This window comes from Dendrobates tinctorius, unplaced genomic scaffold, assembly GCF_039654945.1.
Source record: "Dendrobates tinctorius isolate UK_male_01 unplaced genomic scaffold, ASM3965494v1 ptg000064l, whole genome shotgun sequence".
NCBI classification, from domain to species: Eukaryota; Metazoa; Chordata; class Amphibia; order Anura; family Dendrobatidae; genus Dendrobates; species Dendrobates tinctorius.
Window position 1 is genome coordinate 11100614 of NW_027361732.1, and position 72089 is coordinate 11172702.

The 72089-nt window shown below is 44.1% G+C and overlaps 1 long non-coding RNA gene and 1 pseudogene across 1 annotated transcript; one reads left to right on the plus strand and one right to left on the minus strand.

Annotated features, from left to right (window-relative positions):
• Nucleotides 1-14769: 14769 nt before the first annotated feature.
• LOC141094637 (large ribosomal subunit protein eL8 pseudogene) lies at nucleotides 14770-15515 on the minus strand (annotated as a pseudogene).
• A 15594-nt stretch (nucleotides 15516-31109) lies between these two features.
• LOC141094605 (uncharacterized) lies at nucleotides 31110-55927 on the plus strand. Its single transcript, XR_012233120.1, has 3 exons — nucleotides 31110-31312; nucleotides 52002-52148; nucleotides 55676-55927. It is a non-coding gene; the product is annotated as an uncharacterized lncRNA (long non-coding RNA).
• Nucleotides 55928-72089: the final 16162 nt, after the last annotated feature.

Consider the following 72089-nt stretch of genomic DNA (forward strand, 5'->3'; position numbering starts at 1 on the left):
GCACTATGTGTCAACTAACCTAAACCCAGCAGACTGCGCCACGAGAGGTGTAGCAGCGCCTCGCCTCAGAGACACTATGTGGCTCACAGGATCAGTATCGTTATACGAGACAAAACCTGAAACTCTGGAAAGAAATTCATTTGAGTTGCTAGAACCAGAATCTGACATAGAGATTCGTCCTCGAGTCTCTACACTTAATACAGTTGTTTCAGACAAGCAACTCGGTATTGGACGTTTCAACAAGTTTTCTACCTGGCGGTCATTGTGTAGAGCTATAACCCATCTACGTCACATAGCTAGATCCTTTAAAGCTGAATCATCACAATCAGAACATTGCAAAGGTTGGCATTGCTACCGCAGACCTTGTACCTCAGATGAACTCTCACAAACTCAGGACTTTATTATACAATGTGTTCAACGAGAAGCTTACGCGCAAGAGTTTGAATGTTTAATGAACCAAAGACAGCCATCTTAGGAGACTCGACCCATTCTTGGATAAAAATGGATCGCTTAGAGTGGGAGGTCGCATTTCAAATGCAAGGATAGAGAGCAACCAAAGCTACCCATTAATACTCCCGAGTAATCATATTGCGTCCTTACTTGTGCAACACTACCACGAGCAAGTTAAACATCAAGGTCGTCTGTTCACCGAGGGAGCTTTACGCACTGCAGGCTTCTGGATATTGGGAGCAAAAAGACTCGTGAGTAGTGTAATCTTCAAATGTGTCACTTGCAGGAAGCTTCGTGGTACATTCCAGTCTCAGAAGATGGCTAATCTTCCAAGGGATCGACTGAGTACAGAACCTCCATTCACAAACGTCGGTCTAGATGTGTTTGGCCCTTGGTCTGTCATCGCACGGCGCACCAGAGGAGGTCATGCTACCAACAAACGCTGGGCGGTTATATTTACTTGTATGAGCATTAGAGCCGTGCACATAGAGGTGATTGAATCATTGGACACCTCTAGCTTCATAAACTGTCTTAGGCGTTTTATTTCCATTCGGGGACCAGTGAAACTTATCCGTTCTGATAGAGGAACCAATTTTGTCGGAGCTTGCAGAGAACTGAAGATCCCTTCAAACATTGACGATGAATGTGTAGGAAGATATCTCGCAGATCAAGGTTGCAGGTAGATGTTCAACCCGCCACACTCCTCTCATATGGGGGGCTCATGGGAACGTATGATTGGCATAGCCAGAAGAATCTTAGACTCAATGTTCTTACAATTAGGGACTTTGACTATCACACACGATACCCTCATAACATTCATGGCTGAAGTGGTAGCTATTATGAACGCCAGACCTTTGACCTTGATATCCAATGATCCAGAAGATCCTCTTTTGCTCACTCCTGCTACTCTGCTCACCCAAAAGGTTGGTACAGTTGCTGCACCTATTGATGAGTTTCCTTCAAAAGACCTATACAGGTGCCAGTGGAAGAAAGTACAAACTCTTTCTAATACCTTCTGGGAGAAATGGAAAAAACAGTACATTTCTGTTCTCCAGTCACGAGACAAATGGCAGGTTGACAAACCTAACATGCAGGTTGAGAGTGTTGTCTTAATCAAAGACCCTCAATCAAAGAGAAACCAATGGCCTCTAGGATTGGTCACCAAAGTGTTCCCGAGCGAAGATGGAAAAGTTAGGAAAGTAGAAGTGAGAGTTTGGAAGCAAGGTCACTCAAAACTTTTCTTGAGACCCGTTACTGAATTGATCCTGTTAGTTTCCCCTAAAGTGTGTTAAAGTGATATCTTCAAGACATCAGACGGGGAGTGTGAAGCCTTTAACAGCTTTCTTCATAATTGTTTATTTATTCTCCTTCTGTGATTTCTTATGCTTGTCATTTATAATGCAACAACGCCACCTACTGGCTGTCTGTACAAACAGCTTTGGAGTTCATTCTAGTCTACTTCTCTTGTTTGATCTATCCGGCCACCGTAGCCTCTACCTTTGACCCCTGGGAGACATCATATAACCTTATTCTCCAGGAGCCATTTTAGTTTTTCATTCCATGTGGTACTGAAGCATCTCTCTGCCTCCCGGCTTACAGAAGCACCGTCGGTAAGGAGATTCAGGTTTTGACTTAGGACTATCTATACGTCAGCGCTTCTGTGTTTCTCCTTTGTAGTCAGCATTAGTTAGATCTCGTTTCCGTTCAAATAGGAACTACTTATGTACATATCGGTGATTTCAGTTCATGTATTACTTTACTATGTATGTACTATGTACTAAATGCTTCTATTGTTGTTTCACAGTTTCACTCTGCTTCATTGCAATAAAAGTTGAATACGGAAACTTCTCTAATCAATGAGTTGCGTGAAGGGAGTTAGCTTTATGTCGATTTATGTACGCCTTACACATAAAGAGGACAGAATACACACATTGCAATCACCACAAGGGTAGGTTCCCAAAATCCTAACCCCCCTGTGCAATCTGACCGTGGGGCGTACATAATGGCTATGGCATAGCCGATCCTTGAGATTACGAGCCCTTCGTGCTACCAGACTGGGCGAGTTGGAGATGTGTGGAACCAATTTTGCCTCACTTAATAAAATACCCCAATTCTAGCCCAAGATTTTGCGTACATCGTGACACTGATTGTTATAAGTAGTCACTATCCCTATAGGTCTAGAAGACTCACGTGGCTTCCTCTGTAGCAATTCTGCACGTGTACTTGTTCTTGCTCTTTGATATGAGGCAGAGATAACTTTCTTGGGATAACCACGGCTCTTAAAGCGATCCGTCAATGTTCTTGCTTCAGACGAAAAGTCCGATGGGTCACTGCAATTCCTTTTGGCTCGAAAAAACTGACCTGTGGGGATACCGTTTTTTAAGTGTTGGGGGTGAAAACTGGTATAATGTAGGAGGCTGTTGGTGGCTGTAGGCTTACGGTAAAGATTGGTGGAAATATGCGGACCTTCCAAGGAGAGACTGAGATCCAGAAATTCCACCGTCGTACAAGAAATGTTAGACGTTAATTTGATATTATAGGGATTCTGGTTCAGCTCACTGATGAATGTTCTGCAACTTTCTTCTGTGCCTGTCCAGAAAAGTATGACATCATCAATGTACCGTAGCCATTTGAAGCAGTATGTTTTAAAGCCATCATGAGGATACACCACCAACTCCTCCCACCACCCCAAAAACAAGTTGGCATAAGAGGGGGCACAGCGTGCTCCCATAGCAGTCCCCATGCTCTGTCTGTAAAAGGTCCTGTCAAATACAAAATAGTTCTTATCAAGGATAAAGAAAAGCAAATCCAAAAGGAAGCGATTGTGTGCCTTATCGCCCATGGAATCGTTGTTTAAGTGAAAGGCAATAGCCTCCAGCCCCAAATCATGGCTAATGCTCGTATACAGGGACTCGACATCCAAAGTTACCAGCAAGGTCTGTGATGGTAAGCAAAAATTACTCAAGATTTGAATGAGATGTGTCGAGTCCCGAATGTAAGAGCTCAGATTGACGGCAAGGGGCTGTAAAAAGAAATCAAGGTAAATGCAAGGTTTTGTGTCGGGACATTCAGAATCTTCCTCTCGACACACACAAGGATCAAAACTTAAGTAAGGATGAATACAAAGCACTCCTTGATTTACAACATAACAAGGACTTCTTGATACGGGAAGCTGATAAGGGGGGTAATATTATTTTGTGGCCTCTCTCTATTTACAGGAGGTGATGCGTCAATTGCAAGCCACTCCATGCTATACCCGCCTTCCAGCTGATCCCAGTGAAGTATTTAAAAAGAGGTTGGACGCTCTAATTGGGCAAGCCTTGCGACAGGGGACCATCAATAAGAAGGAGGCTGATTTTCTGACTACTGATGATCCAATAGTACCCACCTTTTATCTCCTCCCTAAGGTACATAAATCCTTGGTAAATCCACCTGGTAGACCTATAGTTTCTGGTATTGGGGGTTTGTTTGAAAAACCTTGCATTTACCTTGATTTCTTTTTACAGCCCCTTGCCGTCAATCTGAGCTCTTACATTCGGGACTCGACACATCTCATTCAAATCTTGAGTAATTTTTGCTTACCATCACAGACCTTGCTGGTAACTTTGGATGTCGATGATGACCTGAGGTTAGTATCCTCAATAGTCAGAACCTCCCACTCCCGTCTCCAAGACTTTACACGTGCCGCGCCAATTCTTTGGAATGCACTTCCCAGGTCAATACGATTAGTCCCCAATCCCCACAATTTTAAGCGTGTCCTGAAAACGCATTTATTCAGACTGGCCTATCGCCTCAACACATTAACCTAACCTATCCCTGTGTGGCAGAGCCAAAAGTTTTACCATAACCAGGTTCCCAGCATCATGTTCCCACATGCTTTATGCATCCATTAGCCCTCTGTGTCTGTACTGTTACACACTTAACATTATGGCTGGTCCATACAATCAGGGCAACTGTTACCACCCACCTTTCGTGTCTACCTCTTTCCTCATAGACTGTAAGCTTGCGAGCAGGGCCCTCACTCCTCTTGGTATTTGTTATAATCTACTGTATGTGATTATTGTTATGCTGTAATGTCTATTGTCTGTACAAATCCCCTCTGAAATGTAAAGTGCTGCGGAATATGTCGGCGCTATAAAAATAAAATTTGTTATTATTATTATTATTATTATGTCGAGTCCCTGTATACGAGCATTAGCCATGATTTGGGGCTGGAGGCTATTGCCTTTCACTTAAACAACGATTCCATGGGCGATAAGGCACACAATCGCTTCCTTTTGGATTTGCTTTTCTTTATCCTTGATAAGAACTATTTTGTATTTGACAGGACCTTTTACAGACAGCATGGAGACTGCTATGGGAGCACGCTGTGCCCCCTCTTATGCCAACTTGTTTTTGGGGTGGTGGGAGGAGTTGGTGGTGTATCCTCATGATGGCTTTAAAACATACTGCTTCAAATGGCTACGGTACATTGATGATGTCATACTTTTCTGGACAGGCACAGAAGAAAGTTGCAGAACATTCATCAGTGAGCTGAACCAGAATCCCTATAATATCAAATTAACGTCTAACATTTCTTGTACGACGGTGGAATTTCTGGATCTCAGTCTCTCCTTGGAAGGTCCGCATATTTCCACCAATCTTTACCGTAAGCCTACAGCCACCAACAGCCTCCTACATTATACCAGTTTTCACCCCCAACACTTAAAAAACGGTATCCCCACAGGTCAGTTTTTTCGAGCCAAAAGGAATTGCAGTGACCCATCGGACTTTTCGTCTGAAGCAAGAACATTGACGGATCGCTTTAAGAGCCGTGGTTATCCCAAGAAAGTTATCTCTGCCTCATATCAAAGAGCAAGAACAAGTACACGTGCAGAATTGCTACAGAGGAAGCCACGTGAGTCTTCTAGACCTATAGGGATAGTGACTACTTATAACAATCAGTGTCACGATGTACGCAAAATCTTGGGCTAGAATTGGGGTATTTTATTAAGTGAGGCAAAATTGGTTCCACACATCTCCAACTCGCCCAGTCTGGTAGCACGAAGGGCTCGTAATCTCAAGGATCGGCTATGCCATAGCCATTATGTACGCCCCACGGTCAGATTGCACAGGGGGGTTAGGATTTTGGGAACTACCCTTGTAGTGATTGCAATGTGTGCCAGCATATGGTTGCCCGACATGGTATTTCTTTACCTATTTACCCTTTCCAGATTGTACCCAGAAAGGCTTACTTTAATTGCAAGTCACGTAATTTAGTTTATGCCCTTGTCTGTAATTGTCCAAAAATTTATGTGGGACAAACCACTCAAGAACTCAGAAGGAGATTACAACAACATCTTTCTAATATCTCCACTGCTAACAGGGATCGTGACAAGGGCAAACATATTACCCCAGTGGCTGCACACTTCTTAGAGGTACACAATGGACGTTCCATGGGATTAAGGGCAATGGTTCTGGAAGAAGTGCCTACAAACATTAGAGGGGGTGATGTGGGTCTGAGACTGCTCAGATGTGAATCCAAATGGATACACGATCTGGGCAGTCTCTCTCCAAGGGGCCTTAATGCAGAATTACTCTTTACAGGGTTTTATAAACAACTATAAATGACTGTGACTCTTTGTTATGCTCCCTCTGGGTTTTTTACTCTATGGCTTTTATGTACCTCGGCGATTTATGGCTCTTCCATGTTTCATTCTTTCCAACAGATCTCTTAGTCTCCTCCTCCTTTACGGTTCAACTGGACATTGACATCTTCATTGCCCAGTATCCAACCTATGTGCTACAGACTGAGAATTGGTCACTACAATCAAATTCGCTCTAGATCTTTGATGGACTCATCTGCTTTTTATAATGTTTGCCGGCCTTTGTGCTTCTTCATGGGGGACAGTCATTTATTATATCAGTATATATCGTTTTTTGAATTATTCCCTCGTCTCTTGATATCCAGCGTATGTGCATATTTACTGCTGTACTATTTGTTTGTAATAAGCTATAGGGGTAACATTTGAACAAAATTTAAGGAGCATTAATTAATATCCTCTTGTCATTTCAACCTTGCAGATGAATTGTATTTGATCTGCTTAAAAAACCATGTTTTTTTAATAAAATAATAAAGAAAGCATGGGCCTGTTAGTCTGTCAAATTTATATGAGATTTTGGTTTAATCCACTTGGTAAGTGACGAGACCATGAAGTTGTCTATTATCTTGCACACTTTAGGCTAGTTGCCTTATTTATTTCACTGCAGGGTTTATATGTGATTTCATCATAATGATATAGCTTGCTGCGCAACACTAGATATTCTACTTCCGGTGTGTTCCCGGAAGTTGCGCTATTTTGGGCATGCGCAATAGAGTTTTCTCGATGCCATTTTGGTACACCATTATGATTACCTCATCCCGGTCTACTGCGGCTGTGCAAAATCGGACATTTCATTTCCGGTTTGCGAGCACTGCACTGTGTCTGGGTCCACCCTCAAGCCTATGGTCTCACACCTGTTCCCTGGCTGTAAGTTGATGTTATGGGTACTTATATACCATCCACTCACAACATGTCACTGCTCCTGATGAAGCCAGTTGTTCTGGCGTAACGCGTCGGGTGTTTCTTCTGCCTCTGCCTCACCACTCCTCACTCCTACCTTCACTGGTTACTGGACCAGGGTTTTACCTGCCAGCATTATTTTGCTCTTAACAGGTTGTATAGAGGGGGCCATTTGCAATTGGGACCCTTGATCATTGGCCTGTTTATATTGCATTAGCAGCATTATACCTTTATCAACCCCTATGTCCTCATTTGGGATTGAGCATTTCTTATCTGCTAGGGGCTATTTGACTACTAGCATTTGTGCTCTTTTGAATTAGACTTACCAGGCAGTTTGCATCTATCACCATATTAGGTGGAAGGTGGAGTGTATGGTTTTTTCATTATTTGTGGATAGACTGTATATACCTACACTAGATGTTTTGTAAGCATATTTGCAATACATAGAATTATGAAGGGTTTGTGCAGAGGGTATATGAACGCAATTGTGCGGTTTTAATTGTTTTTATATTTGCACTGCATGTTGTTTGTTTTGGATGATTAATAAAAAGTTTATTATCTTGCATTTCATTACATTTTATTGGTGATCCCTCCTATTTACATGCCTCTTTTCTGGTTTATGATGGTGGTAACGGGGGCCGGCGCGGCGGCGGGGTGCTGAGACCGGGGAGCACTGCATTCAGGAGCGCCCGGGCGTCCCGCGTGACTTCCGGTCACGTCGGGGTCGCGGTGACGTCAGGGGGCGGGCGGAGGATGTGCTTCCGGGTCGGCTGCGCCACTGCGCAGGCGCGAGAAACCAAGATGGCGGCACCCATCGTAAACGCCGATAAGCGTCGGCTCTCCGGCCAGGTGCGGCGCCAGCTGGGGAAGGGAGCCCTATTAAGGGGGAAGGGGCGCGGCAGGAATACTGCTGTCTGGAGGAGGGGTATATAGGCAGGACCCTGGCAGCAGCGGCAGCAGAAACGGCGGCAGAAGCGACAAGCATCACTACCACCCCTGGATGACCTTCGGCAGGTCAAGCAGAAAAAGAAAGAGTCCCGTGACAGTAAGGAACGTGCGGGACGAAGTGACCAATCCATTCATAAAAGCTCCTCTAGGCAGACAGGAGCATCGACTGAGAAGAATCCCCCTCATTCTCCGGGGAAGAAGGCTACAAGTAAAACTAAACAGAGGGAATGCGCACTCTGTGCATGCCCATTACCAGACTCATGCCCCCAAAAATTGTGCACCCCCTGTATTCAGCAGTCAGTGGCGGAAGAGTCGCCCGCGGTTGAAGACGTATCCTCATCCCCCCTAGGGAGTGGGAGTAGAGTCAGGCAACAGCTGAGAGCACTGGAGGCGAAGATGCCGGGCGGTGGAGAGATGTTTTGGCTGGGTCTGGTAGAGAATTGCTGAGATGTCATGCGGAGCCAGGATCTCCAGTGGTTGTCCAAGAATGATGTCAGCAGTCTTGTCCAGGAGAGCGTGCGCTGTAAATACTGTTTTATACGGACTCCCATGACAGCACCACGAGAGAGGGGATCCGCCCTTTAGGAACAGGAAGCCTACAGATACAAAAGGGCGGCACCTCTCCCACGCATCAGTTGGTTTCCTGTTCCTGAGAGGATGGGATCCTACAGAAGACCGGATCCCAGGGCCGGCCGGCCGATACAGGTAGCGAGGGGGTCTCCTACCTCGGCCTGGTGCGGAACTCCTGGAAGACGCCATGGTGGCCCAGGATGGGTGGCACGGCGATGGCGTATGCAGCAGGGAGCGGCGTCCGGAGGAGGTCCGTCTCCAGGGTAAGGCCGCCGCTGGTGAGTATGCCCCCCGGGGGCTCCCGGCTCCAGCGGCGCAGGTGCAGTGGTAACGGGGGCCGGCGCGGCTGCAGGGTGCTGAGACCGGGGAGCACTGCATTCAGGAGCGCCCGGGCGTCCCGCGTGACTTCCGGTCACGTCGGGGTCGCGGTGACGTCAGGGGGCGGGCGGAGGATGCGCTTCCGGGTCGGCTGCGCCACTGCGCAGGCGCGAGAAACCAAGATGGCGGCGCCCATCGTAAACGCCGATAAGCGTCGGCTCTCCGGCCAGGTGCGGCGCCAGCTGGGGAAGGGAGCCCTATTAAGGGGGGAGGGGCGCGGCAGGAATACTGCTGTCCGGAGAAGGGGTATATAGGCAGGACCCTGGCAGGGTACCTTGCCTTGGCCACATTATTGCGAGCAGTAATGGAGAGCGATCAGCAGCAGCAGCGGCAGCAGCAACGGCGGCAGAAGCGACAAGCATCACTACCGCCCCTGGATGACCTTCGGCAGGTCAAGCAGAAAAAGAAAGAGTCCCGTGACAGTAAGGAACGTGCGGGACGAAGTGACCAATCCATTCATAAAAGTTCCTCTAGGCAGACAGGAGCATCGACTGAGAAGAATCCCCCTCATTCTCCGGGGAAGAAGGCTACAAGTAAAACTAAACACAGGGAATGCGCACTCTGTGCATGCCCATTACCAGACTCATGCCCCAAAAAATTGTGCCCCCCCTGTATTCAGCAGACAGTGGCGGAAGAGTCGCCCGCGGTAGCGGCGAGTTTAAGGGACATAGTCAGGGCAGAGATGAAGGAAACCCTAAAGTCTTTGTCCCAGCCGGAAAGTCTAAGGGGCGGGGTCCTGGTGGAGTCCGATTCCTCGGCAGAATGGAGGAGAAGTAGAGACTCCCAGGCTACATCTCCCTCGTCCTCCTCAGGAGAAGAGGACTCTGGGCGGTTTTGTTTGCCACTTGACCGAGTAGACAAGCTGGTCAAAGCAGTCAGAGGGACAATGGAAGTAGAGGAGCCTAAGCCCCAGTTATCCATGCAGGATATCATGTTCGGGGGGCTGGAGCAGAGGAAGCGTAGAGTCTTCCCATTAAATCAGAAAATCCAGGATCTGATCCACAGAGAGTGGAAAAAAACGGATAAAAGAGGGTAGCTACCACCAGCCCTCAAACGTAGATATCCCTTCGACGATCCGGCAGTGAATACTTGGGACAAGGCCCCCAAATTAGATGCAGCCATTGCGAAGGCATCGAAAAGATCCTCGCTACCCTTTGAGGACATGGGATCCCTTAAAGATCCCCTAGACAGGAAGGCAGATACCTTCCTTAAGAATACCTGGGAAATGGCTGACGGGTCCTTAAGACCAGCAGTGGCATCAACATGCATGGCCAGGTCCATGATGGTCTGGTTGGACCAGTTGGAGTCGCAATTAAAACAGGGTACGTCGAGGCAAACAATTCTTGGGGCCCTACCAACAATCCAAGAGGGAGCAGCATTCCTAGCAGATGCCTCGGCGGATGCAGTAAGAATGGCCACCAGGGCAGCAGGTCTCTCTAATGCGGCTCGTAGAGCCCTGTGGCTAAAGTGCTGACAGGGAGACATTCAGTCCAGGGCGAAGCTCTGTACTATTCCATGTGAGGGTGAATATTTGTTCGGCGCAGTCCTGGACGAACTGCTTGAGAAGGCTGGGGATGACAAGAAAAAATTCCCAAATCTCTGCTCTGCGTCCTACCGACGTCCATTTGGTAGAAGGAGATTCGGTCAGGGGAGAAGGCGCAATTAGAGACCGTCCCAGATGGGAAGATAGAAGGAGAAGAGGTACGGGCTACATGTTCAGACGCTCGTCGAGAGATCGAAAGAGACACAATCAATGACTAGTAATTCCCGTGGGGGGTAGACTGTCATCCTTCCTCCCGGCATGGTTACAGATTACAAATAGTGACTGGGTGCGCAAAGTAATATCCACCGGGCTTAGATTGGAGTTTCCCCAGATCCCGCGGGATACCTTTAAACCAACTCCTTTAAGATCTTCACCCCTCGACAAGCAGCTTTAGAAGCAGAGGTCATGAGCCTATGCCAGAAAAACGTCCTGATAGAGGTTCCAGAATCTGAGAGAGGAAGAGGGTTCTACTCTCCCTTATTCCTAATCCAAAAACCTGATAAAACATTTAGAACGATTATTAATTTACGTTTCCTTAATGAGTTTTTGGTTAATCGTACTTTTAAGATGGAGTCCATCAATACAACAATAAAAATATTGTTTAAAGGGTGTTTTATGGCAGTCATAGATTTGAAAGATGCGTACTATCATGTACCTATCCATGCAGATTTCCAGCAGTACCTGAGAGTGGCGGTTTCAGTAGACGGCACAGTCCGTCATTATCAGTATAGAGCCTTTCCCTTTGGTCTCTCAGCAGCGCCCCGGGTATTTACAAAAATAGTGGCCGAGGTTATGGCTCATTTACGGGAAGTGGACATCTTAATTGTTCCATATTTAGATGATTTTTTGATTGTGGGAAAATCGGTGGGCCATTGTATATCCCAGATAGAAAGAGCTAAGTCCAGGTTAGAAAACCTCGGATGGATATTAAACTACGAGAAATCCCGACTCCAGCCCTTAAAGATACAGAAGTTTCTAGGCTTACTGTTAAATTCAGAAACTCAGCAGTGTCTGTTGCCATTGGATAAATTGCAAAAGATACAGCAGCAGGTTCTTCGGGCGATTGATAATCCTTCTATGACCCTCAGACAGGCCATGTCCCTGTTAGGCTCTCTAACCTCATGCATCCCAGCAGTCAGGTGGGCACAATTCCATACTAGAGCCCTTCAGAAGGACGTCCTGGTTAATAGCAGGGCCTTGGAAGGCTCCTTACAGGGTCGAGTGTTGCTAAGCCCCTCAGCTGTTACATCGCTTAGATGGTGGCTCGATGACGAGAACCTAGCCTCAGGGGTGCCCTGGATAACGCAGATAACCCGTATTATAACCACAGACTCTAGTCCCTTCGGTTGGGGGGCCCATATGGGGGACATAGTGGTACAGGGACATTGGGATTCTGATGCTGAGATCTCATCCAACCAGAGAGAGCTATTGGCGATAGAGCGGGCAGTCAAAAAACTCATTATGTACCTACAGGGCCATCACGTGAGGATACTCTCGGACAACCAGGTAGCGGTAGCATATGTCAACCACCAAGGTGGAACCCGCTCCGACGCCCTGATGCGGATAACAGAACGTCTCCTTCAGATAACAGAGGAAAGTTTTCTATCTTTAACGGCCCTCCACATCAGAGGAAAGGACAACGTGAAGACAGACTTTCTAAGCCGCAAGGCTCTAAAGCAAGGAGAATGGGCTTTGAACAGGGATATTTACCACCAGATTGTCCGCAGATGGGGTCAGCCAGAGGTAGACCTCTTTGCCACCAGAGAAAACAGGAAAGAAAAATCGTTCTGCTCTCTGAATCCCAGGGAAAATCCACTGGCAGTGGATGCCCTCCTGATAAGATGGAACTTTTCTCTGGCATACGCCTTCCCACCATTAAATCTTCTACCTCTGGTAATAAGGAAGATCAGGGAAGATCGGGCAAGAGTCATATTAATTGCCCCCTTTTGGCCCAGGAGGACCTGGTTCGCATGGTTGAGGACCATGTCGGTATGCGATCTCTGGGTACTGCCAAACCTTCCGGATCTCCTCTACCAGGGGCCAGTCAGCCACCCACAAGTAGCGGGACTCCATTTGACGGCGTTTGAGAGGACACTACTAAAGGATAGAGGGTTCTCCAAGAATTTAATTGATACCCTCCTAAAAAGCAGGAAGCTAACTACCACTAACATCTATGCTAGGACCTGGAAGCGATTCCTGTCCACCTTTCAGTTTGATGTCAGAGACGGAATTCCCATGAAACATATTCTGGAATTTCTCCAGAAGGGTCTCGAATTGGGTCTCTCCACAAGTACATTAAAAGTACAGGTTTCAGCCTTAGGAGCCTTGTTTGCATGTGATATTGCCAATAACTATTGGGTAGCAAGGTTCATCAAAGCGGCGGCTAGATCGAGACCCATACACAAGGACAGATGTGTGCCTTGGGACTTAAACTTAGTTCTTACAGCCATGACAGAAAGTCCGTTTGAACCTTTGGATTCTGCCTCATTAAAGATTATATCTCTTAAGGCAGCATTTCTGGTAGCGATAACATCCGCACGTAGAGTGAGCGACATACAGGCACTTTCCAGATTGCCCCCTTACACAGAGTTCTTACAGGATAGAGTAATCCTAAGGCCAGATCCAGCATACCTTCCCAAGGTAGCATCACAATTTCACAGGACACAAGAGATAGTTCTGTCTTCCTTCCTCCCTAATCCGACCAACCTTAAGGAGCAAAAACTTCAGGCATTAGATATTAGGAGATGCTTTAGCAGCCAAGGATCCTTGGAAGAAGGAGAATGCATTATTCCTATCCTTCCAAGGTCCCAGGAAAGGTTGTAGGGTATCGAAACGCACATTAGCAAGGTGGATTAGGGAGGCTATCTCTCTTGCCTACACAGCAGGTGGAGGTCCGGCTCCGCAGAACCTGAGGGCGCATTCCACTCGTGCCATGGCATCATCTTGGGCAGAAAGATCTGGAGTGTCAATTGATCAGATATGTAAGGCGGACACCTGGTCATCTCCTTCCACCTTTTTTAACCACTATCGGTTAGACATGGGTGCCTCCTCAGATCTCACCTTTGGGCTAAGGGTGCTGCAGGCTGTAGTCCCTCCCTAAATTAATTTTACATCTCTGTAATTCTCTCGTGGTGCTGTCATGGGAGCCCGAATAAAGTATTAAGTTACGTACCGGTAACGGTATTTTTCGGAAGCCCATGACAGCACCCTTAGTTCCCTCCCTTGTTCACATATAGGGGTGCACTCCTATAGAAGATTGTCCACAATTTACTGTATGAGGGAGATGGTATAAAAATATTTCTGGTAAATAGGGTAGATAGGTTGTATATATTATATGTTGTGTACTAACCATGGTAGCCTCTCAAGCTCTGTAATCCAACTGATGCGTGGGAGAGGTGCCGCCCTTTTGTATCTGTAGGTTTCCTGTTCCTAAAGGGCGGATCCCCTCTCTCGTAGTGCTGTCATGGGCTTCCGAAAAATACCGTTACCGGTACGTAACTTAATACTTTCATGCAGGAGGGGGCCCCCCTTGCAACTGGATCCAGGTGGGCTGAGAAGTAGCCTAGAGGCCTCTGTTGTCCTCCGTGGATCTGTGTTAGGATGCCACTAGCATGACCTTCTTTTTCCATTTGGTAAAGATGGAATGGCTTCTCGTAATCAGGGAGGCCTGGAGCTGGTGTGGAGACTATGCAGTCTTTCAGCTTCCTTACTTGCATTACTGCAATCATACAGAGGCTGCATTAAGACTGAAAACATCAGGGATCCAAGTTCTGCAATATGAAGCTGGACCAAGGAAGGCCTGCAGCATCTTCGAAGTTGTTGGAGGAGCCATCTGCTCCACAGTGGTCTTCCTGTCATCTGTCAAGCATTTCGTCTGGCAGGCAATACAGTGTCCCAAGAACGTAACTTGCTCTTGACACCAGTGGACTTTGTTTTTTCGAGAACTTGCATTGTTGCTCTGCCAGGTAGAGTAGAAGAGACAAGGAATGGGCTGTGCAGGTATCAATGTCAGCTGCACAAAGGAGAAAGTCATCCATGTACTGTAGAAGAGTGACTTCTGCATGTTCTGCAATCCAGTTGACGAGGATGGAGGACAATACTTTGGTGAACTGTGAAGGGCTGTTCTGGGCCCCTTGGGGCATTACTGTCCATGTGTTCTGCACCCGCCTGGTGCATGAAGGCAAACAGGAACTGGTTGTCCAGGTGAAGGTGAAGGAAGCATTGGACAGATCAATCACCGTGTGCACTGTTGCTGTGGCTGGCACATTTGACAGTAGAGTGTGCAAATTTGGCACAATTGGGGTTTCAAACTCGGTGGCTTCGTTCACAGCCCTCAGGTCATGCACCATTCTGAACCTGGCTGGTTCTCCTTTCACAGTCTTCCTCTTGACCGAGAAATGTGGGGACTGCATGATGATTCCTATGGATGAGGCGGCCTGGTCTGGCCTTCACATTGCATAGGGGACTCCCATCTTCTGGCACAGAGCCTGCAGGAAAACAAGCAGTTTGCTGGGATCCTCTTCATCAGAGATGACGACCAGCTGAGCTTTCTTGCTCTCCACCAAGGCGGTCACTGTGTTAACACCTGCTCTGATCACAGGGGGACTCTTTGCTGGGACTTCTTCTCTACCAGCTTCTTTTTGCTCAGCACGGGCCAGCAGCCGTTCCTTTCTTCCAGCTTGGTCACAGGTCAGCATTTGTGCACCAGTTTGAAGAGCTGAGTGGCTGTCTTCCAATCCAGGGCCTGGATGAACTTCAGGCAGCACCTTCAGAATCTTGTACAAGATGATCCTCTGGCACTGGAGCTGGAGCCGGGGACTCTTTGCTGGGACGTCTTCTCTACCAGCTTCTTTTTGCTCAGCACGGGCCAGCAGCCGTTCCTTTCTTCCAGCTTGGTCACAGGTCAGCATTTGTGCACCAGTTTGAAGAGCTGAGTGGCTGTCTTCCGATCCAGGGCCTGGATGAACTTCAGGGAGCACCTTCAGAATTTTGTACAAGATGATCCTCTGGCACTGGAGCCGGATGCAGCGCAGCCATTTCACGAAGCGGGTAAGGTCCCTTTCGGGTTGAATTTCCTTGCCCATGCCAGCAGGTTCCCTTAGACCTTCAGTTGGTCAGAGACAGTTTGACTCTGGGTGATGGAAAGGGGATGCTGGGCCTTATGAGGGTACGGGGTTCCACACTTGAGTGACACTCATACTGGCACAACTTGAAGTCTTTCCGCATCCTGGGGTCCCTTGGACCATAGGCTTCCAGGTACTATGTCCAGCACCTCCTTGGGTAGGCTTGCACCGGTTGTTTGAGACTCTTGTAGGGCCACCAGCATGATTGATTCTTCTTGGGTTAGGGAACACTTTGGCCACCTTCAGCTTCTGCAGCAGGTCTGCTCCCAGCAGGTTGAGCGGGCAGGTCTCCACCACAAACTGGAACAGGATGGAGTGCCCTGGCTGTGTCCACACGCTCAGGGGCTTGTAAGCTGGGAATATCTGGCTTGACCATCAATCCCCACACAAGACACAGAGGATTATGATTGGCAGGTGGGGTCGGGGAGTTCCACATGTCTCATACAAACCCCCGTCCACCTTCAGGGTAATTTGAGGTATTGGGTCCTCTGATGGGGTTTACCATGTCAGGAGCATGATGTTTTGCGGACCTGGCTTGCCTCTGTCTTATTGACGGGGTTCTTCACTGCTTCCTGTGTTTCTTCCTTGGCCTGTTCCTCTGAGAAATGTCCTGGGTTGCTGGGGTGCTCTGCACTGGTTCCAGAAATGGCCAGGTTTTCCACAGTTGAAACACTTGGCAGGTCTCCTGCCTCTGCGCCGTGGTTGTTCTTCCACATCAGTGGCCACCATAAGGGGGGCTGTCGTCCGCACTCCTGGATGGGACTCAATCCTTCTGGCTACTGTAAGCAGGGTATCCATTGCTATTGATCTGTACTCAGTAGGAACAAATCCAGTTGCATAATAATGCCCAGGAGAACATCACCACATGGTGAGTCTCCCTGCAAAAAAACTGCACCAACTCCAATCATAATGACAACACCAGAGGAAAAAGGAGTACACGGTGAAAGAAAGTTAAAAAGTGTTCATTTTTATTCAAAGTACAAAATACATGATTCTAAAATATCATATTAGTAAAGAGGTAACCATAGTGCACTAAGGAACGTACAGGCAAAAAGGAGGGACAACTCCTCTGACAGCCAGACGCAGTATTGTAAATAGCCCTAGTCAAGTGACCCAAAAAGGTGAGGCATGCTGGCGACAAAGTAAGAGATTATGCCAAAATATTAATAGCTTGGCTTACCTGGATAATAAGGGTGCCAGAGAAAGTATCCCACGACCACACGTCCGCCCCCGACGCGTGTTTCGCAGGCACAGATGCCGCTTTCTCAAGGGGATGGTGAGTAGTGAGGAATAGGACATTAAAATAGCCCATGTGACATGTCACGTGGGGCTAGAGGACCAATAGGAGCGGGTATAGCGGCGCATGTGCGGATTGAGCAACAGGTCCTCAAAACAGCCCAGGCGTCATGTCATCATGTGCACAAACAGGATAAGAGTATCCCGGTGTGCACAGAGACATAAAGACGCCCTGCAGTCAGAGCACACTAGCGCACACCTGTCATGATCCCAGTGCAGGTTTTTGAGCTGCACACCGGGGGTTAATGTCTGGAGCTCTGTGCAGGTTTTGACCTGCACACTTGGGGTTAATGATTGTGGCCTCTTTCTGGTTCTGGGAGAGCTTCATAAACCCCTGGGTAGCTTCAATCCCTGCCAGTTATACTTTTGCCTTTGGCCGAGTGTACTGACCCCCGTGTGCCTGTTTGTTGCTATAGCTTGTTTATATGGTTCTGACCCGATTCTGTTTCCCGTTGTGAGTTGACTACTCTCTGCTCGCCCCTCTTGTACCTTGCAACTATCTGTGTATGACTCATTGCCTGTGACCTGACTACTCTCTGCTCGCCCCTCTGGTACCTTGCAGCTATCTCTGTGTGTGACTCATTGGCTACGTCGTCCTGACTATTCTCACTGTCTATGCCCCTTGGTAACTTTGTCTCGCAGTCACTCTGCTAGGAATTGTCTTGCAGCTCCTAGCTCTGTGGAGTTTAGGCCATGCCCCTAGCAGTCACGTGCTTCAGGTCCTGCGGGTGTGAAGTACACATCTACTCGGTTGCTGCCCGCTCCACAGGTAGCTTTGAGCACTGTTCGCTTTACTCAGGACACGCGCACTGGCTCAGTGAGCAAGTTCAGTGCGGTGTCTGTGACATTATAACTGGCCTACAAATTTTTTTTTTTTTTTTTTCTCTCCTCACTTCTGCAGCATGGACCCAATGTGTGCTTTATCTGAGCAGGTGAAAAGCTTGACTCAGTCACTGCAGAAGCTTAGTTTGGAACACCAAGCTCTGGCCCAGTCCCAACGGCGGGTTGAGGACTCAGTTCAGGGGGTACTTTCCGCAGGCTTCCAGCAGGTGGGGAATAGAGATGTCATTTTAGTCCCACCTGAATCCCCGGTTAAATTGCCAGATATATTTTCTGGTAACAAGGATGATTTCAGGGCATTTAAGGAGGACTGTAAGCTTTTTTTTTCTTTGAGACCCCGCTCCTCTGGGGATGAGAAACAGAGGGTGGGGGTGGTGATGTCCCTGCTTAGGGGGTCCCCACAAGCCTGGGCATTCTCACTTTCCTCTTCTGCCCCTGAGAGAATGTCTGTGGATGCATTTTTTGAAGCCTTAGGGCTTATTTATGATGAGCCTGATAGAGTGCGGTTGGCTGAGGACAAAGTAATGAGTGTCTGTCAGGGGGAGCACTCGGCCGAATGGTTCTGTACTGAATTCAGACGTTGGGCAGTGGAGATTTCCTGGAGTGATGCCGCCCTTCGGGGGCTGTTCCACAGAGGCCTGTCTGAACGTCTGAAGGATGCTTTGGCACTCCATCCTCCGCCTGACTCCCTGGAGGATGCCATGGTCCAAGCGGTTCGCATGGATCGCAGGCTGCGGGCTAGAGGCATTATGCAACGGGAATCGCCCTTATTCTTCAGTGGAGATGAGACCCAGACTCTTCCTATGGCTATGCAGGTGAGCACTGTCACCTGTGAGGGAAAGGAAAGAAGACGCCGCCGGGAAAAGCAGTTGTGCTTCTATTGTGGGAAATCTGGACATTGGAAGAAGGACTGCCCCTCCTGTCCGTCATCTTCCAAGATGGCGGGAAACGACTAGGTCTGGGTAGTAATCGAGGAGGCTACCCAGACCTTCAGGTACAATTTTCCTCATGTGCAAAGATGGTGCTGCAGGTGGAACTGGAACTTGGTTATGGTCCTGTTCAGACTACTGCTTTTATTGACTGCGGTTCGGCTGTGAACCTGATTGATACCAAGGTTATGACTCTTAATAAGACAGGGACAGTCAGGCTTCATGATCCTGTTAAACTTGTGGCAATTGACTCATCTCCTCTTACCCAAGATGGTATCTGTTGCAGGTCTGAACTTTTTTCTCTAAAAGTGGGTTCCATTCATGTGGAGAAACTAAGTTGTCTGGTGCTAGATAACTTGCCTGCAGGACTGGTACTGGGGATGCCTTGGCTTCAACGCCATAATCCTACCATTGATTGGGTTACAGGAGAAATCACTCAATGGGGATGCAATAATAAATGTGGTAACCGGGGACATCTTGTTAACGCTGTTAAATCCGTGTCTGTGTCGTCTGTCTATCTGGAAGGTATTCCGGAGTACCTGAAAGATTTCGAAGACGTTTTTTCCGAAAGTAAAGCTGAGGCGCTGCCACCACATAGACCCTATGATTGTGCCATTGATTTAGTACCCGGAGCCAAGTTACCTAAGGCTCGATTGTTCAATTTGTCTGGGCCTGAGCGCCAAGCCATGAAGGAGTACATAGCTGAGAGTCTCCGCAAAGGGCATATCAGGCCTTCTGTGTCACCTGTGGCAGCAGGGTTCTTCTTTGTGAAGAAAAAAGATGGTGGTTTGCGGCCGTGCCTCGACTTTCGGGAACTGAACAAGATAACGGTTAGGAACTCTTACCCGCTTCCCCTCATCCCAGACTTATGTAACCAGTTAGCTGGGGCCCAATGGTTCTCCAAGTTAGATCTGCGGGGGGCCTACAATCTGATAAGGGTTCGGGAAGGGGACGAGTGGAAAACGGCATTCCTCACATCAGAAGGACTCTTTGAGAACCTGGTAATGCCATTTGGGTTAACTAATGCACCCGCTATTTTCCAAAATTTCATCAATGTTGTGTTTTCTGATCTGATAGGCCGTTTTGTTATTATTTATTTGGATGATATTTTGGTGTATTCCCCGGACAGTCAATCTCACTTGCAACATCTAAAGACAGTTCTCCAGAGACTCAGGGAGAACCAATTGTTCGCCAAATTGGAAAAATGTTCGTTTTTTGTACAGGAGCTGTCTTTTTTGGGGTTGATTGTGTCCTGTGAGGGGTTTCGTATGGATTCTAAGAAGGTGCTGGCGATCGCTGACTGGGTTCAGCCTCGAGATCTCAAGGGGCTCCAGCGCTTCTTAGGATTTGCGAACTATTACCGGAGATTCATTAAAGGTTTCTCACAAGTGGTGAAACCACTCACGGATCTTACCCAGAAGGGAGCTGATGTAAAAAATTGGTCTGTACTCGCTAAGGAATCCTTCTCAGCGATTAAGAAATGTTTCATGTCTGCCCCGGTGTTGGTGCAACCTGACCCGTCCAAACCATTCATTGTGGAGGTGGATGCTTCTGAAGTGGGGGTGGGGGCTGTGCTGTCCCAGGGTCCGGCCACCCTTACCAATCTCAAACCCTGTGCCTTCTTCTCCAAGAAGTTCTCTTCAGCTGAGAAAAACTATGATGTAGGCAATAGAGAACTTCTTGCGGTCAAGCTGGCGTTTGAGGAATGGAGGCACTTCTTGGAAGGGGCTGCTCACCCTATCACGGTTGTCACGGATCACAAAAATTTGGCATACCTTGAATCTGCTAAGAGGCTTACTCCTAGACAGGCCCGTTGGTCACTTTTTTTTTCACGATTTCAGTTCTCAATTACTTTTCGACCGGGGTCCAAAAATGTTAAAGCTGATGCCCTGTCCAGAAGTTTTGATCCAGTGTCTCCCCCTGAGCCGCCGTCCTCCATTCTTCCCCAGGGGTGGTAGTGGCGGGGGTCTCAACTGAGTTGGAACAAGAAATCCTAAGGGCTCAAGCCCTAGCTCCGGCAACCAGGCCAAGCGATAAACTGTTTGTTCCAGATTCATTGCGGCCTAGACTTCTGCAGGAGTTTCATGATTCTAGGCTGAGTGCTCATCCAGGTATCACGGCCACTAGAGAGGCAGTAGCCAGGGGTTTTTGGTGGCCTTCATTAAGGTCCGATGTCAAGGAATTTGTTTCTGCTTGTGACATATGTGCCCGTTCCAAAAGCTCGCATAACCGACCGGCTGGGGAACTCATACCTTTACCGGTTCCTGATAGGCCATGGACTCATCTTTCCATGGATTTTATTACCGGCCTTCCACCTTCCAGGGGCAATACTGTGATCTGGGTGGTGGTGGATAGGTTTTCTAAACAGGCCCATTTCATTCCCTTGGCAGCATTACCTTCAGCAGAAACGTTGTCAAGATTGTTTGTGCAGCATGTGGTCCGATTGCATGGGGTACCCCTGAATGTTGTGTCTGACAGAGGTGTGCAGTTTGTGGCCAAATTTTGGAGGGCGTTCTGTATGAAATTGGGCATCTCACTCTCCTTCTCGTCGGCATATCACCCGGAGAGTAATGGTCAGACAGAACGCACCAATCAATCCCTGGAACAAATTCTCAGGTGTCTGACCTCCGCCAGACAGGAGGATTGGTGTGATGCGTTACCGTTGGCTGAATTCGCTTTTAACAACCGGGTGAGTCAGTCCACCAACATGTCCCCATTCCTGATTAACTATGGCTTTAATCCGCATTTTGGGGAGTTTTCTCAGGTGGATTCCGGTTGTCCAGGAGCAGAGGGGTCCGTTCAACGGTTAAAAAACCTCTGGGCTGAAGTCCGGCGTAATATCTCTCGAGCCCAGGGGAGATACAAATATTTTGCGGACAAAAAGAGAGCCTCGGGAGACATGTTTCAGGTGGGAGAGAAGGTTTGGCTCTCCACGCGTAACATCAACTTAAAGGTACCATCAGTTAAGTTGGGACCAAAGTTCATTGGTCCGTACGAGATTATGGAGATAGTCAACCCTGTGGCATATAGGTTGTGTCTCCCCGCCTCCTTAAAAATATCTAATGTGTTCCATAAGTCTCTGTTGAAACAAGCAGGATCTGTCAAAGAGAACTCTGAGACTGTTGTTCCTCCAGTGCTGGTGGAGGGTCAATTGGAGTATGAGGTCGGACATATTGTGGACTCTCGGCGGGTGCGCCGCTCTTTGCAGTACCTGGTCCACTGGAAGGGATATGGACCAGAAGAGCGCTCATGGGTCCCTGCTCGCTCGGTACATGCAGATCGCCTGGTTCAGGCGTTCCATGCCAAGTACCCGGGGAAGCCTGGGGGTCCAGAGGCCCCCCGTAGAGAGAGGGGGGTACTGTCATGATCCCAGTGCAGGTTTTTGAGCTGCACACCGGGGGTTAATGTCTGGAGCTCTGTGCAGGTTTTGACCTGCACACTTGGGGTTAATGATTGTGGCCTCTTTCTGGTTCTGGGAGAGCTTCATAAACCCCTGGGTAGCTTCAATCCCTGCCAGTTATACTTTTGCCTTTGGCCGAGTGTACTGACCCCCGTGTGCCTGTTTGTTGCTATAGCTTGTTTATATGGTTCTGACCCGATTCTGTTTCCCGTTGTGAGTTTGCCTGTTGATTTTGCACTGCGTTATTATCTGTGTATGACTCATTGCCTGTGACTTGACTACTCTCTGCTCGCCCCTCTTGTACCTTGCAACTATCTGTGTATGACTCACTGCCTGTGACCTGACTACTCTCTGCTCGCCCCTCTGGTACCTTGCAGCTATCTCTGTGTGTGACTCATTGGCTACGTCGTCCTGACTATTCTCACTGTCTATGCCCCTTGGTAACTTTGTCTCGCAGTCACTCTGCTAGGAATTGTCTTGCAGCTCCTAGCTCTGTGGAGTTTAGGCCACGCCCCTAGCAGTCACGTGCTTCAGGTCCTGCAGGTGTGAAGTACACATCTACTCGGTTGCTGCCCGCTCAACAGGTAGCTTTGAGCACTGTTCGCTTTACTCAGGACACGCGCACTGGCTGAGTGAGCAAGTTCAGTGCGGTGTCTGTGACAACACCGACGCGGACGCGCGCACCCGCAATGGTCACCTATAATGTAACAGAACGGCATACTAATAATGTGCGCAATTGGCCCCAGAATGCATAGTGACAATTCACAGTGTAAATTCAAATGTTACACACAATAGCGGTATTTAAATATATAAACAAGGGGGTAACAGTAATAATATATTGCAAAGTGTCACAAAGGGAATACAAGGGCATAATAATAAGAAGCGCAAATAGCCCCAAGGTCTATAATTCACAATAGAAATAAATATTATAATATACAAAAAAGTTTACAGGTCACAAGAAATCACAAAGGGCACATGACGCAAAAATATAGAAATATATTCGGGCCTCATTAGTCATCATATAATATTTCAACAAATGAAAGGGATCACATGTATCGATGAATCCAAAATATATATCAATAGTTCTGAGGCCGCTTCAGATGTAGAAATCCTGTTGCGCCAAAGGTAAAGGTCCTATAACCGCACAAAGGGAAGGTAGGAAAAAATATTAAAAAAATATTAAAAACAAAAAGGATAAAAAAAAAGAACATCTGGCAGTAATGAATAGTGTTGAGCATTCCGATACTGCAAATATCGGGTATCGGCCGATATTCGCGGTATCGGAATTCCGATACTGAGTTCCGATACTTTTTGCATATCGAATACCGGAATCGGAAGTTCCCATAATGCTATGAACCAGTTTAATTTGATTCAGCCAATGAGGAATCCTAAGAAGTGTGGGCACATCCTGTTAGGCATGTAGGCATGTTAACTAATGGCATGGCTGTGATTGGCTGCGAGCAGACCACCCAGCTGCTCCTCCCCCAGACACACGCTGAACAGTGATCTACGGAAAGTGAAACTAGTGAGGGAGGAGGAAACGACAAGTTCTCATTTCAATGCCAGAACACACCCCCCCTGGACGTTTATCTTAGAAGCAAGAGATGATATCTTGGAAACCATGCAGACTAGCCACAGAAGGTAAATTACTTATTGTCAGCATTCTGCAGCCTAGATATGCACTGAGATTATGTGAAAAGCCCGGACAACCTGTTCTGTTATGTATTTCCGCCACGTTGGATCGCCCGAAAGGGCTGGTGGGGTACTCGGTACCGGGCCCGTTGGTTTCAATGGGAGATGTCACGGTAGCTGTGACCCGGTCCGTGGCCCTAGGCGTCCATTGTAAAAGGGAAATGTTGAACGTGTGGATGATGATTAAAGTTTATGAGTGAATGATTCGTGACGCCACCTGTGGTGTTCGGCAATGAAGATGTTAAGCCGACGCAGCAGACAGATCCTCTGGGACAGATGGTGTGGTGCAGCAATGATGTTGTGGCCCTCCACAGGTAGGGCTGTAGTCCCAGGGCAGTGTAGATGGAGAGGTAGTGAAGAGACGTAGATGGTGCAGTGCCAGGCACAGAGATGTAGCAGTGCTGAGTGTGTTGGCACAGGAATAACTGGAGGACACCAGGGCATGTAGTTCCAAAGCTTTACTCACAGTCTGTTGTGCATACAGGTGCCCACATCCGTGCCGTGTCCTCCGGGTCAGGGGTTCAGTCAACCTCCAAGCTAGATGAAGCACTCCATTCCAACACTCCGCCAACATGTGTCTTTTCTGAACGTCTCCCTCTATTGCTACACAACCCCTTTAACATAGTCAATATCTTTGTAAGTCCGAACGTCTTAAAAAAAAAAATAATTCCTGCTATTCCATTTGATTGGGCTAAACCACTATGCCTTTAATGTCTCCTCCACCTCCCCAATACATTCTACATTATTCTTAGTTGTTTTCCTTCATGTAGAATTAACCTACAAGGAAAGAAAGGGTTTATTTTAATTCTGATATTTCTGTCCCATTGACTTACATTGCTTTCCGGTATCGGAATCGGCGGTATCCGATACTTTTTGGGTATCGGTCCGATCCAATCCGATATGATATTTCCCAATATCGGAAGGTATCGCTCAACACTAGTAATGAAACCAACAGTAGGTAAGCCGATTAAATATTTCATAATACATCTCACAAAAAAGGGACAAAGTTAAGGTGTTCATTTAGGCCTTTAGGAGCCATGGTGTCAAGTAAAACAATCCAACGAGCATCCATCTGGGCCAGAATCTTTTTGTTATTTCCCACTCTGATGCCAAGATGGAGGATGTCAATACCACAGATTTTAAGTGATCCAGCGTCACAATTGTGGTAAGCTTTAAAATGACGAAGGATTGTTTTAAGCTCCAAGGGGTCCAAAACTGTCTTAGCAGCACCAATGTCGCGGACAAGTTCGCATACCCGTATACAAAGTTCCCTAGTAGTCAAGAAAACATATATCCTGGGGCAACCACAGGTGGCGTAATAAATAACGTTAGTACTACCACAGGATATACGTTGGCGAATATCAAAGGTACGCGAGCCATCCGAAGAGGTGAAGTTGGTACTCTGCTGAACATTGGTGCATGCGAGGCAGTGACCACAAGGCACAAAACCCGGAGTTGGACCACGAGAACCAAAGACATGTATTCAGGCCTGGCCACTATCAGCAGTTTCTTGATTGGTTCTCTTAGGGCCCCGTCACACATAGTGACTCACCAGCGTTCCCGACAATGATATGAACTTGTCAGGATCGCTGGTGTGTCGCTACATGATCGCTGGTGAGCTGCCAAACAGGCAGATCTCACCAGCGATCAGCACCAGCGAAGACGAGTGCGCGGGTCGCTGTGTACTTTAGATACCAGCGCGCTGTTGCAGGGAGCTCGTATCCAAGGTAAACAGCGCGGCGCTTAGAAACCAGCTGTTTACCTTGGTTACCAGCACCCTGCACCAGCGCGCTGGTATCTAAGGTACACTGCGGGTTTCTAAGCGCCACACGGCGCTTAGAAACCCGCTGTTTACCTTGGATACGAGCTGGGAGCTCGCTGATCGTTGCTCTCCCACCTGCCACACGCAGCGATGCATGCTGGCCAGCGGGAGACCAACGATCAAAAAAAAGTCCAGGGCTTTTGAACACGATCAGCGATACCCGGCAGGTTGGCAGCTCTGTCTGGTACTGAGGTTTCTCATTTTCAGCTCCTGCCTCCCCCCTCCCTGCACCCCGAGCTGTGGGATCTGCTGGCTGTTGTATCGGGGGGCAACCTGTGGTGTTTTGTGTAGGGAGATTTTCACTTTCTTCTCTGGATATCATAGTTGGCACTGGAACTTTTGAGAAGGTGACCTGTGAATATAGGGACATCACATTGTCTGGATTTGGCATTGGCCCAGCTGGTGACAACTACCTGACAGAAGAGGGAGAGAGAGAGCGTGAAGAAGAATTTGTGGGGTGTGAACCAGAAGGGGGAGAGGGGAGTGAAAGAGGAGGAGAGGAGAGAGAAAGAGGGGGAGGAGAGAGACTGAGGAGTAGGGAGTGGAGAAAAGTGAGGAAGGAGGATAGGAGAGAGAAAGAGGGGGAGGAAAGAGATGTGAGGAGTAGGGAGGGGAGAAAAGTGAGGAAGGAGGAAAGGAGGGAGAGGAGAGAGGAGGGGCAGATTCCTTCCCCTTTTCTGCAGACAGAGAGGGCATGTTTGGACTAGTTGTGCCTTCTCCCTGTATGGGGGGGACGGGGTGCCACACAGACGGCACAGGTTTCCCTATAGAATGGATTCTGCTGAGAACACCTTTTCCTATCTTGTACACGTAAAAATCCTTTCCTGATCTGTTCACATAACTCTCCGTACCTTCTATGCTGTAAGTCCGCTGTTACTTTATAAAACGCAGTCAGTGAGCCAGCTTCAAATAACTTCCCTTTTTTACTTTTAATAAATCATGCCATGCCGCAGCCTAAAGGCTGCCTGTAAATCCACATACTTAACCTGCTAAATCACACCTCCTGTGTCTATTCCAAAAACTTCAAAAAAGGTGATTAAAAAGACTTCAAAAACTTTGGTAAAGTTCATTAATTACTCCGAATATTTAAAGGAATATCCAGTTTATTATTATACATAAAAACACAACGCGTTTCGGCTATACATAAAATTAGCCTTCATCAGGTAAAATCATATAAATCTTTAAAAGACACATTTATATAGGAAAAAAAAAAAGGTTCCACCCTTCAATCAATTATCATCGATTAAAAACACATGCACACCTCTCCAAATTGTTGGGAGGCTAGTTGTAGGTGGAATCTATATTGCTTGGAATGTAATAAAAAAAAAAAAAACATTTTCTATGTGTTTTTTTTTCTTTTTTTTTTCCTTTTTTCCCTTTTCCTCCCTCTTCCTTCCCTTTCCTTCTCCTTTTTCCTTTCTTTTCTCCCTTCTCTTCTCATTATACATATACTTCTTCCATGTTTAAAATTAATAAAATTAATAAGGTTATTTATCGTTTAGCATCCATATTAAAGAATTTGTATATATCTCTGAGTCAAAACTATTTTTCCAACCCGTAGATAATTTCATTTTATTAGTTTCATCACTAGGGACCATCAGATTAACTAGTATCTGTTAGGACTAGAACTCATGCATTCATATTCCCTATATCTTTATCGCACTTACATAGTTACTCTACAGAGCCACCCACATGTATGGTCTCTGGGTGCTTAGTTTCTTTCAATGGGGTTTTTAGCCAATGATTTCTAGCCAGAATATACACTCACTGGCCACTTTATTAGGTACACCTGTCCAACTGTGTGTTAAGACTTAATTTCTAATCAGCCAATCACATGGCGGCAACTCAGTGCATTTAGGCATGTAGACATGGTCAAGACAATCTCCTGCAGTTCAAACCGAGCATCAGTATGGGGAAGAAAGGTGATTTGAGTGCCTTTGAACGTGGCATGATTGTTGGTGCCAGAAGGGCTGGTCTGAGAATTTCAGAAACTGCTGATCTACTGGGATTTTCACGCACAACCATCTCTAGGGTTTACAGAGAATGGTCCGAAAAAGACAAAAAATCCAGTGAGCGGCAGTTCTGTGGCCGGAAATGCCATGTTGATGCCAGAGGTCAGAGGAGAATGGGCAGACTGGTTCGAGCTGATAGAAAGGCAACAGTGACTCAAATTGCCACCCGTTACAACCAAGGTAGGCAGAAGAGCATCTCTGAACGCACAGTGCGTCGAACTTTGAGGCAGATGGGCTACAGCAGCAGAAGACCACACTGGGTACCACTCCTCTCAGCTAAGAACAGGAAACTGAGGCTACAATTTGCACAAGCTCATCGAAATTGGACAGTAGAAGATTGGAAAAACGTTGCCTGGTCTGATGAGTCTTGATTTCTGCTGCGACATTCGGATGGTAGGGTCAGAATTTGGCGTAAACAACATGAAAGCATGGATCCATCCTGCCTTGTATCAACGGTTCAGGCTGGTGGTGGTGGTGTCATGGTGTGGGGAATTTTTTCTGGGCACTCTTTGGGCCCCTTGGTACCAATTGAGCATCGTTGCAACGCCACAGCCTACCTGAGTATTGTTGCTGACCATGTCCATCCCTTTATGACCACAATGTACCCAACATCTGATGGCTACTTTCAGCAGGATAATGCGCCATGTCATAAAGCTCGAATCATCTCAGATTGGTTTCTTGAACATGACAATGAGTTTACTGTACTCAAATGGCCTCCTCAGTCACCAGATCTCAATCCAATAGAGCATCTTTGGGATGTGGTGGAACGGGAGATTCGCATCAGGGATGTGTAGCCGACAAATCTGCGCCAACTGTGTGATGCCATCATGTCAATATGGTCCAAAATCTCTGAGGAATGCTTCCAGCACCTTGTTGAATCTCTGCCACGAAGAATTGAGGCAGTTCTGAAGGCAAAAGGGGGTCCAACCCCTTACTAGCATGGTGTACCTAATAAAGTGGCCAGTGAGTGTATGTGTTCCACACAAATCATTATTATATACTAGAGGAAACATCTCATCAGAAATGGCATATGATCACATTCTTAAGGGGGATTCAAAGCGAACCAACAAGAAACCAGTAGTGAATATATCAAAGAATCTTTTTAGACTTAAGACAGCAGTACTATATATTTTCTAGCTTATCATTGAGGCCATCTGGATACAGAGTCCTCAATCTGTATATCCAGAAGGCCTCTTTCTTATTTAACTGTTGTATCCTGTTCGAAACATCTCCAGGAATCTGTTCAACCGGTGTCAGGGTCACATTGAATTCTTTTTTATGTGTTAGCAGGAGGTGTCTTGATAGACTGTGAGTAAGGAGACCGACTTTGGCATTGTGCCTGTGGCCATTCAATCGGATTCGGACCATTTGTGTGGTCCTCCCCACATATTGGAGGCAGTGGCGTAGCGTGGGGGGGGCGGGGGGGGCGGTCCGCCCCAGGCGGCACGTGTGTGGGGGCGGCGCGGCAGCAGAAGCAATTCCTCTCCTCTGTGGGAGAAGCGCGGAGCCTGGACTCACTGACTGTACATTTCGGCCTGCGGGGCTGTGCAGTGAGGGGGTAATGTAATGCAGCCTCTTCCCACCCTTCCTCCATCCTTCTCCTCCGCCTATCGGGAGTCTCTGTACCCCTGCTACCTAGCAGCTTCTCCCTCCTCTCCGCCTGGACCCTCAGTGAGCAGCGCTGCGCTGGGCAGAGGCAGTGCTGACGTCAGCCCCGCTGCACTGGAGGACTGTCATGGTGGGATGGTCGCGACTGCCAGGAATGTGATGCACACAAGGAGCCATGTTAGGAAGAGCCAAGCAGTGAGCTGGTGAGTGCGGGGCTGGGGTAAGGTGGTCTGCGGCTGCCCCCGGCGGCCCTGTGTGCAGGCAGCTGTCATCCTCATCACAGGCTGCGCTGGGTGTGTGTCTGCCTCCATTGTGTGCAGTTATGTGCCACCAACACCGCTGCCTGTGTCTCACCATGTGCAGCAGCGAAAGGATCTGTGCATGCAGCCACACTGTGTGTGTGTGTATGTACACTTATGTGTGTGTGTGTGTATGTACACCTGTGTGTGTGTATGTCTGTGTGTGTATGTATACACCTGTGTGTGTGTGTGTACACCTGTGTGTGTGTGTGTATGTACACCTGTGTGTGTGTGTACACCTGTGTGTGTATCCACCTATGTGTGTGTACACCTGTGTGTGTGTCTGTGTGTGTGTGTGTGTGTGTACACCTGTGTGTGTGTATCCACCTATGTGTGTGTACACCTGTATTTGTGTATGCCTGTGTGTGTGTGTGTCTGTGTGTGTGTGTGTGTACGCCTGTGTGTGTGTCTGTGTATATACACCTATGTGTGTGTGTATGCCTGTGTGTGTGTATGCCTGTGTGTGTGTCTGTGTGTGTGTATACACCTGTGTGTGTACACTCTGCGCATGTGTCAGCACAGCAGCTCTGCTTTCCTAGGTTTTCTGTCCCGTCCTGGCACCGTAGCAGCTGCAGAGGCTCCGCCCTATTGATGCTCCCGGGAGGAGGAAAGAATATGGCGGTGCTGCTGCCCCGGCTGGGAGCGAGAGGAAAAGGGTAGGACAGTACTGCACGGGGTGAGGTGGGATACTGGGGAGCATGGTATGGGGGCGATTTGTGGGAGAGGCTGCTGGGTGCACCGCGGCCATTACCGGAGAATGCACCACCAACATCTTTACGGGAGAAGCCACAGACAGCTGTCACATGCCACATAGACATCACACCACAGGTGTCCTAATACAATAATCATCCCCCATATAAGTGTTCTCGTACATCCCCCCATATATACGTGTCCTCGTACATCCCCCTATACGTGTCCTCGTACATCCCCCCCATATATACGTGTCCTCGTACATCCCCCATATCCATATATACGTGTCCTCGTACATCTCCCCCTATACGTGTCCTCGTACATCCCCCCATATACGTGTCCTCGTACATCTCCTCCCCATATATTTTCTGTTTTTTTCTGTCACATTATTAAAAATTATTATTAAAAAAAGCCATTAGGTCTTCATCCAGCATCATCAAGCTAATACATACATATATATATAGAGAGAGAACTGCAAGAAGATGAAAGTCTAGAAATGTAGAAATAATAACAGCAGAGTTAGTAGCAGACTAAAAATTAGATCTTTGAGTGTAGTGTGGGCTCTCCTGATGCTTCCGGATTATCATCGACCAAAGGGGCGGCAAATTTTTCGACCGCCCCGGGCGCCACAAACAGTTGCTACGCCACTGATTGGAGGCCACAGTCACAATTGATGACATGGGGGGGCGTGGCTTGAGCGCTGAAGATGGTGGCAGCTTGAGCGCTGGGCTCCTGTACAGTAATCCCAAGAAAGTGACCCTCACGGTGCAATAGAAGACCTTTACCCCAGAGTACCTGAAAAAAATATCCACATACCCCTGAGGACCATCTACCTCCATTTCCAGAGAATTTGAGGAGCTATTTATAGAGTTACAGACCCCTGAAGTCGGCGGTGGTGAGAGAAAAGAAGCGGCGGGAAAAGCCTGCTCACCAGCTGACAGGGAATTACCTCACACGCAGAATTACCTCACACGCAGTGGCGACGAAGCAACAAGATCCAGGAAGCGGCTGTGAGTCGGGTCTGTGGTAAAGAAAGGATGGAGGGACCTGTGGAAGAAAGCAGTGCTCTGGAGACACTGAGCGCGGCAAGACAAAAGGAGAAGCCAGAGACCGGACATAAGGCAGGAAAATGGCGGTGACACCTGCTGAATAAGAAGGGCCAGAGAGGCGGTGAGTGGCAGCAGCAGAGGCATAACTGAGAGACTGACATTAATCCCCTGTAAATAAACGACAGAAGGGGAAACAGCTTTGCTGCTTCAGAGTACACTTCTATTGTTAAACCTAGGGTCAGGCAGTGATTGATAAACCATACAATTAAAACTGGTAACCCTGAGGTACGTTAGGAGATACATAGGAACTGATTTGGGAGGCAGAAATCAGCCTGATTCAGCGTGAGCCAGAGGTCAGCGATATAACTGGACTGAGATAACTAGTATAACACAGCCATACTGTGTTGAATTCATATATTCTATAAACTCCTCATCGTCCCTGGCATATTTACTTATATGTGCTTAATAGATCAAGCAGTTAAATAGAGAAAGATATTATTTACAACACTGCCATCTGTTGCAGAAGGATAACATTGAAGTCCTTCTAATTTCTTCGAACTGAACTGTTATTATAGTACTTATATAGTGCCTTTTTACATATACAGTGACTAACTTACTTATTGTAGGATTGCTTTCTCCTAATAAGCTAAATAAGTAATAACCCCCTTCCCGCTGTGGTCAAAACATTTATTCTGAAGAAAACCATTGAGTTCCTAGGAATTATATGTGGGGTTATATTTACTGTTGAAACTATAAGATTTTTAGGACTGTGACTTGCTAAATTGCTTTCAGAAGGAAGACCCTATAAAATAGCTCATTCTGTGAATCTGCGACAGGAGTGCTCAGGAGCCCTGTAAATGGAAAATGTGGCCAATAGAGTTAAATCCACAAAAAAGAGAGACTTCTACACTGCTAGGGCTTCAAAATTCAGGGGTCCCAATAATACAAGTCCAACATCAGATTTTTTAAAATCTATTAACTCCTTTAGGTCCAGATCTCCTATAAAAAAGGAAATATGACCTCTAACTCCTTCAAAAAAAATTTATATATGACATCTTACAGTAAAGTGATACAAGAAGGGCTGGACCAAAGACCTCTGGACCCAAAATCTCAAAATGAGACACAAGGTCCCCCACAAAACGCAAGCTCTAGAGATATTAATGTATCTTTGGAGGAGGAGATGGACAGCTCTAAGTCATGTAAAAGGATGGGACCAGAGGAGGCAGCTTTGGGAGGCAGCCCTCGAGCAACGGGTTCAACCTGTGCGTCGCATAGTTGCTCCCCCAACCATAGTCCTACTAAACCACAACCAAAAAGGGGGTGCCCGGAGTCTACTGACTTAGCAGATCCTTCATTTTTACCAATCAATTTTGATAAGTTTTTGACATCGAACAAGGTAGCTACAGAGGGATTCATAGCTAATTTCTGCAAAGCCCTGACCGAGTCTATTAGACTTGGCTTTGAGGCAAACAAAGACTCCCTACAAGACGTATATAGGAGCTTCACACAGAGGTTTGAAAGCAATGAGGCAAGAATAATAAAAGTGGAAAATAAATCAGAATCCCTGGCAAAAGAAAATTTGGAATAAAAAATGGAGCTCCTATCCCTGAGATCAAAAATAACTGACTTAGAAGATAGGAGCAGAAGAAACAATATTAAGATCAGGGGAATCCCTGAAAATGTCTTGCAGAATGACCTTGCAGATTACGCCAAGTCCCTTTTTAAAAAAACAGCTCCTTCTCTATCTGAGCTACAGTTCACTATAGACAGGATCCACAGGCTACCGCGTCCACAAGGCATCGCCGCTGACAAACCGCGAGATACTATCTTGCACTTACATTTTTTCCAAACGAAAGAACTAATCTTGAAATCCATTAGAGAAAAGGGGTCCTTCCCACCTCCGTATAACAACCTCAAAATTTACTCGGATTTCTCAAAAGCCACGATGGAGGCTAGAAAGGCTTTTGGAGAAGTAACGTCCAAACTTAGAGATCTGGGAACCCCCTATAGATGGCGATTCCCAACTAAATTGCTGATTTGGCACAAGGGAAAGAATATCCCTCTCTTTACAATAGAAGAGGGTTTAGACTTTGTACACTACCTCCAAGAAGAACTAGCCCAGAAAGATAAGGGATGAACAATATGCCTTAATCTCTTCATAGGTATTGTCTACATGCCTTTAGTCTTATTACGTATAGTGTTGGGGTGACTGGGTGGGTTCTTTGCCACAATTCTTGTTGTTCCCCCAAACTAGAGAGAGGTCTCACTGGAGGTGTGATCCCTCAGGAGAGCTCTACTCGAGTTGACCAAAGTTTTGTTTGAAATATTACTGAGCAGGTTTAGGCTTAGTTAAGAAAGTCTTTGATATTCTTCTTTGATTGTTCACATCCAGACTGTAATTTATAACTTGTAGGAACGTAGGCAGCAAATATGAAAGTAAAAATTCTATCATACAATGTTAGAGGCTTAAATAGCCCGTACAAACGCTTTGCCACTTGGAAAGAGATAAAACAAACACAGGCTGATATTATTTGCCTCCAGGAAGTCAAGTTAGCCAGGGATGGCCACCCTTACTTCCAACACAAAAACTACCCCCACATGTACAAATCACTTAATGACAAAAAAAGGGCAGGGGTTATCACAATTATATAAGCAAAGATATCCCATTCCAACTGATCAGTGAGGAGAGTAGAAAAAACGGAGGAAATAGAGTCTATGCTAATTTACAAAAATATCAAATTTTATTAGTCATATAAAAATAACACATGTGCAACAATAATAACACTAATTAAATAAACAGACTGTGTACAAAGAGGGTACATACACAACAAAAGTGACCAAAATATCCTAAGATGTAGCTAAGGTGGACTGCTATCACAATGGGCACATGTGGGACAAAGTAATAATGCCTCTGTGCTCAAGAGATCTCACATGAACTTGGATAGTCCCAGAAATATCAATCATGATGTTAAGTCCAAGTGTTCAGGGCTCTCCAGATGACAGTAATGAAAGTACAGAAACCAAAAATTTATCACATGTATAAGAGAGCACCGGACACCGAGACACCCCATGAAACTGGGACATCACAATGTAATGTGAAAAAAAAAAAATAAATAAATAAATAAATTTTTTGACAGCACAGTAGGGACAATTCAATCAACAATAGTACATCATAAATAATTACCCATCATGTTTCCAAATGTGAGCGCAGGAGAAACAAACCCCGACGTACGTTTCGATGTGTTAACCTTCCTCAGGGGGCATGGCTTTAATGTGCCCAGGTCCCCATATAAATACCCAGCATGCTTGATGATTAACCAATGAAATTTACCAGAACATAACAAAACAAGTGGGTGTCTGATGACCGCTCATAGGCGTTACTCCCACCCAATACAGGGGCGGGCAGCCCAGTCCCACCAATAGTAGCGATAATCATCATCGCATATAAACAGAAAGTGAGGGCAATAAAAAATATCCTCTGGCAGTTGCATGTAGACACGTCACTTCCGCCCACAATGTGGAGCAGAGCGTGACAATCCAACCAATAATAGCGATAATCGTCATCACATGTAGGCGGAAGGTAAATGTAGTAAACGCATCCTCCAGTAGTTATGTGTAAAGCGCGTCACTTCCGCCCACACTGTGGGGCGGGACGTGCCAATACTGGAGGGCGGATGTAAACCCCCTGCCCGTGACCTCGCGCGTCACTTCCGCCCAGCTGATGTGTCACGTGGCGTGGCCGGCGCCTGGCCGTCACCAAGCGACACAATCAAAACAAAAGACAGGGAGGACGCTCCGAGGGCATCGGGTAAAAAAGGAAAAGAGAAACACCCACAAATGCAACTGGCAGAGGAGAGAGCATTGATAAATTAGATGGGAAATATAAAAAAATAATACTATTTAGATGCAGTGTACAGATGTATACTAACATAACAAAAGTATATATCAATTTATCAAATGCATGCACAAATGTATATGCGCACAAATGTTTGTACACACACGCATGCGCGCACATACCCGCATATATATAAAGTCAACAAAATATAAATGTAACAGAGAAAAAAAAAAAGGGATTTATGAGAAGCAAAACTGGGACAAAAAGTTAGTCCATAACTTGATTAAAGTTACTCCATATAATATTCAATCCGGATCCATTCTTCATAGTACAGATGTCTCATAGATAATGCGTTAGCTTGAATGCTCCAATTCTAGCATTATGTCTGAAAGCTTGTTAATGCTGTACCCGGAACGACTATATGGATATACTAGAGACTCATCAATGGGATCACCTAGGACTAGGCCAAAAATGTTGGTCACTGAAAAGATAATAGTACAAACAATGAACAAAAAATAAAAACCAACAGAGAATAAAAGCCAAATATAAAACCAAAAATAGGGAACAGGAGAAGACACTCATAATGAAATGAGAGAACATTCAATAATTAAAAACGGACAAGAGGGGTCAATCCAGACCAATCACAGGAAAGAAGCGAATCCCTGTGATTCATTCAAACCCTGGGGGGACATTGTTCCCAAGGTGGTGATCCACATACATTCCTTTTGTGCTAATAAGCGCTGTATGTCACCCCCTCGGATTCCACTGTGAATGTGCTGGATACCCCTAACCATAAATGATTTAGGGTTACATTGGTGGAATTGCTTATAATGTTTTGCTATTGTCTTTAAGGTTGAGAGGTCTGTGACGGCAGCTGCTGCCATAATGTCTCGAACATGCTCCCTTGTACGAATTCGGAGTTGGCGTGAGGTCAAGCCTATGTAGATTTTTTGACAGCCACAAGTGGCATAATATATTACCTGTGTCGTAGCACAGGTAATATGTTGTCTAATTGAAAATTGCTTGGAACCATCAGTGGAGATAAAAATATTAGTTCGCATAATATTTTTACAGGCCACACAGCTCCCACAGGGAAAGCAACCCTGTGGTGGACCCTTTGATTTAAAAGGGTTTTTAATTTGTGGGACATAGTGGCTGTGTACGAGGGCATCTGACAAATTATAGCCTCTTCTGGCTGTCATAAGTGGCCTTTCAGGCAGGAAAGAAGCTAAAGATGGATCGGTTTTGAGAATGTTCCAATGCCGCTGTAGGCACTGTTTCATGGTCGACCATTCACCATTAAACTTTGAGATAAATCTGACTTGATCCTCATTTTGCTTTCTTGTCCTATTCGTGGAATGTAATAAAGACGTACGCTGACTCTTCTTAGCTCTCATATATCCATATTTAACACTTCTGTTGCTGTAGCCGCGCATTTTAAATCTATTCTCAAGATCTCTGGCCTGGTATTCAAACCTCAAATCAGAGGAACAAACTCTTCTTAATCTTAAGAATTGTCCTGTAGGGATCGCCCTAACAGTAGCCTCCGGATGGCAGGAAGTAGCATGTAGCAATGAATTAACCGAGGTGGGCTTCCGATATATATCTGTCTGCAACTGTAAATTTTCATCCACCAAGATTTTATCCAAAAAGAAACGACATGCATCAAGACCGTCCTGGTGACGGATGCACGTATATAGTGACTCTAAGACTGCAGTCACCAGAAGCATGTCATGATCAAGAGTCATGCCATCGATTCTAGCCAGGACGTCCATTGTGTCACGAGCATAGGAGGGCAAGGCCTCAACCAATGGCTTTAAATAATAATCGACACATTTACATATTGGTTCACAAAGACCCCCTATGCCCGACACAATGGGACGCCCTGATGGCTCAACAGCGTTTTTATGAATTTTAGGCATGAAATATATTGTAGGTATCTTTGGAAATTTGATAAACAATCCATCAAAGATTTTTTTGGGGATTATGCCCCTCTCAAAAGCTTCATTAAGAATAATTTCCAATTCCGCTGAGAAGGCCTTAAGAGGGCTATGTTCAAGTCTAAGGCCGGTTTCACATTAGCGCTTTTTCAGCGCACGCACGGCCGGGGGTAGCTCCGCCCCCGAGCCGGCTCTCTGCCCGGCGTGCCCGCCCCTTGCTTGTAGCGCCGCCTACTAGCGGACAGCGGCGCCTGCGATCGGCACACCCTATCTTTAGCATAGGGTGCGCAGATCGTGCGCAGGCCGTGCGCTAGTTGCGCTTTGACCTGCGCTGCGCACTTTTGACGGTGCGCCGTGCGCGCCAAAATCAAACTTTTCGGGCAGAGAGCCGGCTCGGGGGCGGAGCTACCCCCGGCCGTGCGTGCGCTGAAAAAGCGCTAATGTGAAACCAGCCTGAGATAGGTCTTTTTATCCCTCAGTTGCCTATATGCCTCCTTTTTGTCGATGCATGCCGTTTCTTTTTGGATAATAGTAATTGGGAGGGCTCACTTTGTGATCTTGTTCTGGAATTGTTAGACTACATACTGACCCATAACTTCTTTGTTTTTAGAGAACGCTTCTATTTGCAGCAGTGCGGCACTGCAATGGGTGCGGCCTGTGCGCCTTCCTTCGCCAACCTCTTCCTAGGTTACTGGGAGAGGGAGGTTTTTGGGGGGGAGGGCGCCCAGGCTGCTGACCATGTGCAGTGCTGGCTGCGCTATATAGATGACGTATTCATTGTATGGCAGGGAACAGAACAACAACTATGTAGTTTTGTGGAAGGATTAAACCATAATCCCTTTAACATTAAACTTACTTACACTTATAGTAAGACCGAGGTGGACTTCCTAGATATTAAAATCTTGGTGGATGAAAATTTACAGTTGCAGACAGATATATATCGGAAGCCCACCTCGGTTAATTCATTGCTACATGCTACTTCCTGCCATCTGGAGGCTACTGTTAGGGCGATCCCTACAGGACAATTCTTAAGATTAAGAAGAGTTTGTTCCTCTGATTTGAGGTTTGAATACCAGGCCAGAGATCTTGAGAATAGATTTAAAATGCGCGGCTACAGCAACAGAAGTGTTAAATATGGATATATGAGAGCTAAGAAGAGTCAGCGTACGTCTTTATTACATTCCACGAATAGGACAAGAAAGCAAAATGAGGATCAAGTCAGATTTATCTCAAAGTTTAATGGTGAATGGTCGACCATGAAACAGTGCCTACAGCGGCATTGGAACATTCTCAAAACCGATCCATCTTTAGCTTCTTTCCTGCCTGAAAGGCCACTTATGACAGCCAGAAGAGGCTATAATTTGTCAGATGCCCTCGTACACAGCCACTATGTCCCACAAATTAAAAACCCTTTTAAATCAAAGGGTCCACCACAGGGTTGCTTTCCCTGTGGGAGCTGTGTGGCCTGTAAAAATATTATGCGAACTAATATTTTTATCTCCACTGATGGTTCCAAGCAATTTTCAATTAGACAACATATTACCTGTGCTACGACACAGGTAATATATTATGCCACTTGTGGCTGTCAAAAAATCTACATAGGCTTGACCTCACGCCAACTCCGAATTCGTACAAGGGAGCATGTTCGAGACATTATGGCAGCAGCTGCCGTCACAGACCTCTCAACCTTAAAGACAATAGCAAAACATTATAAGCAATTCCACCAATGTAACCCTAAATCATTTATGGTTAGGGGTATCCAGCACATTCACAGTGGAATCCGAGGGGGTGACATACAGCGCTTATTAGCACAAAAGGAATGTATGTGGATCACCACCTTGGGAACAATGTCCTCCCAGGGTTTGAATGAATCACAGGGATTCGCTTCTTTCCTGTGATTGGTCTGGATTGACCCCTCTTGTCCGTTTTTAATTATTGAATGTTCTCTCATTTCATTATGAGTGTCTTCTCCTGTTCCCTATTTTTGGTTTTATATTTGGCTTTTATTCTCTGTTGGTTTTTATTTTTTGTTCATTGTTTGTACTATTATCTTTTCAGTGACCAACATTTTTGGCCTAGTCCTAGGTGATCCCATTGATGATTCTCTAGTATATCCATATAGTCGTTCCGGGTACAGCATTAACAAGCTTTCAGACATAATGCTAGAATTGGAGCATTCAAGCTAACGCATTATCTATGAGACATCTGTACTATGAAGAATGGATCCGGATTGAATATTATATGGAGTAACTTTAATCAAGTTATGGACTAACTTTTTGTCCCAGTTTTGCTTCTCATAAATCCCTTTTTTTTTTTTTTTCTCTGTTACATTTATATTTTGTTGACTTTATATATATGCGGGTATGTGCGCGCATGCGTGTGTGTACAAACATTTGTGCGCATATACATTTGTGCATGCATTTGATAAATTGATATATACTTTTGTTATGTTAGTATACATCTGTACACTGCATCTAAATAGTATTATTTTTTTATATTTCCCATCTAATTTATCAATGCTCTCTCCTCTGCCAGTTGCATTTGTGGGTGTTTCTCTTTTCCTTTTTTACCCGATGCCCTCGGAGCGTCCTCCCTGTCTTTTGTTTTGATTGTGTCGCTTGGTGACGGCCAGGCGCCGGCCACGCCACGTAACACATCAGCTGGGCGGAAGTGACGCGCGAGGTCACGGGCAGGGGGTTTACATCCGCCCTCCAGTATTGGCACGTCCCGCCCCACAGTGTGGGCGGAAGTGACGCGCTTTACACATAACTACTGGAGGATGCGTTTACTACATTTACCTTCCGCCTACATGTGATGACGATTATCGCTATTATTGGTTGGATTGTCACGCTCTGCTCCACATTGTGGGCGGAAGTGACGTGTCTACATGCAACTGCCAGAGGATATTTTTTATTGCCCTCACTTTCTGTTTATATGCGATGATGATTATCGCTACTATTGGTGGGACTGGGCTGCCCGCCCCTGTATTGGGTGGGAGTAACGCCTATGAGCGGTCATCAGACGCCCACTTGTTTTGTTTTGTTTTGTTATGTTCTGGTAAATTTCATTGGTTAATCATCAAGCATGCTGGGTATTTATATGGGGACCTGGGCACATTAAAGCCATGCCCCCTGAGGAAGGTTAACACATCGAAATGTACGTCGGGGTTTGTTTCTCCTGCGCTCACATTTGGAAACATGATGGGTAATTATTTATGATGTACTATTGTTGATTGAATTGTCCCTGCTGTGCTGTCAAAATTTTTTTTTTTTTTTTTTTTTTTTTTCACATTACATTGTGATGTCCCAGTTTCATGGGGTGTCTCGGTGTCCGGTGCTCTCTTATACATGTGATAAATTTTTGGTTTCTGTACTTTCATTACTGTCATCTGGAGAGCCCTGAACACTTGGACTTAACATCATGATTGATATTTCTGGGACTATCCAAGTTCATGTGAGATCTCTTGAGCACAGAGGCATTATTACTTTGTCCCACATGTGCCCATTGTGATAGCAGTCCACCTTAGCTACATCTTAGGATATTTTGGTCACTTTTGTTGTGTATGTACCCTCTTTGTACACAGTCTGTTTATTTAATTAGTGTTATTATTGTTGCACATGTGTTATTTTTATATGACTAATAAAATTTGATATTTTTGTAAATTAGCATAGACTTTATTTCCTCCGTTTTTTCTAGTATCTATTAGGGAGTCGCTGCTTTTATGCAATCTTGCTCTTTTTATGAAGCATGATAATTATCCATTAGTATGTTATTTACTATATTTTGGAGATTTGTTATATGATCAGTGAGGAGATTGATCCTCAAGGTAGATTCCACATCCTGATTTGCAGCCTAAATTGTAAAATATGTACAATAGTCAATGTGTATGCTCCAAGTAAGAGACAATTTCCCTTCTTTAATAAACTTATTAAAAAAATAGAAGCCGCCAAGAGGGGAGAGCTACTAATAGTAGGGGATTTCAATATAGTGCCAAATGGAAATATGGATTCCTCGTCTACCGTACGTCATTTGGCTCCAACTCTAAATAACTGGATCACCCAAAATGAACTTTTCGATGTCTTTAGATGTCTCAATTCAACCTCACGAGAATTTACACATTATTCAGATGTGCATAAAACATCATCCAGAATTGATCTCTTCTTAACTAATATTTTCTCATCACCTCAATTCAAAAAGCTTGAAATACTAAACAAATAATTATCTGACCACTCCCCAGTTATGGGGGAATTTATTCTAGGTCCCCCAATAAAAAATACATTTCTTTGGAAAACCAACCTGACATTGCTAAAAATCCAAGAATATAGAGAGATAATTAGGAATACTATTGATAACTACTTCCTTGAAAACTCCTCATCAGATGTTGACCCATTTATACTATGGAAAGCGCACAAAGCAGTCATTAGGGGTTGCTTAATGCAACTTTCAGCTAGGCATAAAAAAAAGAAGGGAAAAAATTTCCAACCTGCAATCCCAAATAAAAATAAAAGAGGATCAACAAAATAAATCTGACTATCCATCTCATGCCATTCACTTAGAACTGATGAAGCTAAGGCAGGAACTTAGGGCGGAACTCTTAACAGAGTATGACTCAATTATTCGGGCATCCAAATCTAATTCTTATACGTCCACGAATAAGCCAACTAGATGCATGCTTAACAAACTAAAGCAAGAACGTATACATAGGAGAATAGAGAAAATTAGATCTTCCACAGGAGATCTTAAACACCATCCTTCGGACATTGCAGATGTATTTGCAGAATATTTTAGCAAGCTTTATAATCTAAAGTCTGACTCTGCAATGCCTAGACCAGATCAAGCTGCCATAGACTGTTTCTTCTCTGATCTAAACCTTCCACAGAAAACGCCCTCAGATTTAGGGCAATTAAATTCACCTTTCAGTGTGAAAGAAATAGCAGGCACTAAAACCAAACTTAAATCACTGAAGTCTCCCGGCCCAGATAGATTTATAAACGAATATTTTAAAATATTCTCAGATATTATTTCACCTCATTTGAAAACCCTTTTTGACCATGCCTCGAATTTAGGAGCATTCCCTGCAGACATGTTGGAAGCATCTATAATAATGATACCAAAAGAAACTGGAGACATGGAAAAAAAAAAGTCCAAAATTTCAGACGCATATCGCTAATAAATGGTGATATTAAGTTATATGCCAAAATCCTTGCAGATCGTCTAAAAAATATCATGCCTTACCCGGTTAGAAAAGAACAAATTGGCTTCATTTCGGGCAGGCAGGCCTCAGATAGGACGCGAAGAATTATAAATTTGCTTAATCTGATAAAGACATCAAACATCCCCTCTATGCTGGTAAGTCTAGATGCAGAAAAAGCATTCGATAGATTGAATTGGCAGTATCTAAAATCTTCTTTATTTAATTTTGGCTTTGATAATAAATCTATCTCCTCAATCTTTTCCCTGTATTCTCAACCGGATGCAAGAATTTATATTAACAACCATCTCTCTATGCAATTCCATATCTCAAATGGCACTAGGCAAGGCTGTCCTTTATCACCCTTTCTATTTGCCCTTGCGGTTGAGCCCATGGCTGAAAAAATTAGGAGTCATAATTCTATATCTGGTATCAAAACACAGCAATGTCAGCATAAGATAACACTTTTTGCTGATGACCTTATCATTTCAATCTCAGATCCAATAAACTCAATAAAAGCTTTGACCCAGGTCCTAGACCGATTCTCAAAAGTTTCTTATTTTAAGATCAATGCAGAGAAATCAAAAATTCTACCCTTCAATCTAAATAACACGGTAATTGAAAAAATCAAAAAGCAATCCAATTTTGTATGGGAAGAAAAGGGAATTACTTATTTGGGTATCACTATTACCACTAAACTTAAACCCATTATCCCCACCAATATAGATAACCTTATTAAAACTATTTCCAAAGATTTCCATAGATTCAAAACTCACGACCTGACCCTACTAGGAAAAATTTTAGTGGTAAAGGTCTTCATCTTACCAAAAATTCTTTATTTATTTAGAACTATCCCTTTAAACATACATGTCTCGCTTATAACCAAAATTCAGAATTTAACCCCTTCACGACCCATGACGCCTATGTAGGCGTCATGAAAAGTCATGCCCAAACGACCTATGATGCCTACGTAGGCGTCATGCTATAAATAGCCCCCCTGCAGGTCGGGTGACCCGGGTCACAGAAAGGTCACCCGACCCACACACAGAGGACACTCTACAGTTAATCCCTGGGGGCGTGGCTTAGCCCCCACGTGCCTACGATCGCTCTGATTGGCTGTTAAAAGTGAAACAGCCAATCAGAGCAATTTGTAATATTTCACCAATGAAATTTGGTGAAATATTACAATCCAGCCATGGCCGATGCTGCAATAGCATCGGACATGGCTGGACACCGACACCCGACCCCCCCACACACCGACTGGCGGGGCCGATCGGCCCCCGCCACGATGGACGGCGGTGATCGGTCGCCGCCGTCATCATCTGCTCCCCCTCCCCTTCCTATCGCTCCCTCCCACCTTCCGATCCCCCGGGACCTCCGATCGTGCTCCCGGTGTCCCGCCGTGGCTCCCGGCGTCCAGATCATGGGCGCCGCCATCTTGCAAAATGGCGGGCGCATGCGCAGTGCGCCTGCCATTGTCCAAGATGGCGGCGTCCATGAATTTGCCGGTTGCCCGTTCATTTTTCATTTTAATCACTGTGATACACTCTCACAGTAATCAAAATGAAAAAAAAGTAAATACACCCCCCTTTTATCACCCCCATAGCCATGTGCAAATAATAAAATAAAAAAAATATTTTTTTTTCCATTTAGGGTTCGAACTAGGGTTAGGGTTGGAATTAGGGTTACAGATAGGGTTAGGGTTAGAAATAGGGTTAGGGCTAGAATTAGGGTTAGGGTTGGAATTAGGGTTAGGGTTAAAATTAGGGTTAGGGTTAAAATTAGGGTTAGGGTTGGAATTAGGGTTAGGGCTGGAATTAGGGTTAGGGTTGGAATTAGGGTTAGGGCTAGAATTAGGGTTAGGGCTGGAATTAGGGTTAGGGCTGGACTTAGGGTTAGGGCTGGAATTAGGGTTAGGGCTGGGTTGGGATTAGGGTTAGGCTTGTAGTTAGGGTTAGAGTTGGGATTAGGGTTAGGGGTGTGTTGGCATTAGGGTTGTGGTTAGGGTTATTATTAGGGTTGGGTTAGGGTTAGGGGTGTGTTGGGGTTAGAGTTGGAGTTAGAATTGAGGGGTTTCCACTGTTTAGGCACATCACGGGGTCTCCGAACTCGACATGGCGCCACGATTTATTCCAGCCAATTTTGCGTTCAAAATGTCAAACAGCACTCTCTCCATTCCGAGCCCCGACGTGTGCCCAAACAGTAGTCTACCCCCACATATGGGGTATCAGCGTACTCAGGAAAAACTGCACAACAACTTTGGGAGTCTAATTTCTCCTTTTACCCTTGGGAAAAAAAAATTGGGGGCTAAAAAAATGATTTTTGTGAAAAAAAATGATTTTCTTTGTTTTCACGGCTCTCAGTTATAAACTTCGGTGAAGCACTTGGGGGTTCAAAGTGCTCATCACACATCTAGATAAGTTCCTTGGGGGGTCTAGTTTCCAAAATGGGGTCACTTCTGGGGGGTTTCCACTGTTTAGGCACATCAGGGGCTCTGCAAACGTAACATGACACCCGCAGACCATTCCATCAAGTCGGTATTTCAAAACGTCACTACTTCCCTTCCGAGCCCCGATGTGTGCTCAAACAGTGGTCCCCCCCACCTATGGGGTACCAGCGTACTCAGGACAAACTGGATAACAACTTTTGGGGTCGAATTTATCCTGTTAACCATGTGAAAATAAAAAATTGCGGGCTAAAAAATCATTTTTTGAGGAAAAAAAAGATTTTTTATTTTCACGGTTCTGCGTTATAAACTTCTGTGAAGCACTTGGGGGTTCAAAATGCTCACCACATATATAGATAGGTTCCTTGGGTGGTCTAGTCTCCAAAATGGGGTTATTTGTGGGGGGTTTCCACTGTTTAGGCACATCAGGGGCTCTGCAAACGTAACATGACGCCCGCAGACCAATCCATCAAGTCGGTATTTCAAAACGTCACTACTTCCCTTCCGAGCCTCGATGTGTGCCCAAACAGTGGTCCCCCCCACATATGGGGTACCAGCGTACTCAGGACAAACTGGACAACTTTTGGGTTCGAATTTATCCTGTTAACCTTGTGTAAATAAAAAATTGCGGGATAAAAAATCATTTTTTGAGGAAATTTTTTTTTTTTAATTTTCACGGTTCAGCGTTATAAACTTCTGTGAAGCACTTGGGGGATCAAAGTGGTCACCACACATCTATATAAGTTCCTTGGGTGGTCTAGTTTCCAAAATGGGGTCACTTGTGGGGTTTTCCACTGTTTAGGCACATCAGAGGCTCTGCAAACGTAACATGACGCCCGCAGACCATTCCATTAAGTCGGTATTTCAAAACGTCACTACTTCCCTTCCGAGCCCCAACGTGTGCCCAAACAGTGGTCCCTCCCCACATATTGTGTACCAGCGTACTCAGGACAAACTGGACAACAACTTTTGGGGTCCAATTTCTCTTGTTACTATTGTGAAAATAAAAAAAGCGGGCTAAAAAAATCATTTTGAGGAAAAAAAATGATTTTTTATTTTCATGGCTCTGCGTTTATAAACTTCTGTGAAGCACTTGGGGGTTCAAAGTGCTCACTACACATCTAGATAAGCTCCTTGGGGAGTCTAGTTTCCAAAATGGGGTCACTTGTGGGGGGTTTCTACTGTTTAGGCACATCAGGGGCTCTGCAAACGCAACATAATGCCCGCAGAACATCCCAATAGTCTGCATTCCAAAATCGCGCTCCTTCCCTTCTGAGCTCTCCCATGCGCCCAAACAGTAGTTTCCCCTGACATATGGGGTATCGGTGTACTCAGGACAAATTACACAACAACTTTTGTGGTCCAATTTCTCCTGTTACCCTTGTGAAAATAAAAAATAGCGGGCTAAAAAATCATTTTTGAGGAAGAAAAAATTTTTTTTTATTTTCACTGCTCTGCTTCATAAACTTCTGTGAAGCACTTGGGGGTTCAAAGTCCTCACCACACATCTAGATAAGTTCCTTGGGTGGTCTAGTTTCCAAAATGGGGTCACTTGTGGGGGAGTTCCAGGCACACAGGGGCTCTCCAAACACGACATGGTGTCCACTAACGATTGGAGCTAATTTTCCATTCAAAAAGTCAAATGGTGCTCCTTCCCTTCGGGACCCTGCCGTGTGCCCAAACAGTGGTTTATGACCACATATGAGATATCGGTGCACTCAGGAGAAATTGCCCAACAAATTTTAGGATCCATTTTATCCCATTGCCCATGTGAAAATGAAAAAACTGAGGCTAAAAGAAAATTTTCCGAATCAATTTGTGAAGCACCTGGCGGTTCAAAGTGCTCACTATGCATCTAAATAAGTTCCTTGGAGGGTCTAGTTTCCAAAATGGGGTCACTTGTGGGGGAGCTCCAATGTTTAGGCGCACAGGGACTCTCCAGACGCGACATGGCAGCAGCTAAATATTCCAGCATATTTTCCATTCAAAAAGTCAAATGGCGCTCCTTCCCTTCTGAGCCCTGCCGTGCGCCCAAACAGTGGTTTATGACCACATATGAGGTATCGGTGTACTCAGGAGAAATTGCCCAACAAATTTTAGGATCCATTTTATCCTGTTGCCCATGTGAAAATGAAAAAATTGATGCTTAAAGAAAATTTTTATTGGAAAAATTAAAATGTTCATTTTTTCCTTCCACATTGCTTTAGTTGCTGTGAAGCACCTGAAGGGTTAAAAATCTTCTTGAATGTAGTTTTGAGTAGCTTGAGGGGTGCAGTTTTTAGAATGGTGTCACTTTTGGGCATTTTCTGCCATATAGACCCCTCAAAATGACTTCAAATGTGAGGTGGTCCCTAAAAAAAATGGTTTTGTAAATTTTGTTGTAAAAATGAGAAATCGCTTGACAACTTTTAACCCTTATAACTTCCCAACAAAAAAAATTTTGTTTCCAAAATTGTGCTGATGTAAAGTAGACATGTGGGAAATGTTATTTATTAACTATTTTGTGTTACATAACTCTCTGGTTAAACGGAATAAAAATTCAAAATGTGAAAATTGCGAAATTTTCAAATTTTTCGCCAAATTTCCATTTTTTTCACAAATAAATGCAAACATTATTGACCTAAGTTTACCACTAACGTGAAGCCAAATATGTCACGAAAAAACATTCTCAGAATCGCTAGGATCCGTTGAAGCGTTCCTGAGTTATTACCTCATAAAGGGACACTGGTCAATATTGCCAAAAATGGCCAGGTCATTAAGGTCAAAATAGGCTGGGTCATGAAGGGGTTAATTCATCTCTTTGTATGGAAAAATAAAAAGGCAAGGATTGCAGCGGATATTTTATACAAAACAAAGAGACATGGCGGACTCGCTTTGCCCAATATCTGGTCATACTACCAAGCGACACTCATCAAACTCAGTCAGGATTGGTTCAAAGAGAGTACGCATTCGGCATGGCTGGATATAGAAAGAGCCCAAATAAATTATAATTCCATTCCAAAACTTCTTTTCAGTTACTTATTGGAATCTCGGCAGAAGGAGCACCACCATCCAATCCTCCAGGCCATATTCTCGGCCTGGAACATTCTGACTAAGCTACATAGGAAAGAGAATAAGGAGGGTATGATTAGAAGACTCCCCCTCTCCTCCTTGGCCCAGATTTACAATTTTTCAGTTACAGATACCTGGGATGAGGTGCGCATGAAAAAAGTTGGAGACTTATGGGATGGGAAAGAGTTTAGTACTTTTAGAGAGCTTAAATCCAAATATCATCTGCCCTCATCAGAAATATATTCTTTTTTCACGGTAAAAGAGAATATAAAAAAGCTGTTACACAGCAGGGCTAAGAATCTGGAAATTGTCTCTTCATTACTAGTTAATATTAATCATAAGTTTAAATGGAGTATTAAAAATATCTACTCACATTTTAACAAAGATACATCCTTTTCAAAAAACAATTATATGCACAAATGGGAGCTTGATTTAAATATTATAGTTCAACCAGAACAATGGGAGTACGCCATTAGGCATACCTATAAGTCTACTATTTCTATGGCCTTACAGGAGTCCTTTTAAAAAGTAATGAATAGATGGTACTATACGCCTATACGGCTATCCCATATTAATCAGGAGATCTCATCCCAATGTTGGAGAGGATGTGGAAACCCTGGCAATTTATATCATATCTTTTGGAGCTGTCCAAAACTAAAAATGCTCTGGAAGGATGCAAAATCCATATTAATACTTTACATGATAGTGAAATTACTGTAACCCCTCAGATGGTACTTCTCTCTTTAGATCTGGAGAGTATCAATCCTTCAACCAAATATATAATGATTCACATCTTTCTAACTATAAAAAATTCATTAGCATTTTTTTGGAAAAAATCAGATATCCCTTCCTTCTTAGATATTCTAGACACATTACGTTTCCATACCTCTACAGAAGAAAGATTTGCTTTTAATAGCAACTCTTTGAATAAATACCACACAAAGTGGGCTCGGTGGAACTCAAAATGTTTGCAGTTACAATAAGCTGCTTACGGTTCCTACAGGAATGCGACTCAGGTTAAGCTTTAAGTCTGGATTGGTAGTAGTGTTAGGTTAGTTTATTCTTTAGTTTAATACTATTAAGATAAATACAACAGTAAAATGTCTAATGTTTACGAAGTATATTGTATGGCATGTTTTGCAAAGCATCTATTATAAAAGAGTTCTCTAAGTTTTATATTATTACCTTTTCCCTTTTGTTCACCCTTCCTTCCCTTATGAAAAATTAATAAAAATTATTTGAAAAACAATTGATGACATATATTACAAGGTCGCTCGTACATGTCAGAAATTGTTCTATTTGAAATATTTCACCTGTACTGTAGGAAACTATCTGTTGTTATTTATCTGCTATATTATAGCAACACTGACATTTTTTCTGTCTGCATTTATATACCCCAATTTTATTAACATTCTTTAGGTGTATGATTCCATGGATTTTTGTAAAGTTTTTTAAGGAATTTTGGTTTTTTGAAGAGCTTTTCAGTCGGCTGGGAGCTACCATATTCTTTATTGTTTTTCCCCTTCTAAATGTAATGTTCGGGGCTTGTGGTAATACATTTCGTAGCAGAGGGTCTTGTTTCAGGTCATACCTGTGTTTTTTCAAAATTTCACAGATTTTTTCGTTGTCTTTATTGTAGGCTGTAATAAAGTTAAACTGCCATTTTTCATTATCAGGTTTCAGGTGAGGTTTAGTTGTATCTATAACAGCATTTTCCCTCACAGTTTTCTCAATGCTTTTTTCCATGGTGTTTTCAAGCATTTTTTTCAAACATTCTCCCTTGGTTTTTGCTAGATTAACCTTATAGGCTTGTTGTATTAGGGTTTTTGGATACTTTTTTTTCCCGGAACCTATTGGTCAGAATTTTGCTTTGTGCTATATAACACTGTTCTCTACTATTATTTTTCCTTATTCTTAAATATTGACTAAATGGAATATTATTCTTCCATTTAGTATAGTGTGCACTATTGTAATGTAAATGTCCATTAACGTCTACTTTTTTAAAATGGGTTTTTGTAACGATTTTCTTTCCCATGTGTGAGATCTCTAAATCCAAGTAGACTATTTTTTCTGCACTGCTTGTGGATGTGAAGGAAATCCCCCATGTGTTTTGATTCATTTCTCCTACCATCATATGGACTTGTTCTATGTCACCCCTCCAGATGATTATTAAGTCATCTATAAAACGTTTATATATTATTATATTGTCTTTGTATTTTTCTGAACTGAGGGGGAATAGGGACTCGAATAACCCCATAAAAAGATTTGCAAAACTTGGGGCTACCCGAGTCCCCATCGCGGTGCCATGCTGCTGCAGGTACAGTTGTCCATCAAATTCAAAGACATTATGACTCAAAATGAATTCCAGACCAGCCAGAAGGAATTCCAGTTGTTCCTCTGGCATTTTTCCATTTTTCTCCAAGGAAAATCTGGTAGCTCTTATAGCCAAATTATGTTCTATATTTGAATAAAATGCCACTACATCTAGGGTTGGGAATAGAAAATTCTCCTCCCAACTTATTCCCTCCAGGAGGCTGATTAGATGGTTAGAGTCTTTCAAATATGAGGGTAGTGATTTGACATGCGTTTGTAGGTGTAAATCCAGATAGTGAGACAAATGGCTAGTGTGAGAGTTAATCCCTGATATAATGGGTCGTCCGGGTGGTTTCACGGGGTCTTTATGAATTTTGGGAAGATGGTAGAAGAAAGCCATGGCCGGTTCTTTATTAACTAGAAATTTTTTCTCTCTTTTTGTTATGATCCCTTTCTCAGATGCCTCATTCAGAAGTGAGTGATATTCTTTAGAGAAATCACTGGTGGGATCCTTTTCCAATTTTTTATAGTATTTTCAATTAGATAGTATTTTGGCTGCCTCAGCAAGGTAATCCTTTCTATCTTGGATAACCGTGCCACCGCCTTTATCAGCCCCTCTGATTATTATTTTGGTGTTCTCTCTTAAATTTTTTAAGGCTTCTCTTTCTTGGAGTAAAAGACACCAGAAAGACAAAAAATGTAAAAATCCATTGAGAGAGCTAAAAACCATTAAATATAACATCACCCTTAAAGAATACTATCTAATCGAAAATACTATAAAAAAGAAAGGGATCATAACAAAAAGAGAGAAAAAATTTCTAGTTAATAAAGAACTGGCCATGGCTTTCTTCTACCATCTTCCCAAAATTCATAAAGACCCCGGCATACCTGACCGGCAAGAGATATAGACCCGGACTGGGCACAGGGTACATTCAGGTAAGATGACAAGATTTTCTTACCTTACTTATGGAGCTGCGCAGTCTCCGTCCCCGAGCCAAGGCCGTGGCCGGCACCTCTGTCTCTCCGGACAGCAGGGTCCCCATGCATTTTGTCCAATGCCCCCGTGCAGGCACCAGATGTTATGGAAATTTGGTTGGGATTAATCTATCCCTGTGTGTGCTGTGGCTGCTCCCAATTAAACTGAGTATGTTGAGCGCTCAATGAAATGAAACTCTGTACACATGGTTACAGCATTGCATTCCCTCAAAACTCTGAAGGTTTATTACACATACATGGTTTTATAATTACGTATAGAAAGGAGTGATTAGTTCATTAACATAAGGTTGAGCTTCAATGCTATTGGCTGTCTGAGTACATGGAATATATCGTGATCAATGCATGACAAAAAAGCTGGATAAGTTACTAAAGTGTAACTCTGTAACTCTTGAAACCAGGACAAAGTTGAGACATCTACTCATCACTTTTGCACATCTGTTATACTTCCTCTTTTCTTATATTGAAAAAAAACCCTAAAAGCTGTCTGGTTTGTGGCAGCCATTTTAAAGCAGTGGATTATAAGATATATACTGTATATATTAGCTGTGATTATATATGTGTATATAGGAGTATACGTGCAAGTGAGATCTATATGAAATGTATATACTGTATTTCCATCACACTGTCATCATTCACTTTTGCTCTCGTCGATCGCCGGCAGAGCAGGGGAGAATGATGAAAGCCATCTTCAGCACCTGCTGCCGGGGAACAGCGCTTACTGTAACGCTTCTTCCCCAGTGCCGATGTGTGTCACATGGAAGACATCAATGTGTGTTCTCCATGTGCACGTGTGCGGGATGTTTTGCTGCCTGTACTGACAATAAAAAATGGACATGTCAGCGTGTGGGGCAGACGGACACACGGTCTGTGGAAAAACACTGACATGTGCACAGACCCATTAATTTGAATGGGTCTGCATGTGGTAGTGTCTGGTACTTGTGAAAACTGTCACCACATAAGACACGGACGTGTAAAAGTGGCCTAAGGCAGATATTTTTCATTAAGGAGCATTATAATAATATTACTGTTATTTTTAAGGGCACTGTGTCGGGATGTGCTGCAGGAGACAGGAGAAGAGAAAAGTCTGCAGAGATGAGATGCAGATGTGAGAAGTCCTCACGGATTCTGAACAAAATGGAGAAGAAAATAAAGAGATCAACTCTAAATAGAGATGTCACTTGTAAGGTACCTGGATGAAAATGCTTATTTGTGATACTAATTCTCATCAGTACTGTGCTTCCTGTATGGTTCACAGTCTGATAATGATTGGTTACAACAACTCTCATTATCATTGTTAAGGACATACTGGGAGCTGTATGTTTATGCAGTAAAAATGTACATAGGTCTGACCTGATATTACAATTGATGCACAATGTACTGATGGTAGTTGAGGTATTGTATTCATGTATTGATTGATGTCTGCGTGCTGTGAATGTGTGCGCACATGCCTGTGTGTGCAAATGTTTGCCTACTGTGTGTGCGCATGTCTTTGTATGTTTTTGTGTATCCGGAATTTTATGTGTTTTTGTAAGATGAATGTATGTAATAGTGCATTGTGGTGTGTAAAAATAATAATGTTTCACATGTGTTAGGGAATTCCTTTTATATTTCCAAGTTTAGAAACAGACAACTGAAATTAATCCCATTGTGCATCTTGACATAGCTATGTCAACATAGGGATGTCATTGTGTGGAGCAGGTTCAGGAGCTGAGCCTACTCCATACCAGGCAGATGTTGGAAGCACTACACAGCCGGCGTCTGCCTGTATCTGTAGTGATCAGAGCTCGCCTTGATTGCTGCTGTTTTAAGTATTTAAATGCTCTTGTCAATCACTGACAGCCGCATTTAGATGGCCGATACATCCACTCACCAGCTCCCATCAGCCCACTGTGACACAGTTGCAGGATGCTGATGGGTGGCCGTGTGTTGCTGCCATGCTGGTCATTCTATGAAGCCCAGCTTGAGGTTGGGCTCCTTGGAAGACGTCACAAAGTGCAGGGATGTCATTACTGTACTGTCACTTTGTAGTGAACAGTGACTGCAACTCCTTGCACAGGTGCTATTAAAGGAAACAAGTGGCAGAAGGTAGAATAAAATTGAGTTTTCTCCCTGTAGCTAAAGCTTTTCCAGAAAGCGACTAACCAGGCTTAAACCACTATTTACCTGCAGATTGACCACAATATCGGCAGATAAATAGCGTTTCTCAAGATGACAAGTTACCCTTAATGAGGTGTCCAGTACAGTTGTAGGATTTCACTCTGCCTCCTAACAGTACATAACACAATATTAAGCCACGTTCACACCTTCAGTATTTGGTGAGTCTTTTTACTTCAGTAATTGTAAGCAAAAATCAGGAGTGGAACAATCAGAGGAAAAGTATAATAGAAACACGTCACCACTTCTGTGTTTATCTCCCACTCCTGATTTTGGCTTACAATTACTGAAGTAAAAAGACTCACCAAATACTGAGGTAAAAAAATCGCCAAATACTCAACATGTGCACATGGTCTTGGGATTCAGCTGTTTTCACACTCTCTGAGCTCACATTACGGGTCCATATGCTAATTGCATAGAAACAATCACATGCCACCAGCTTTCTCTTCTGCTTCTCTCATTGTTTCATTTGAGACAAGTAGAAGAGAAACAGGTTGGCGTGATTTTGTGTCACCAAACTGTATATTGAGCGCTAATTTGACAAGCGCAAAGGGTGTGAAAACAGCCAATTCCTAACAATGTCCTAAAACTAAATGAGAATATATTATTTGATGATTTTTTCATTAATTTTTTTAAAAGGTGTTGTTCTAAAAGACCTCACTATATACCTTTTGTAGTATTCAGCTTTTGTCAACATAACTTGCTGTTTGATGAATTTGGCAAAACTATGAGAATAACATGCAATTTCTAACTCAGAGTTCATATTCTGAAATTGGGTTATGCCCCCATTTCTCTATAGTTAGCTTGGTTTTGCTGCTATACCTATGTAGTAAGAACAGTTCTGGTACTATATTTCTGTTGTAAGCTTGGTTCTGTTCCCGTCTCTGTGCAGTAAGCCTGGCTGTTTCCATACTTTATGTAGTAATCAGTACCATACCAGTACCATATTTATGCAGTAAGCTTGGTTCTGTCTCGATATCTACAGTATGTCACAAGCTTGGTTCTGTTGCTGTATCTATGTAGTAAGTGTGGTTCTGCTTCCATATTGATGTACTAAGCTCGGTTCTGTTCTCGTGTAGAAAGTTTGTTTTTGTTCACATATCTGTTTAGTAAACTTGATTCTTCTTCCTTCTGTTCCTGTATTTATGTAGTAATTTTGGTTCTGACACCATATTTATGCAGTAAGCTTGGTTCTGTTCCTTTATCTATGTAGTATGCTCTATTCAGTTTACATTTCTACGTACCAGCCACCATTATATTTAAAGCCTTTTACCTGGGTTATTTCACCCTCTTACTTGATCTGACTGATTTATTTACATATCTGCACTTATTTTATTAATATCTACGCAGTACCTTTTATACTCTGGTTGTTATAAAAGGATAGCTTTTTATTTCTGCATGCACTAGTTACTTTTGTATATGCATGATATTTGGATACGGTTCTCTACCGATCATATCTACTTGTCCTTTCATCATGCAAATGTGCTTTTAACATATATTTGTGCAGTATAATACTATTCTTCACCTTAAAGTTTTTATAATAATAAATAACACATTACGCAGCGCTTTACAGTTTGCACACATTATCATCACTGTCCCCGATGGGGCTCACAATCTAAATTCCCTATCAGTAAGTTTTTGGAATGTGAGAGGAAACCAGGGAGAACATACAAGCTCCTTGGTGGGGTTTGAACCCAGGACCCCAGCACTGCAAGGGTGCAGTGCTAGCCACTGAGCCACCGTGCCACCGTGCTGCCCAATATTGTTATAATATTTTGTATTTAATAAACTTGATATAACATTGTCTTTCAAAATTTGGAGTCATGTATCTAATTTATAGGTTAATAAGTCTTTTTTGGCACACATGAAAATTCATTATTTATATTAGTATTTAATTATATTTATATAGATGTCAGCTGAGAAGAGAAATGTAATGCTCTTCTCTGCATATATTTGTCATGTTCATGGAGAGACAATGCATTACATAAGAAGAAAGGTTTGAAAAACGTCACATTCTTAGCCTTGAGGATGTACCATTTAGTAACCAGGGATAAAATACTGGAATTTGCATGAAACCTTATAAAGCTCTCAAAATACCAAAAATTTAGTGCAACTAGAGTTAGCAAGACCAATTCAGTAATGAACAGCAGATGGCACTCACCTACCAAATAATGTTCTATGAATATACATTTTAAAAAGTACTTTAGTTCTCACTTTTTTTAATTTGTGCTTTGTGGGCATTAAAAAATTGTAATAAAATGTCTCTACAGCCAACAGCTGGTAGACTGTAAATTCAAAAAGAACATGGTCATAAACTAACGTGGTTTTAAAAAGACGCTCACTAAGTTATTATTTCTCCTTTAAGCATGCCCTTAAGGAGAGAGTAATGTGAATATTAAATATTATATCTAACACAAAATCTAAATTTATGGTCTTGAACTTGAAAAAATATTTATTTTTGCACTTTTACTATTCACATCATGAGACATCGTTTGAGGTAATGGTGGAATAAAAGGTACATTTTCTTTGCCTTTCATAATGCATTTATCTCTCCACAGGTGCACACCGTTTTTTGGGACATGCCCTCCAGGATTTGTTATACAGACATTTTTTATCAGCCTCATGGGTGACATAACGCTCCTGTTCAGAGCACTTGTGTGAAAGTTGATGTCTACTCTACAGGTGACCAATATTTTCTTGGCAATTTACACCAGCGCATGTGCACTCTCTGGCTGTTCAGAGCTCTTTCTCCAAGGTGATGTCTCCTTAATAATAATAATAATAAATTTTATTTTTATAGCGCCGACATATTCCACAGCACTTTACATTTCAGAGGGGATTTGTACAGACAATAGACATTACAGCATAACAATAATCACATACAGTAGATTATAACAAATACCAAGAGGAGTGAGGGCCCTGCTCGCAAGCTTACAGTCTATGAGGAAAGAGGTAGACACGAAAGGTGGGGGGTAACAGTTGCCCTGATTGTACGGACCAGCCATAATGTTAAGTGTGTAACAGTACAGACACAGAGGGCTAATGGATGCATAAAGCATGTGGGAACATGATGCTGGGAACCTGGTTATGGTAAAATTTTTGGCTCTGCCACACAGGGATAGGTTAGGTTAATGTGTTGAGGCGATAGGCCAGTCTGAATAAATGCGTTTTCAGGACACGCTTAAAATTGTGGGGACTGGGGACTAATCGTATTGACCTGGGAAGTTGACCTCCTTTGCTGTTGACTGCTATTTTTGGGGTGGTTCACACTAGTGTAAGCACTTTCTTGCAATAAAGAGTATCATTTGCATGCCATTACCCAAGTATTATTCTCTGATTTGTGGCTGGATATACGCCACTAGCTATCATGCATCAGCTTCCAAAAACAGCCAGGGGCTTTTTAATTACATATCGGCTGTCACGATCCCACCTGGTACCACCAATATGTCACGGATCGGGGAATGTGACCTTTGGCCGCACACGGCTATCACAGGCACGGGGGGGCTTATCTTAGTTATCCCACCACTGGCACCATGTGATAAAAAACAGCAAGCTAGTCTTGCCCTAACAAGTTACCGCAGGGGGGTTTATTTTAGTTATCCCACCACTGCCACAATATGTTTACAAGCTGTCGGGATTTATGGATATCCCACTTTTCAGTGACACTTTGGAACTCGCAGCTTTCCGGCACCCCCTTACTCTCAGGTCAGTCAGGGAACTACACCTGGGAAAATTGGTCACCGGACAGGCCGCTCACTGTGGACTGGCTGTTAGGCACGCTGCAGCAAGGGAATTATAAATGCTCTGGCCGCAGCCACACAAATGCTTATAAAACCCCTTCCATCGCTGCCTGCATCACCCAACCGGGACCACACTTCGCTGCCACCAGCTAATGATTCTCTTAATCACTACTTTAATTAAGAGGGTCCATAGCAAACCCCAAATTAGTAGTGTAATTACTTCAGGCACGTGTACATTCATCACAGAGCAAGGAGGCAGAACTAATAAATTTTATAGTTTATTCCCATAAGCTGGACAGGGTTTACAGACAATAAAAAGGCTTTATGAAATGAGACAATAATAGTATGTACAATGCAACTAAAAATAAAAGGGGTTTAAAAAGCAGAAATTAAAACTTACATATAGCTTAGATCATTTCAGGCAGAACCATGCGGGGAGGAGGAGCCAAACATCACCATTCATTTGAGATCTTAAGCCCCCGTCTCACATAGCGAGATTGCTAGTGAGATTGCTGAAGCGTCACCGATTTTGTGATGCAACAGCCATTTTTTCGTCGTCGGCGTCCCGCTGGCCAGCATGCATCGCTGTGTTTGACCCGATAAGCGACCTCGTTGGCGACGCAGAACTCAGGGACGCAGGCTGTAATCATTCAGAAAAGCTGCTGTGTGACAAGGTACCAGCGACCGCCGAGGATCGCTGGATGGTTGCTGCATCGTTGAAGAGATCTGCCTGTTTGGCAGCTTACTAGTGACCATTTAGCGATGCACCAGTGATCCTTACCAGGTCGTATCGTTGTCGGGATCGCTAGTGCGTCGCTAAGTGAAATGGGACCCTTATTGTCATGGCATCCCAGCAGCAACTACCTAGGGGGGCTCAGATGCAGACTTGAAAGTCTGGGCTTGAGACATCACCAAAGGGGCTGTCTGGTGACAGTCCTCCCCTCTCTCAAAGTACAGATTTGGGTTCTGAAAACTTATAACCATCATATCTGGGCTTGAGAACCTAGCAGAGTATCGGTTGAACCATCATTCATCTTATATCGGAATTAGCTTTGTAATGACTCCAAACACGGGCTGTCAGTTCCCTTCTGTTCAGGAGGAATCCATTTCTCGGATTCTGTCAGTGCTAAAGACTACTAAGAGGCGCTGAAGCGATGCTCAATCGCAGAACGTTCCAAATATGTATGTTTCATTTTTCTATCACAATCTCACATTGCATTACTTCCGAATGAAAAAATTCCCATTATATGCTATGGGACAGTTCCGCTTGGTCTGAAGACAAAGACATTCCTGAGGTGGGGGTGAGAGGAAGGAGTGAGTTGTAGTTACAGGTTACAGGCAAGCAGAGGGAGAAAAAGCTGCAGCTGTGTGACAGGCACCCAGGGACAAGAACGGGGGGGTCACTTGCCTCTGTGTAGTTAAAAGTTCTAGAAAAATTGTAAGGAATGGAGGATTCTGGAATGTTCCGTAGAAATCATACATGATATTTTACATTACCATTACATCGGCATCTAGTGTTATCTAGTCACCATGCACGAACCCGCTATTATTTATTTACATTTATTCATTTTTCTAACAATTCTTATCACATATTGTTTTATTCCATGTTCATGACTCCACATAAGAAAGATACTAGACTTAAATGAGCTGCATTGCAGAGTTCCAGGAGGAAAACCACTGCTGAGCAGTAAGAACATGAAGGCTCATCTCAGTTTTGACATAAAACACCTTGATTTTGGGAGAATACTCTGTGGACTGGCGAGATAAAAGTTGAACTTTTTGGAAAGTGTATGTCCCATTACAGCTGGTGTAGAAGTAACACAGCATTTCAGAAAAGGAACATCATGCCAACGGTAAAATATGGGGGTGGAATAGTAGATTTGGATTTATTTTTCCCTTAATAATGAAGACCTTAATTTAAAAACTTCACTTTGTGCTTACTTGTGTTATCTTTGTCTAATATTTAAATTTGTTTGGTGATCTGAAACATTTAAGTGTGACAAACATGCAAAAGAAAAGGAAATCAGGAAGGGGACAAACACTTTTTCACACAATTGTAAGTATATAATCACCTACCAACCAGCAAGAATTCTGTCTCTCACAGACCTGTTACTTTTTCTTTAAGAAGCCTTCCTACTCTGCACTTATAACTTGTATTAATTTCACATGTTTGAACACAATACCTGTATAAAAGACACCTGGCCACACACTCAATTAATCACACTCCAACTTCTCCACCATTGCCAAGACCAAAGAGCTGTCTAAGGACACCAGGGACAAAATTGTAGACCTGCAGATAACGGGATGGGCTACAGAACATCAGGCAGTCAGCATGGTGAGAAAGCAACAACTGTTGGCACAATTATTAGAAAATGGAAGAAACAAAAGATGACTATTGAGCCCCCTCAGTCTGGGGCTCAATAGAAGATCTTGCCTCATAGGGTAGGGATGATTCTGAGAAAGGTCAGGAATCAGCCCAGAACTACATGGGAGGACCTGGTCGCTGACCTGAAGAGAGCTGGGACCACAGTCTCAAACATTACAGTTAGTAACACACTACACCTTCATGGATTAAAGTCCTGCAGGGCACGCAAGGTCCCCCTCCTAACGCCAACATGTGCCTAGGCCCATTTGAAGTTCATCAGTGGCCATCTGGATGATCAAGAAGAAGCATTGGAAAAGGTCATGTGGTCAGATGAGACTAAAATAAAACTTTTTGGTATCAACTCCACTCATCGTGTTTGGAGGAAAAAGAAGGATGAGTACAACCACAAGAAAACCCTCCTAACTGTGAAGCATGATGGGGGAAACATCATACTTTGGGGGTGCTTTTCTGCAAAGGGGACAGGGCAACTTCACTGTATTGAAGGGAGGATGGATGGGGTCACGTATATCGAGATTTTGGCCAACAACCTCCTTTCCTTAGTAAGAGCATTGAAGATGAGTCATGGCTGGGTCTTCCAGCATGAGAATGACCAGAAACACACAGCCAGAGCAACTAAGGAGTAGCTCCGTAAGAAGCATTTCAAGGTCCTGGTGTGGCCTAGCTAGTTTCCAGACCTGAGCCCATTAGAAATTCTTTGAAGGGAATTGAAACTCAATGTTGCCCAGCAATAGATCCGAAACCCTGAAAGATCTCAAGAAAATCTTATGGAGGAGTGGGTCAAAATCCCTGCTGCAGTGTGTGCAAACTTGGCCAAGAACTACAGGAAATGTCTGACCTCTGTAATTGCAAACAAAGGTTTCTGTAGCAAATATTAAGTTCTGTTTTTCTATTTTATCAAATATTTATTTCATGCAATAAAATACAAATTAATTATGTAAAAATCTAACAATGTGATTTTCTGGATTTTTTTTTAAGATTCTGCCTCTCACATTTGAAATGTACCTACGATAAAAATTACAGTCCTCTCCATTCTTTGTAGGTGGGAAAACTTGCAAAATAGGCAATGTATCAAATACTTGTTTTCCCCACTGTATATATACTTATATACTTAGATATATCTATACTATAAGCACTAGTGCTCATGTTTTTCTGAAAAAGTTTTTTCCCACTACACTTTACACGCTGGTTGGCTATCTTTGGAAGTTGCCTTCAGCAATCCCAGCGGCATCTGCAGCTGCTAAAGGGAACGACCAGTAGATATGTATATAATGATAGTTGAAGCTTCTCATAACAATCTAGAGGCCCCCATACACCAGGGGTGTTCTGCCCTTAGCAGCAGACCATGTGTCATCACAATTTCAGAGGTATCCACATCCTCAGGTTCACACAACCACAACGGTATCCACATCCTCACTGCAGGCGCAGTGACACCAATATATCACCTTTATAGAGCGAAGTGTCAGAACTAATATTGTACAGACGAGAGCAGCATGTGAGAATACGTGGTTACGTAATATTTATTTATTTTTTTAAAATGTGAGTAGCTGTGGGGACCCTCATACAAAGTGCAGTCAGTTGGTGCCATAATTTTGAATTGAGACTGTAGGACCCTCATTGAGTGGGGGACTGTAGGGCATCATAGTAGGTAAGGGACTATGGAGTCTCTCATACTGAGTGGGAGCTGTGGGGGAATAATAGAAAGTGAGGGAATATGGGGATCCTCATACTGAGTGGGAGATTGGGAAGCCATCACACTGAATGAGGGGATGTGGGGGTATTATACTGAGTGGGGAGGCTACGCTGACACTCATTCTCAATGGGGGCCATCATAACAAGTGGGGGCTGTTCAGGCATCATACTGAGTGGGGATCTTTGAGAACTTCATCCTGATTATGGGCTGTGGAGACCAACATACTGAGTGGGGGACTGTGTGAACCCTCATCATGAATGGGGACGGAGGGTACCCTCATGTTGAGTTGGGGTTGTGAGTACCATCATTCTTAGTGGGGGACTGTGGTACGTACCATCATACTGAGTGGAAGACTGTGGTGACTCTCATCCTGAGGGTGGGCTGTTTGCACCATCATAATGAATTGGGGCTATTTAGCCATCATACTGACTGGGGGGTGCTGTAGAGGCATCATACTGAGTGTGAAGCTGTGCAGATCCTCATGCTAAGTGGGGGCAGGGAGAACCCTCAACTTAATAAATGGAAGACTGAAATAAAACCTCGGATAGTAGATATCAAGGTATCATTTTATTCAACTTTATGCCTTGTGTGCTCATATACACGGCTTAGGAAGGTTGATTCTACTGATAGATTCCCTTTAAAATTAATTTATTTTTAATAGGTCTAAAAGAAGAGTAAAAATTTAAAAAAATTCAAAAAATAAATAAAAAATTCAAATCACCACCTTTTCCTCCTTTACCATCTAAAAATATTAAATCTGTTTATAAACTCCGTAAAGCAAAAAAAATCTTAAATCAGAATTATCAATTTTTCAGTCACCACACGTCCAGGAAAAATGCAATTAAAAATCATATGTATACCAAAACTGTATCAATACATCTTTTGAATACCAAAACAGTATCAATAAAATGTGTCAGCTTGCTATTTAAAAAAAGAGCCCTCAAACAGCTCCATTAACTGAATAATAAAAGTTGCGAATTTGAAAAAATTGCTATACAAATTAAATTAATTTTACTTTTTACTGCTAAAATAAACAGAAAAAATGTATGCAAGTTTGGTATCAACACCATTGAACTGACCTTAAGAATTATGTTGCCAGGTCATTTTTACCATATAATGAACTACCCCATCTCATTCCTTCTCATCCCCCCAAAAAAGGCAGAATTCAGTAATTATTTTTGGGCTGGAATTTTGTCCCATATTCCAGTATTCTACAGTAAAATCAATGGTGTCATTCAAAGACACAACTTTTTCTGCAAAAAAGAAGCCCTCATATTGCTAAGTCGTAAGCGCAAAAATGAAGATTGGCCACAATGGGAAGGGGTTAATTATGTGACAGTAACAATAAAATAAAAGTAACTAAGTAGCAAAATTCATTTTTCATTTGCTAACATTTCACAAATATACATACAGTATATATATATATATATATATATATATATATATATAAAATGTAAATTGCTCTTGCATTCTATAAGCTACTGACATCATGTCTTCAAATTTCCAAGCAATAAATTTTGTATTTACTTTCAGAAAATGAGAAATGGTAAAGGTAACAAAAAAAAATGCAGTGCTAGTGTGGGGAAGGTGACTTGACGGGCAGACTTGACTGGTAGTAGGAGGGGACGGTATGTGCACTAGAGACGGAGATTGACGGGTTAGAAGAGTGACAGCTGAGAAAGGTGGATAGGAGAGTGCAGTACCGAGAAATGACCACAAGATGGCAGGGGAGAGTAGTTTTGGACTTTACAACGGCTTATGGTTCGAGAAATGCACAGTCATGGGGGGTGGGGAGATAGGAGCCCGGGAGGGAAATTCCCCTGTAAGGGAGGGGATAAATAGAAGAAGGCGGGGCTCGGGTTTAGTCAGTCCTGGGAGGAGCTCGACAGAAGACTTGGAACGGAAGTCAGAAATGGAGAAGAGCTTGACCGGGGGACTGACGGGAGAGGACAGTCAGGGGTGGCCGTGACACGACGTACCACAGGACAGACGAGGCGGTGGGTCGGACACGGCGTACCGCAGGACAGGCGGGGTGACGTACCGCAGGGCAAGTGAGGCCCCGGGAGTACCGACTGACCAACGACCTCGGACAGGTGAAGCACTGGGGGTAGATTGGTCTAGGACAGCCCCCAGTGAAAGATCCGCGAGGTGCGTTACTGCAACTGGAACGAAGGCACAGGTACCCGGGCCTGGAGATAGTGTGAAGAAGCTGCGGTGCGTGTTTGGTGGTCAGCAGGAGGACAACGAAATAAACCTGGAACTGTTACAACTGGATTCTGTCTCCGCCTCGTCCTTACGTCATCTAGTGTTCATGTCATCTGGTTGTGGTAAGAAGTGGTCCACCCCCCATCCCCGGCCCCTACGACACTTGCAGACCTCAAATAATGTTAAGAAAACAAGTTCACAATCACTTAGAAACAACAATACTTATGTTTTAACTCAGGAAGAGTTCAGAAATCAATATTTTGTGGAATAGCCATGATTTTTAATCACAGCTGTCATGCTTCTTGGCATGCTTTCCATCAGCCTTTCACACTGCTTTTGGTTGACCTTATGCCACTCCTGGTACATAAATTTAAGCAGTTCTTCTTTGTTTGATGGCTTCTGACTATCCATCTTCCTCTTGATTACACTTCAGAGGTTTTCAATGGGGTTCAGGTCTGGAGATTGGGCTGCCCATGACAGGGTTTTGATGTGGCATGGCGCATTGTCCTGCTAGAAAAAACAGTCCTCAGAGTTAAGTAACATTGCCTGAGCAGAAGGAGTCAACTGTTTTTTCAGGATAACTTTGTATGCGGCTTAATTCATACGTCCTTTGCAAAAATTAACATGCCCAATTCCAGCCTTGCTGAAACATCCCCAGATCATCACCGATCCTCCACCAAATTTAACAGTGGGTGCAAGTCACTGTGGCTTGTATGCTTCTCCAGGTCTCTGTCTAACCATTAGACAACCAGGTGTTGAGCAAAGCTGAAAATTAGATTCATCAGAGAAGATTGCCTTACTCCAGTCCTCTATGATCCAATCCTTAAGGTCATTGGCAAACTTCAGCCTGGTTCTCCTTTGCTTCTCATTGATGAAAGGCTTTTTTCTACCTTTACATGACTTGATCCCTGTCTCTAGGAGCCTATTACGAACACTCACTTTATCCCTCTGCTACTAAATCCAGAATTGAGCCCTTCTTTTCCTCACTCAAGACTTTTCTTTTCAACTCCTCTGGCATGGTTAAAAGTTATTTTTTCATTCCTATTACTTTTGGGATATTACTAGCACATGTTTTGCCATCCAGCTTGTCCTATTGCAAGAGGATTGTAAATACCACAGCAGGGTTTTTTTATACTTTCCTTCGATAAATAAGATTTGTTTCAGTGGATCACCTAATCAGAAGCACATTAAGTAGAATGAGGTGTAGTCTGGTTGGAATTCAACTGACACTGGAATGGAATGACTGTCAGACATGTATAGAAATTGATTTTTATAAAACTGTGAAGTGGTCTCTTAATATTTTGCCAGAGCTGTATATGTGTCATCAAATAAGAAAGCTGCTTGTCCTGAAGAAAAACAGGACAAGCTTTAAAGAATGCAAGCAGAAGAAAGTAGTTATAAAACTTCTGTGGCCGTCACAGTCAGTAAATAAGGGTTAACAATCACAATGTATGACACTGCTTGATCTATGAATATGACCCAGGAAATGTGATGAAGGAGAGGAAGTTTCCTCTTATAGAAGTAATAGAAATAATTATTTATTTTATGCTTTACTTCAGCTTTGGGATGTTTCATGCATTTAGAATATCCTAAAATAAAAAATGCTAACATGAAGATATGGTCTATACTTCTATACTTCAAATATGATATGGTAATATTTATATAACTAGACAGATATCTTGTACGCAGATGTAATAAAAGATATTGAAAATAATCTCTGAGGATGTCAGTTCCAGGGGGAATCACATTTCATTCTGCAGCTGAGCTGTTACATTTTATTTATTCATATTAAAAATAGTTTGTCGCACTTTAAACAAAAATGGTTGAACTTTTAGTGGCCCGTTTTCATTTTCCAGTGTAACATTGGAGATCCTTGGTAACCATTTGTAAAGTAGAGTAGCAGGAAAAAGTATGAGCATTGCATTGATTGATAATAAAATGTGATCTTATTGTAATCCAAGTTGTAATTACCATATATACTCGAGTATAAGCAGACCCGAGTTATGCCAACCCCCCTAATTTTGCCACAAAAAACTGGGAAAACTTATTGACTCGAGTATAAGCCTAGGGTGGAAAAGATGCTCCATAGATTATGCCCCCATATGCTGCACCCATAAGATGCTCCATAGATGAGTCCCCCATTTGTTGCCCCCATAAGATGCTCCATAGATTACGCCCCCATATGCTTCCCCCATAAAATGCTCCATAGATTATTCCCCCATATGCTGCCCCCATAAGATGCTCCATAGATTATTCCCCCATATGCTGCCCCTATAAGAAGCTCCATAGATTATGCCCCCATATGTTGCCCCCATTAGATGCTCCATAGATTATTCCCCCATATGCTGCCCCCATAAGAAGCTCCATAGATTATGCCCCTATGTGCTGCCCTCATAAGATGCTCCATAGATTATGGCCCCATGTGCTGCTGCTGCTGCATTTAAAAATAAAAAAAGACATACTTACCTCTCCGCCGCTGGGGCCAGGTGCCGTTGTCACTGCTGGCACCTGAGATACTCACCTGTCCTGCGTCCATGGCTGCTTGCTGCTGTCTGGCACGTCATCTGTCAGTGACGTTCAGACTGCAGGGGGCGCGGCGTGCACTAGCCACATCACCGTGCCCTCTGCTATCTGAACGTCACTGACAGATGACGTGCCAGACAGCAGCAAGCAGCCATGGACGCAGGACAGGTGAGTATCGCTATACTTACCCGTCCTGGCGCTGTCTATTCAGCCCCCAGCTTCTCCGCGATCTCCCTTCCTGCCTTCAGCAGTCATGTGGTACCGCTCATTAAAACTCATGAATATGCGCATATTCATGAGATTTAATGAGCGGTACCATGTGACCGCTGAAGGAAGGGAGATCGCAGAGAAGCTTGGGGCTGAAGAGACAGCACCAGGACGAGTAAGTATGACCTGACACCCCCGCCCCCCTCCCCTGGTGTAAATGACTCGAATATAAGCCGAGAGGGGGACTTTCAGCCCAAAAAAATGGGCTGAAAATCTTGGCTTATATTCGAGTATATACGGTATAAGACAAACTCTTAAGGCTCTCATACAGATTAGAATAAACTCAAGGATTATCATGGCCTTCATATGACTTTAGCCTATTGTGTATTAGGGACTTCAAACTTTGGTGTCTAATGAGTATGTTGGCCACCAACTCTTCCAGGACAGATGATGTCAGGGAAGAGAAGTATCCAAGCACATTGGAAATTCAAGGGCTGGTCCATTTATTCTCTGAGAGATAAGCCGCCAACAGAGGAGCATGGGGCTGCCTGAACCAGAGGGCACTGGGGCATATGACCCCCCGGGCCGGTAGCCAAACAGCTGATCAGTACCCTCGGGGGACCGCACTGTACCTTTGAAACTGCTTAGCTTCCTACCCAGGCGCATCACAGTGATACAGGCATGACCACTCTGCGCATTGTGGGCTGCATTTGCTGAAGTGACGTCACATATCGCACCTGAAGCTAATTCATCCTGCCGTAGCTGGAACAGAGACTTCAGTGGACAAGTATGAGGTCAAGATGTCTGCAGTGAGGGGGTAGCAGGACGCTGCTCACCTTCTCATAAATTAACCTAAGATTCTATATTAGTCAGGTTTACGTCAGCTCTGCTGGGGCTCACTGTGAACTATTGCAGGAGTCTGATGCAGATCAGGGTCACCCTGTCACTGTGTCTTAGCAGAGCGACCACAGACTAATCACACCTTGAACCTACAGGACATCACAAATTATACTATACAGCTCCATATATATGTGACGTCCTGTAGGAAGGTCCAGGTGTGATCAGTATGCAATAGCCCTGGTACGGGGCTATTCCATTCACTGTTATCCACCCCCATGCAGTGTCCACAGCCGATTGAATAACCACAGACAAGAGGTCTCGGTGATAACAGCTGCTTTACTTCAGCTGAATGGGGAGATATAATATGGAGTAAGGGTTTACAATTCACGTGGGGAATCTATGACCAATACAGTTCAGGATTGGATTCTGACACAGAATTAAGGTTCTGGAGCTTTAAGAACCTGTATTAGTTAAAGCAGTACTGGGAGGTAATTATAAGAGAGTTCAAAGTCTCTTGGCGGCATAAAGGCAGAAGAGGGAATATATGGCAATATTTACAGACCTGAAATCCCGTATTCATTTTCTCAGCTGGTCACGGTACGTGCAGAAATATACTTGATAACGTATAATTTGCATTGAGGCTTGGGACCCTCGATTTCCTCAACACGTGGAACAATAGGTTCTTCTGTACACAATTAGTGCGACCAAATACTGAAGAAGCACACCTTTCAACCAGTCAGTGGGGACCCAGAGTTAGAAAGGGTTAAAAGTTTTATACATTATGGCTGTAGAAGTCAGAGGAAGATCCAGGGAATTAGGCACGGCTGTAAGTCTTGAGATGAAGAGAAGGATTAACCTCCAGGCTTGGAGCCTGGAGGAGGTCAGGAGACCCCTCACATGAGGTCTGCTCTGGGTCATATCTTGTACCATACTCCCTGGAAATTTTCCAGATCTCTGTCTTGTCTAACGCAGAGACTGGAGGTAGCTCCTCCTATTGGATCTTGGTGACAGGGTCACTGACCAGTAGGATACTCTCAATTCTTGTGTCAGACTTTACATTGAGAGAATAATACAGGGTGGGCCATTTATATAGATACACCTAAATAAAATGATAATAATATAATATAGGGGGTTATGTTAAGGCTTATATAGTATATAGTCAGGCTATGTGAGTGCTCATACTGTATATTGATAGCTATGCAACAAAATCACGTGATCTGTAAGGTAAAGAGTCTGATTGGTCAAAGGAACAGTCTCAAGAAGAATGCCAAATGGCCAACCAAAACAAAAGAATCCAAGGAGATGGAATTTGTTAATAAACTTGATGATTTGTTTGATGTCGCTCATGCTGATGCCATGAAACTTATAAAACTTCAGGAAGACCGTGATATTTTGGTTGCTCAAAGAGAAAAAGGTCGTCGTGGAGCAATGGGACCATTAGACAGAAAGTTGGTGAAAGTTGAGGAAAGAGGATTTATGAGAGAATTACAGGCAGAGAATCAAAGAAAAAATGAAAATGAGCGAGTTCGGCAGTCAACAGCATCGGCTGAACTTTGCACTAGTAGTAGCAGTTGCAGCGACTACGGCGCTTCCAGCAATGATATTGATGAAGGCAAAGGGGATTTTAGCTCAAGAAATCTAAGTCGGTAAGATCTGTTAACATTGTGACTCCGGAAGTTGCTGCAGCTCTAGACAGAACTAATTCTAGTGATAGAAGAGTGATCTGCCTGCTAGCTGCTTCTCAGTCTCTTGGCCATGATCCAGATAGTCTCACACTGAATAGGGAATCTATCAGACAGGCTTGTCGCCGGCATCAAGAAATTGCAGTAAATGCTATCAAAGCTTCCTCCAATAGCAGTGGTCCCCTGACTGTACACTGGGATGGGAAAAGGTTTACAAGCCAGACCGGCAATGAAACTGCTGAGCGTCTGGCAGTACTAATGTTAGGAGAAGGACCAGAGAAGTTGTTGTCAGTCCCAGAGATACCTAACAGCATAGGAGCAGCACAAACTAAGGATGTATTTGAGGTTCTGCAGGATTGGCAGGTTTTGGATGAAGTGAAGTTTATGTCATTCAACACGACCAGTAGTAACACTGGTACAAAGGCTGTTGCATGCGTCGTCTTGCAACAGAAACTGCAGAAAGAACTACTGAGTTTGCCATGTAGGCAACATATTCATGAGCTAATTATTGCAAGTGTGTTTGATAAATTGTGTCCGGCATCAACAAGTCCAAATATAAAGTTGTTCAAGAGCTTTTCGCCTTCTTGGATTACACTGGATAAAACCACGTTTTCGGCTGGAATTGAAGATGACATAGTTTCCACTGAGCTAGGTCCACTTAAGGAGTGTCTAGTTAAGTTTTGCACCAACAAGCTTGCACATTGCCATCCAAGAGATGATTACAAGGAATTCTAAACACTGGCACTCCTGTTCCTTGGTTTGCCGGCAAACCCAGACGTGCACATCAATACTCCTGGTGTCTACCATCGGGCTCGATGAATGGCCAAAGTTATATATGCTCTGAAGATCTTCATTTTTGTCACCAATTTCAGTTAACTTTGACAGAGTTAAAACATCTCCATCAATATTTCACTTTTACTGTCCACTTTTACTTGAAGTCTTGTTACCACTGTCAGATCCCTGCCACATCACCACAAAATGACTTGACATTACTGCAAGAACTCATAGCATATAAAGGAATCAACACACCTGTTGCTGAAACAGCAATAAAAACTTTTAACAGACACCTGTGGTACCACAGTGAGATTATGGATGTTTGGCTTGACAGTGAGGTCCCAAAATTGAATTTTTTAGCCACCAAGGTTAACGCTATGCCTGGCGCCAAACCAACATAACTCATCAACCTAAGAACATCATCCCCACAGTGAAACATGGTGGTGGCAGCATCATTTTTCAGCAGCAAGGACAGGGAAAATGGTTCAAGTTGAAGAAAAGATGGATGGTGTGTAGTCAGGTGAAAGAATCTCAGTGGGCCCCTATAACACATACCACAATTCATGATGCACAGATACAGCAGATAAATATAGGTGCAATGCAATGCCAAAGATTTCACTTACTACTTATATTACATGAGTGATATCAATAGCTCAGAAACTGAACAGTATGGTCCTCCATTCAGTATTATGGGCAAGACATAGCGCTTCATACAGAATAATGAGTTCCATATATTGCTCCATACTGTATTATGGGCACCACATAGTGCTCTATACAGAATAATGAGCCCATATATTGCTCCATACAGATTAGTGAGCTCCATATATTGCTCAATACAGATTAAGGACCCCATATAGTGCTCCATACAGAATAATGAGCTCCATATAATGCTCCATACAGAATAATGGACCCCTTATAATGCTCCAAACTGAATAATGAGCCCCATATATTGGTCTATACAGTATAATCAGTACCATCGAATGCTCCACACAGTATAATTATTATTATTATTATTATTATTATTATTATTTTATATATAGCGCCATTAATTCCATGGTGCTGTTCATGAGAAGGGGTTACATCAAAATACAAATATCACTTACAGTAAACAAACTAACAATGACAGACTGGTACAGAGGGAAGAGGACCCTTGCAAGCTTACATTCTACAGGATTATGGGGAAGGAGACAGTAGGTCGGGGGTTGCAGTAGCTCCGATGGTGTTGAGGGTGTAGCATGGTCATTACAGGTTGTAAGCTTTTTTGATATAATCAGTATATGGTGGGCCCCAAATATTGTTCCATACAGAATGGGCCCCATATAATGCTCCATACAGAATAAGCCCCATATTATGTCCCATACAGTATATGATGGGCACCATTTAATGCTACAATATTTGATGGGCCCCATATATTGCTCCAAACAGAATGGGCCCCATATAATGCTCCATGTATAATGGGCTTCATATACTTCTCCATATATAATAACCCCCATAAGATGCTCCATATGTAATTGGCCCCATATACTGCTCCATATATAATTGGCCCCATAAGATGCTCCATATGTAATTGGCCCCATAACTGCTCCATGTATACTTGGCCCCATAAGATGCTCCATATGTAATAGGCTCCATATACTGCTCCATATGTAATTGGCCCCATAAGATGATCCAAACATAAAAAAATGAAATACTCACTTGTCCTCGTTGGCCGCTTTTCTACTCTGGACTCTTCAGCATTGGCATGTTCTGGCTCTCTGTATGGTGACTGCTCAGGTAGAGGGCGCACAGACGTGACATCATCGCGTCCTCTGTCACAGAGGTTGCAAAAGATGACGCAGAGGTGGAACCGGGAGAGGTAAGTATAGCAAGTGCCAGGGGCCGGAGAACACGAGGAGGCCACTCGCAGGCGTCGACACTGGCACAGGCACCAAATCCCCATAGAGCTCCAGTGTCCCCGACGGCGAATAGGCCCCCCCGCCTGCTTAGGACTCCAGCATTTGCCCAAGTTTGCTAGGTGCTGACACCGACCCTATCTGTAGTGCAGGAATATTCTTGAGTTCTTGAGCAGAACCAGTTTCAGTCTGTCAGTGATTTAAGACTGGGACGGAGGTTCCCAAAGCATGCTGCTAAAACAACACTTGAGTAGTTTTGTCATGTCGGACGCTGTTCACACCACTGCGTCCGGCAGGCAGAGGTAGTTCCACCTCCAGCCACTATAGCCTCAGTGGCGCCGGCTTGATCTTCAGGCTCTCGGGGGTTAATCCTGCTGGAGACCAGGTTGGATGGTTAGTCACGCCCACGGTCTTTAAATAGTCATGCAGGCCTATGGGCGTTGCCGATTATAGCTTGTGTTTCATACCAAGTGGTTCCGGTCTGGAGTGGAGGTGTTGCAGAGAGAGAGATTCGTGTCTGGTGGCGTATGATCCGTTATTATCCTTTCTCCTTCCCATATTTGTGTTTAGTTGTGCCCTGTTCACATTACTGTTTATTCCTGTGTGTGTGCGGCGCAGTGCAGTTTAAGTTCCCCCTGTCTGTCATATTTGTGTGGGGGCTTTGGTGTTGTGACTCCTCACTGGGTGGAGGGTGGAGGGTTAAGTGCAGGGCTGAGCAGGAGATAAGGAAAGGGTGGAGGCTCAGGCATTTGCACCATCAGCAAAAACCCTGGGTTGAGGGCCAGACAGGGTTTCCCCTAGTTAGAGGGACATCACAGGGGCCCTGGGAGTTACAGCCTTAGTTGAACTAAGCCCGCCGTGACAAGTTTAAGATGAAATGCGTAAATGTTTTGAAATGGCCTAGTCAAAGTGCAGACCGTAAGCCAATTGAGAATCTGTGGTCAGGCTTGAAGATTCTTGTTCACCATAGGAAACCATCTAACTTGAAAGAGCTGGAGCAGTTTTGCCTTGAGGAATGGGAAAAAATCCCAGT